Source organism: Carica papaya, chromosome 5 (genome assembly GCF_054855325.1).
Source record: "Carica papaya isolate Zhongbai chromosome 5, ASM5485532v1, whole genome shotgun sequence".
In the NCBI taxonomy this organism is placed as follows: Eukaryota; Viridiplantae; Streptophyta; class Magnoliopsida; order Brassicales; family Caricaceae; genus Carica; species Carica papaya.
The window spans coordinates 42495560-42567648 of NC_142313.1; the positions used below are offsets into that span (position 1 = coordinate 42495560).

The following is a 72089-nucleotide window of genomic DNA, read 5'->3' on the forward strand; positions in this document are numbered from 1 at the left end:
TTTATAGGAAAAAAGAAGGGACCAAAAAGGTTGGTGGAACTAGAGAATAAATGGGGCCATGAAGAGGGGTAGATGGAAATCAACCGCCATCCACGAGTGAGTTAAAAGCCAACGAGAAAAGCTGCAGATTACATGTTTGCAAACATAAACACATGCTAAATTTTTGTAGAATGACTGCCCGACGGATATTGTTACCCCAGACAACATAAAAGGAAGTTTCAAACATACAAGGTGATATAGAATGCAATAGAATACAAGAATCCTAAAATGCAAAGGGAGTCTAATTGTTTAGGGGGCAGACGTTAGGCATGAAAAATTTAGAAATATAAGGGTACCATGAAACAGGATGTCCTTATTTAAGAATCATTTGACTAACGGTGGAGATTATTAAGAGGTTAGAGTAAAAATGGGAAACCATTTATAATGGGATCCTAGAGAAACAATTCCCCATGAGTAGTAAAGGTGGGATTCTAGCAACATTGACTTGTTTAGCTAAAAGTGAAGGATACCAATACCATCATAAAAGACAAACAAAAGTGAAGTATAAAGAGGCAATAAAGTTATAGAAAATTGTATTTCTTTAACCATTTATGTTCCAAGAATAGTGATATGTACCACATTGGGCAACAATGAATTCTCTAGTGTCAAAATCTGATAGCAGCAAACCTAATGTCTAACACTAATTCCAAAAAGAATGATTTACAGTTGGAATGAATGAATCTTTCAGAGGGTATGGAGAGTCAAAGACAGTGCTTACAACACACATTGAGCAAGCAGTAGCATCAGCTAGACTCTAGAAGGAATGGTGGGCACCGTGGGAGGAGCTATTGGTTTGGCGTTGAGTAAACTGTCCGCATCAGTAATGGGTATAAAGTTGGAGACCCTTCTCTTTCTTCTTCTTCTTCTTCTTCCACCTGCACTCTCTCCATCTTCAAAACTAGAGGTACTACCAGAGTCTTCAACATCCTCTGAGCCTGAGGAAGAGCAGGAAAGTAACTCTGAATCCTCCTCCTCAGACTCAGAGCCACAGTCGTCAGAATCAAATTCATCACCACTCTCAAATGATGAATATGAAGTGGAGATTCTCTCGATATTTGAGACTTGATCAGCTTGTTGAACCTCCAAGGGTTGGTGGTCGTCTTGACCGGCTACAAAAGGGTGATCGAGCAGCATCTCGGCCGTGAGTCTGAAGTTGGGATTCCTTACAAGACAAGCCTTCAAAAAAGCCCTAGCGTCCTTGGAAATCCCAGACGGAATTGTGGGAGACTGATATTGGTCTCCAATCAGACGCAGAAGATCTTTCCTCTTATGATCAGGCTTCACATCCCAAGGATCCTTGCCTGTAAGCATCTCCAGTACAATGCAACCAAGAGCCCAAATATCAGAAGGAGGATGTTGCTTGTGCTCATTCACAGATTCTGGAGCCAAATACATAGCGGTACCTCTCAAATAAGGATCCAGCTTCTGCTTCTTGGTGAGTGTGGCTCTCTTAGCCAATCCAAAATCAGCAATCTTAGCAACAAATTCAGAGGAAGAAGCAGAGGAAGGCACAAGAAGTATGTTGTCGGGTTTCAAGTCGCAGTGAACGTAACCAGACTCATGAACTTGAAAAATACCTGCAAGTATGGAATAGGCGTAACGCTTGACCAGGGCTTCAGGCAATCCCGGAGAGGGATATGAATTTTTGATCAGTCGGGCTAGGGTTCCACCAGAGGCATACTCCAAGAGAACATTGTAAGCCATGGAACCATCGGGGTCGACGGTGGTCTCTTCGCCGTAACAACGCAAGACATTGGAACAGTGAGAGAGGTTGAGGAGAACCTCTTTCTCCTTCTGAAGAGAAGCGGACATGGAGAAGTCAGCAGACTTGACCGCCATTAGAGGAGGAAATAGAGAAGAGCGGGAATTGTGTTTGTTTGAAGTGGCCAAATGCACACAGCCAAATGCACCTTTGCCGATCATCTCTCCCCGTCGCCACCTTCTCCCGTTGCTCTGCATCTCTTATTTCTTTCTTTCTTCCTTTGCTTGGTTTCTTGATTTCACACGACTGAAACTCAAGAGGAAATTTTGATAAATGAAAACACTAAAAAGGAAATAATTGCGAATAGGGAAGAAACCTTAAGAATTTAAAGAAGAATACTTGGAAGGGAAAACTAAAAGCGTGTATTTGAGTGTTTCACTAATTCCTTTTCCATGTAGGTTTGGGTAATTTGAAATCCTGCTCATCCACTGCCTTAGTTAATAATTAACTGATTCTTTCTATACATATATATATATAGAGAGAGAGAGAGAGAGAGAGAGAGATTACATATATTTCTCAAAATCCCACTGCACTTTAATATGAAATTCAGTTCAAATTTTGGGTTTTGTATAACACTTGGAAGGCAAAAAATGTCAAATATGGAACAGAACAAGTTTAAACTAGATGGTTACTGGTTTCAGAGAACCCTAAATTTACAAAGCATATTTACTTTTAGGTAAGTTTTATTTTTCTCCCTTATGTTCTTATCATTAATGATTTTATTAATGGCGTACTTGGAACAAGTAAAACTCCCTTAAACTTTAACTTTTTACAATTATAACATCTAAATATTTAAGTTTTATATCTCAACTTAAACTAGAAATTATGTTATAATAGATATGTGTATATTAATTAATTAATTATAAGAATTTACTTAATTTGTGCCCACAATTTTTTTTTTAATCAAAAGATTAGTAAAAATAAAAAACCCTACCAAATCCAGGCTGCCATGAAGAATTATGTTGACCAATTTGAATTGAGTATTAATAAAAAAATAAAATGTCAAACCGTGTATTGAATGAAGAAGGGAAGGGAATTGACCAAGTCTCAAGTCTAAAAGTGAAGAAGAGCATTTTGGTAATTAAAATGGAAATGGCAATGCGCAGCAACTTCTCACCTAACCAATACAGAGCAAACAACCCAAAAGTTCCAAACTCAGCCACCGCCATCATTTGAGACTGTGATGATACAAATACATCCAATCCTGATTTTTCATTGCATGTGCATGTACACCTGTAATTTTGAAAAGGGATGATAGTACAATGCAACATCTAAATATTGATTCACTCATCATTCATATCTTTAGGGAGGCAGGCCTTTTTCTGTCATTTGCACACCTCTTGGTTTCTCAAATCAGATCCCCAAATGGGAAGAATTACATACACACATATATATGTATGTATCAGCCACCATTATCTCCTCAATCAAAAAGGACAAGACTTGCACCCATGATAAGAATGTTTTCCAACAAAACCAAATACAACCAATCATATTATACAGCCAAATGAATCCACTAAGTTTGGGTGTTATCACTGCCTACTAGCACTACAACTACAATATAGCTACAATAAAAGCACTAAATTCTTCTGACAATCCAAAGTTGATCCAAGAGAAAAGAAAACCTATTACAATACTTGGCCCTCATTATCAAGAATCTGTTTGCTGCTGCTGATGTTGCGGCTGTTGTTGTGCCTGACCCTGGGGCCATGGCATAAAAGCCATAGTAGGTGGTCGAGGCTGCTGGGCAGCATAAAGTGCTGCCTGATGATCTACTGGCTTTCCCATTATCATTCCTGCAGGCCCAACTGGATGCTGAGGTGGGACATAGTAGTACGGCATATCAGCAGGTGAACCCACCACCGGGAGAGTTGCCTTAGTCACCCCAAGTCCCTCTTCTTTTAACTCATCCCTTGGGATAATATCAACCAAGAAATCAAACACATCTGTCCTCGAAATGGCAGCTGCAATGTCATTCTTCTGCAGTGTTCTCCTTTTGTTTTCTTCTGTATGGATCCAAGAGCGCAGGGTCAGCTCCAAGATGAACATTTCACATGCCTTAGCAAATATCACAGGAGCCTCAGCAGATATCATCCGCACATCTTCATCAGCTTTCATTATCTTCTTGATCCGTGCGAGTGGAAGACTGTGATTCTTGAAGTCTGTAGTTTGTTCAATTTCTTGCATTTGGTTGGTCCAGAACATTTGAAGCTGCTGCTGTTGTTGCTGCTGCTGCTGATGGTGGAAGTGCTGGGCTTGTTGGAATGCAAGCTGATGTTGGGAATTAGTGAAGCTAGTGGGAGGCTGTGTTGCCGAAGGGACTGCTACAGCCGTACCCGAAGCCACCATGGGAGCAGTCTGGTAAGGATGGTTACCATAAGCCATTTGACCTGTTCCAGATACAACTCCCATTACGGACTGCTGTTGTTGCTGGTGGTGTTGCTTTTGTGATTCCTGTTGTGTTTGCACCTGTTCTGAATGATCCATCACTTTATCCAAGAATATCTTTGCTCCTTTTTTTACCTATTCTCTCATAGAACGCTGTAAAGTATAAAAACAGCCATCCACATGCACCAAGTCAGCATTTATGTGCTTTTAAATCAAATATATCTTAGAACAAGCAGGTAACGACGGCACCAGAACAGGTACATTTGTGATTCAACCAGCTACCGTGAGAATTTTGTCATTAAATGTATCGCTCCAAATCTATGCTGTTACAAGCGACAGTGAGGCTCCACCAAAAAATAGATATATTCACTTAAAAAATAAAAAGTGTCACGACTGATCCTATTGGAGTAGGATCAAACTCTAAGTCATGCATGGCTCTATAGGCAAAAGTCTATTTGGTATAAGGCAGGAAAGCGTTAGACACCTGCTTTGCAATGTGAGTTGATTAACTAGAACCTAATAGAAGGCATCTACACTGTAGTCTTAAGGTGAAGTGTGTGATAAATGTGATTAAGAAAGCATTTATGAAGTTACTAAGTGTGATTAAGAAAGCATTTGTGGAGTTACTTATAGAAAGTAAGGAAACCATGGGCAACGTAACTAGAAAGACAAATCCAATAACCACATGGCAGCTAGAGCATTCCCCTAAGAGAATTCTCTGCTTTACCAAACAGACCCACAATCCAATCAAACACAATGTTTTGTCCAATTTCATGGTCTAATTTAACCCATCATCTTCCTCATTTCATTACCAATTGATTTAGCATTTTAATCTAAACAAGGCCAATCAAGATCATAAGGGGATACATAAATTACAACAAATAGAACAATCAAGCCAGTGAGAAATTTAAGAACCCTCGCAGGCAGGTGAAAGAAAAAGTCAGCGAGCATGCAAATGATAACATGCAACTGGTTAAATATCATCCTTGAGGCGAGTAGAACTGAAAAATTACTAACTTTTTCATGCATACACAAAAGTGCACCCAAAAACTAGTTCAACACGAACATCAATGAAGTATTTCTATGAACAGTTGGCGAGCAAGCAAGGGACAAAAACTCCTAACTTTAAATTATTTAATTCTTACCAATCATGATCACAGGAGATACTATAAAGGTTAGTTCGGTGCAATGGTTAAACTTCTTTTTTTTTTTTGAAATAAAATTGAGAAAGAAAGTATTAATGAGAAAGCGCCAAGGGGGAGCTTAAACATTTTAAAAAAGAATTATTTTTTTTAGATAACGTAAAGAAACACGTGTCGACACCAGGATCCAAACCCGCGCAGGGAAAGCCCATAACGTTTCAATTCTACCTCCTCGACCACTAGAAAGCATCGACCTCACAAGAATTAATAGTAGAACATAAGTAAAGAAACAGTTAACAATTCCTATCATCATCGGCTACCGCATTGGAAGGAGATTTCTCATTGATTCATTTCATCCACCGGATTATATGCATTCACATACCATAGCCGAAACAGAAAAAAAGCATATTGGTCAAACAATTCTACCAGTCCCATCAAATATATTCTATATGTAGTAAAACCATTCCATTTCTTCTATACCTCAATCATAAGAATCAATTACTTCCATTCTCTGAACCTAGACAAATATGAATCATGTGAGAAACGGAAATATTAAAAAAGAAAGGGAAAGGAATTAGTTTTACCCCGTATCTATGATTCTCAACACAGATAAGAACCAGAGGAACCCTTATGCTCTCTATCTACCTGATCAAAATCTCAGAAATGATCAAAAATCTCCCCTCTCTCCGTCGACCTCTCTTCACAGAAATCACAGAAGAGAACCCCTTTTTCTCTTCCTCTCTCCTTTTCGTTGATGACTTAATATGCTCTCGCTCAAGTTGATCCTGAACAGAAAACCTAACAACTAATTTTCTTCCTCATAAAGCCCCAAGTTCTTCCTTTCCAAAACTAGTTCCCAGCAGTCTCAATCTTCAGCACGTGAAGGTCTTTGATCCACCTTCCTCTAACCTATTTAGGGAATTCCCGTCTTCCCTTCCCTCGGCGCCTCTCTTCCGAGACTCCCTTTTTCTTCGGTTCAACTCCAGAAAGACACCTCCTCTTTACCCTCACCTTAGTCAAACCCTCCTTCCCCCCAACGCTCTACTCAGCCTGCCTCTCGTTTTGTTTTGTCAAATCGCCAGAACCCTAGAGCACTTTCCCTTTCCTACACCGATCATGGACATTGACTACCTTTTCTTCTCTGAACGGGAACTCCCCTTTTCCCTCTGCCTCGCTCTCCCTTTGTTTTGTCGTTGAGTTCGAGGAGCCCTAAAAAGGAACTCGTGCCAAAACGTCACCGTTTAGAGCTCCTGCAAGCAACGGTCGGGCCTTCTTGGGCCAACTTAATGGATCTCCAGGCCCGGAAGAGGGCCGATCAAGGCTTCTTTAATATTAATTGAGGGCTGGGCTGATAGAAATACATAAAACAAATATTTACTTTCTAAAGAAGACATTTCATTGACTTTATGCATAAAAAGTGAGTGTATATAAAACTTTATTATTTATCAACCAATCATAAGTTATCTAAATTGGCCATATGAATCTTGGGAAGTTATTTCAAGGAAAGAAAAATATAAGATCAAATGTATCAAATAGTTAGGATACGGAAAGAACAAAGATTTCTTTTTCAAACATAATCTAGTGATCACATTCATGATATCGTAAGTCCGTACAAATAGATGCTAGTAATTTAATAACTAGATAAAGAGATTCGCATTCTTGCTAAGCAAAAATGTAGATGATACATATATTATGGAGGCAAAATTCATATATATATATATATTTATAAACTTAAATGCTCAAATTACCCTTTTACAAATCACGTTTCCTATATCCTATCCACAATTTAATATGTTTTCCAATGTAGCTACCACATAGATGCCATATTTCAAACCCACTAAAGAATAACTATTTTACATAGTAGCTACAAAATTAGCATCTCACTAACATGAGATAAGAAGGCAAAATAAAACAGGGGGCAAACACGGGATTCGGCATCACATGATAACAAGATCAGCTGACGGAAAGAAAAAATGCTGCTAAAGAAGATGGTCACGGCCCATAAGGCAAAAAGGGTAAATTCCAGAGAAGTGGTGATATGCAGTCACAAATCATTCAGAAGATTTCTTTTTCCTCTTTCTGTTCTTCTTCAATAAACCCTTCTCCGCTAGTGATTTCAGCTTTTGCTTCTTCCGTTCCTTTGCCTTCTCTTCAAACCCATCATCCATCATTTTCATTGTTGCCACACGTTTAGCTTTGTATACCTGAAGTTTTAAGTTCAGAATCCTTATAAGACAAAAGTTCTTATTTCTTAAAAATTTAGAATTAAATAGAGTTGTGTACAGCGGACATATGCCACCATTCAGTTGGAATCATCCATGTAATAATCTCCATCTATTTACTCAATCAATCCCATTTAAGTGTTCAACTAATCAAATTCCAATTCACAATTGATGTAACTTGGCAGAATAGGATTTAGGAACTATAGAAAAAGTAGAAAAAAAAATCCAACTCACAATTTCATGATGTGCAAAGACAACCATAATCACAAAATTGCGTTTAGCCACTCAAAACATTAGAGAAAATACATGAAGGATACTGTACTGCCGACAGATTGCTCAAGAATAAACATGTATAGATGCTTTCTGATTTTTGAGTGCCTAAAAATAACCCAGTAAATTTACTTTTAATCCCTATAAATGTGTCTTGCCAATTCATGTGGTTTGGGAGTTTGATATCAAAAATAAGCATTTGGCTCTACCAAATTAACATGGCTAGGTAGAATAGAATGTAGAAATGGAAGAAAAAAAAGAGGGAGACAAAACATAGCATTCCAGAAATTATAGAACCCAACTAACATTAGGTTTGTCTTTATACACTCATACTTGAGAAAATATTTATGTAGTTTTATTCATAAGCAATCTGTCCAACAACACAATATCACCCTTGCATTTACAAATTCCTAAGAATCCTATTATGTCAAGAATACTTTAGGAAATTAAACTTAATAAGAAATAATAAAACTATATCTTTTGCCCCCAAAAAAAACATATCGATATCAGAACACTTGGTAGTTCCTAAACAAACTATCTACCATAATCCATAAAATATAAAAAATACATAAATATTTAGTAGAATTAATGTACTACTTTCATCATAGGGTCATCAGAAATATATGAGAAAAATCAACTTTCTATTTAAATATCATGAAGAAAAACATGGAAATTTTGTGAATAATAGACATATGGCCGAAGTGCTCTGTAACATGTTTATATGCATGTGCAAGAACTTTAAAAATGATGTTAGGTGCAAATCACCTCTTGGCAAGGAACCTTTTTTTTCGGCAGATGGTAAGAATGGCCATGATAGTTAAAAGAAAAGCTAACAATTCATGACAGATCTAGGCAGTTGCTATCCATGATAAACTTTTCTAGTGGAGAATAATTAATTGGAAATACCAACTAGTGAAGTCAAAACAGACATGTTACCAGTTGACTTACCCGCGTAATATCAGAAAGCACCTCGTTTTCTTTACATTCAAATTGCTCCAGTTGCTTTCCAAGAACAGCCTCTATTTCATGAATGAGATCAATGTCATTCTGCAAAAGTCACAAAAAAAAGCAGATATAAAAACATATGGGGAAGAGAGATGTTTCATCTCAGGATAATCTAAGTTAAGGTGTTTTTCTTCCTTTCTTATCTATGGTGATTTTTTTTTTCATGGAGAAGGAAAAGATTGAACTTTCATTAAAGAGCAGCAAGGAAATTCCATAGAATTACAATATATATATAAACACACACACACATATGAAAGGGAAACTTTTACAAGTTTGTCAAGAAGTCAATTACATATCCTAAACCTTCTCCCACATTGAGCAGATGACCCTTAGGGGAAAAAAATGGAGTTGTTGAACCAAACATCCTACACTTTATCAAAAGACTAGAACATCTCTAAAGCTTTTCTGTGTCTCTTTCCACACCCTCAGAAAGGACCCTGATTCCTACTAAAATACATGAACATACTCATAAACACCTTCTTTGGCACCAACTTGTAGCCTGCCTAGGATCTAATAATGGTTTGCATATTTTCCTAGCTGAGAACCTATATATTTACCCGATAAAACCCACCCCCTGTCAGAGTTCAAAAAGAAACTCAAACTTTGAATAAACTTTTTGCTTAAGTTTTCATTTCTGTTCAAATGCATTTGTACAATAGAAAGCAACTGGCAACATTAATAAATTGGAAATAAATAATAGACTCCCCTGCTTCTACCAACATAAATAAAAAATGCAGAATACAGTAACAAAATAAAATCTGATAAGATCTTCTTATGTTCCTTAAGACCAACTTTATCCTTCTTCCCATGCATGAACCTCCTACAGACCTGCTCTTTAAATGAAACCACTTTGACCAAATCAATTGCCTCTTCATCATGTTAGACATTTTCAATATATCCATTTCCTCATTTATAGCACAACATCATTCAAGATAACAATTTTGCGACCACACAATGGTAAAAATTTTCTCCTTTTAAAATAGCTGTAGGAACATTCTATCTTAGCATAAGCATATACCTGCGTTACAAAGCTCACAGCCAGCCCTCCTCTACCTGCTCTTGCAGTACGCCCCACACGATGGACATAATCTCTTGGATACCTGAAATGGGCTGACAAGTAAATTCCACTGCACATGTTTTCTGGAAAAGCCAATGACAAATGAAATATCATAAAGAGATAACCTTGGAATATCATAGTTGATAACAAGATCAACTGTTGGAATGTCCAAACCACGACTTGCAACATCAGTAGCAATCAGTATAGAAGCTTGCCCAGATTTAAATCGATGAAGAGCAGAAAGCCTCAGAGACTGGGATTTGAAAGAATGCAATGCTGCAGATTCCAGATCTAGCTCTTCTAGTAGTAGATTCAAATGGTGACATGTTCTGCTCCAGCACAAAAATTAACAATAAAGTATGATCAATGATGGATGGAAATCTGGAAAATAAACTATACAACTGATGCAGTATCTATTTGTTTCACAACCAAAAAAAAAATTGTTTAGAAAAGAAATTGACACACATGCTTAAAAGTCCAATCAAGAAGTACAGTTTGCATTAACAAAAACCTTGTTAGAGTAGAAGTACCAATATCTTGGGGGAACAGAAAGAAGAACCAGAGACAAGCTAGGATTCAATCAACAGACAAATAATTATATTCAGACGAGTACGTAAGAATCTGAACATATTTTCATTTATACAAAACAAATAGTTGGTACAATTCATGAGTTTGTTAGAGTACCTACTAATGGAGCGGTGAACATAACAATCTGCATAATTTATTGAATGGTTTGGAGTTCTCTAGCTTCACCTATCTTAGATGAAATATAGGGCTTGTTAAGAGAGAACCTTACGATCTCTTGAGTAAAATAATACTCAATTTTCAATAATTTTCTCAAAAAGCCAGCTGCTAAAACATACAAAGTGCGGAGTATTATGGGGAGAATGAGCAGTAATTGGTGTTAATTCTCCCCAAAAAAATAGAATCAAAGAGTAACCTGTAAAACAGTTAATTTTCACTACGAATAACTAAGTTTTTATTACAAAAAAGGATATTACCATAGGTGCACACAGGATGGAGGATGTTAATAGATTAATATTCCAACAGAAATTTTCCACTTGTTGTCCAATAGAATTCCTTTACTTACATGTTTTTGCCAGTTGAACAGAAATAAGAAAATATCAATGAAAGAAAAAAGACATCCAATCAGAAAAAGTCTTTAAAAGGTTAACACTGAATTGCTCAAAAGAATGGGATACCTGCAAGTGGAGACAAATATCATAGCAGAACGAATACCCATTTCTTCCATTCTAGACAAGATGTGTAGAAGATAAACATCCTTCACATTTTTTGGAATAAAAACATATTGCTGCTTAAGAGTGTCAACTGTTCTGAAGCCTTCATATGCTTCATAGAAGTATGCTTTATTCACAGACAGCTCCAGAAGAGTTTGTAAATTACTTGTCATTGTTGCGGAAAATAAGAGAGTTTGACGAGGTTTTGGCAAGCATTGGAATATTACTCTGAGTTCTTCCTCAAAGCCAACATCCAATACTCTGTCTGCTTCGTCCAAAACTAAAAACTGAAACAATGCAAATAAGCATCTAAATCTATAAACTGAAACAATGTAAATGAGAATATAAGGATGTGTCATGCAACAAAAAGTAACCTTAACTTCTCATACATAGCACAAGGTACATAGCTCACTTAGAAAAGCGCACCTACATGTTAATGAATGAAATTTTTATCAATCATTTATGTTAAACTATAGGGCCAGATAAGCATGTGAAATACCACATAGAACAAGCTAATTATTTAACCCAAAAAAAAAAAAAGAGCAAATAGTACGAATTGTGATTTTTTTCAAATATGGAACTATGAAGGAGCAGCTTTATGTAATTCAAGAATTCAAATTTTCCAAGATGATATAATAAGCAGGGCAAGGGGGCACCACTCATGCTTTGGATACTTCAAAAACAACATTCTCTTCCTAAAACAGGCTCTCTCACTTTCATAGTAGCTTCCTTAACCATTGAGAAAAATATTTACATAAACCTACATTTATGAAATAAAAATTATCCCAATGAAATAACCAAAAATGTTGTGCATAATGTTATTTCACAAAATATGTAAGTTCATATATAAATCTTTGTTATTGAGTAAAGTCAATCTGCCAAATGAAGTAATTCCTCTACATAATGATAACTTTATCAGCACATTTTTCTGGGATTTAAAAAATAGGAGAAGATATACTCATGTTTGTTATACCATATTCCTAGAAATGTCTTTCCACAGTTATCTCATTCCCACAATATAGGAATTTGTCTCCTGATGGGTGATAAAGTTACTTTACAAGTCTTCAGAAAGTTAATATATTTTTAAGAAAAAAGTGTCTTGCAGCATCTCATTGCCTAACTCCTCTTGCTTTTGCAACTATAGCATATCTCTTGTCCTTACCCAAACTCATTGATACTCTCAATCCTCATTTACTACCCACAAGTTATTGTCATCTTTCTCATTTATAAAATTTTATGCGATTTCATATCAACCTCTATTTTTACATATTTTGCAGTTTCTCCAAAGCTTCCCTCTTTTTCTTTTAAACTATCTTTGTTACTATTTTCATGAAGTATCATCTTATTGGGTTAAAAATTAAGCAATTTCATAATACAAATTTCCATGTGTATTTCCACTTTTTGTCTTTTCCTACTTATGTAAGAAAGATAATTGCAAATATGACAGTTCTTTTATTTTAATGCACATGATTGATACCATTGATATTTTTACAAATACCACAATTTTACTTAATTACTCAAGTTAATGCCACTTAATATGAAATATAATGGTCATAGGCAAATAAAATTCACGAATATGCAATTCCTAGTCAGAGAGGAAGTTTTGTCATTTTACACTACTTTCTTCGTTGAATTATCTTTCTACTGAACATGTCCACAATCCTAGTGTGCTGATTGGCACTTTGGCTTGTATGTTCAACATTCTCAATAGTAAAATTCTCATAACTTTAATCACCTTTCATTTGTTTGTTGAGAAGCTTGTCACTTTAATCAATTAGAAGACACTAATCAGTTATCTTCATATTAAATAACAAAAAGAAAACGCACCAAAAGAAATAGAAAAAAAACATACATGAAGAAACTTGGGCAAAAATAAGAACTACTTACCTTGGTTCTAGAAAAGATAGGAGGAATATCAGGATTCTCCTCAAGCAAGACCTTGATCCTCCCCGGTGTTGTTATCACGACATGAGGCCTTCTCATCAAGCTTTGCGTTTGGTTCAACATATCCATCCCTCCCACCACAACTGCACACCGCAAATGCAAGCACGAACCCAAAGCCCTAAATTGATCGGCCAACTGATAAGCCAACTCCCTTGTAGGCGTGACCACCAAGGCAAATACCCCATAGGGATCCTCACCAAGCCGATGCAAGATTGGCAATGCAAATGCTGCTGTTTTTCCACTACCTGTCTGGGCGAGCCCGAGCACATCACGACCTGTAAGGATTTTTGGGATACAATGTGTCTGCACTGGAGTAGGCTTGCGCATGCCTAATTCCTTGCATGTTTGCACTGCCCACTCGGCAAGGCCAAGGTCCGCGAATGTGGTAATAGAGGTTGTAGCAACATAATTAGGGTTTGAACTTACGAATTTTTCAAGGTGAGGAGTTTTATCGCTAGGGTTGGCATCACCGTTTCGAGGTTGAGTTTGTTGTTGGGGTTTGGGATTTCTGCGGGGTTTAGAGAAGAGAGGGAAATTTTCATCAACTAAGGTAGGTTCGTCCATTATGGAAATTGAAGGGATTATGAGTTACAGGTTAGATAAATTGCAGTATAAAAGCACCCAATTAGGCTTTTCTCTCCATTGATTCTCTTCCCGTCAGTGCATCGTAGAAAACTAAACCACGAAAAATCATAATCAAAATTAAACTACTATATTAAACTAGACTAATACTCCGAGTTGTAGAAGTTCGACTACTTGCTATTTTATCTTCTCTTCTTCGCGTGCACTGTTGCAGTATCCTGTATCTCCCCTGCTACCGATTGTCGGCTGTTTGACAACCCTAATCAAGACCCTCTGGTTTTCTTTGGCTAAATCAAATCTAAATACGGTTAAAATTAATGTCAAGATAGCTATTAGTTTTTTTTTTTTTATTTAAAAATTATTTATTATTGGATTAAAACAGTGATAAAAATATTAATTTAAAAAATAAAAATAGTGTGTCCAATAGAAATAATTATATATATATATGAATATAAAATTGATGAGTTAATTTTGTAGCCAGCCTTCGAGAATATTATATATAGATAATTACCGTAACTAATTAAATATTTATAAATTTATCTAATTACAATAATTTTTTAAACATATTATTGTAAATGGTTAAAAATTAATTTATTATTGATTTTCCTCATATCCATGTTTATTGTCTTTTATTATTTTTTATATTCAAATAATTTTTGTTTCATATTTATTTTAAATTATTTATTATATGAATATTTAGAAATTCACAATTAGATGTTTTTTTGATTTAATTTAGTATTATATTAATTAAAGCCTTTTTATGAAAATATAAAATGATATTTTATTTGAATTTTCTATTTGTATAAATTTAAATTAAATTATGTCAAACATGAAAAATAAATGACTTTAATAAAAGAAAATATATGTTATAATCTTTAATATAATGTATAATGCATACAACATATTTCATACATAATAATTTTAATACTTTTTCATACCTTCTAGCAAATCCAAAAGATCAAGAAGAAGTTGTTTGCAATTATATATAGTAATATGGTAATTTAATTATTTTATAGTTGATATTTTAAAGTAAGTGTATACTTTAAAATGTACAAAAGTGAATGTAATATAGGTTAAAAGTGATATATCGTAATATTTTTGTAACGGCCCCGAAAATTTAAAATAAAATATGCGTATTAAAAAGGTCAAATGCGGAAACGTAATAAAAATTTTGATTTAACATCCCTTACACTAAAATAAAAAACGTGCTCAAAGTATAAAAGAACAAACTAACTAAAAGAGAAACTCGAAAATAAAAGCTATAAATATGACTACGGAGTCTTCAGGCGTCCCCTTCGCCGTCTTCCTGCGAAACGGGCTCGGGAACAATGTCTTCCTAATATGAAATGATTAAATAAGGAATGAGCTACACCAGCCCAGTAAAGATATCACACTATCTCACCGTCACGGAGGTAAAGGTGGGTAGAAAACACAAAAGGACCAATGGAGCATAGTTTACAACAAACTCGTTTATTAACATAAAAACCTTTACTATCCACTTACCTCGGTGAAATTCATAAAACAATATACGAAAGCAATAACATCATCATCATCACGAAATCATAGAAACTGTATAACATAATACTTATCATGCCTTTTGCATCTCAATCATTACACAACATATTTTTCCTTATTTACCAGCCTACTAGTATCCATGAGGATCCATAGGGGTCCCACTACCCGTGAACCCTTAACACTTGTAATCAGATTCCAGGGCCGTCCCCATACCTCGTCCGGTATGGGCGCCAAAACACATAAGATCTCTATACCCCGTCCAGTATGAGAGACCACGATCCCGGTAGGGTTCCCTACGGACCCGGTCCGTCCACCATCTCCCAGGATATCTAGTCAGACTGACCACATTATACAATTATCAATTCACATAACCTTTCATTCCCCTTTTCCTCAATCAGCATCATCAATTCGCAAACAAACAAGCAAACTAGTAATTTATGCCAAACAAGACAACATACAACATCGGATTCTCAGTCATTCAACCATCATCAATAAAACAGTAATATGTGCACACGAAACTATGAAATGAAAACATAAGACCTCATTCTGCATTTAAAACCGTAAAATAGGCCAAACAACAGCTAACAGACAAACACACCAGACTCGGGCTCCATTAGCGACTTAAAACAATTTCACACATCTGTTGATTCATGAGATACCATTTTATCATTTATTGAACTTTAATACCGTGAGAGGGGTCCTTACTCGTTTCGGGGTTCGAACACGGCTCCACAGTGCGCCTACAGGCTGTCCCTAATTTTTTTGAATTTTTTTCGGGGAACTGAAACGCACTACTGGTACCTGCACGTGTCCCAAAAAATTCCAAATTAGACCTAGGCCCCTTTCGGCCAATATCGCAATTCCGGTACGGCGGCGATTCGCCTCGGGTTGGCCGTTTTCGGCCGAATTCGGCCACACTTGCATAGGTCCCTGCGATAAAACAACCCTAGGGCCCTCGGAGGGCCAAAAAATTACGAAAAACTGAAGCTTACCGGCGGCGGTGCTCTCGGGTGCGGCGGTTCTCCGGCGAGGTTCGTGTTTTGGTGATTCGGCTCCGATCAACCTGTAGAGAAAAGAATGGTGATCACGGTAATATAAAAATTATATCAAACGGAGGCCGGGAAGGGCCTCATCGGAGGCAAAAATCGAGGAGGGGCGCGGCGGCGCCGCTGGGTTTCGGCTGTGTTTTCCGGCCGTTTGGCCGAGATTTTGGCTCCGATTTGGCCATAGGGGAACTTAGCGTGGAAAAATGAGCCGGGGGTATGAAATTTACCTCGATCGGCGTTCGAAAAACTCCCCGGTGCGGCGGCGGGTGGCGGCGGCCGGCTCCTCCGGCGTCTGGTTCGTCTTCTCCTGCGAGGGCAGGCGGCTAGGGTTTTTGTGGTCAGGTGTGGGGGTTCTATTTATACCCTTTTGCCTTTTGATCACAGCCGTCCATTTTGATTAAATCTGGGCCGTCCGTGCGCGTGCATCTGGGCCGTCCGTGCGCGTGCATCTGGGCCGTCCGTGCGCTTGCATCTGGGCCGTCCGTGCGCACGCTTAACTGGGCCGTCCGTGCGCGCGGGGACGCATCTGGGCCGTCCGATCGCGCACACGCGGATCGCCCACATGGCCCGTTCCTGGGTCGACGTGGTCTTGCCACGCGGCAGGTCCTGGTTGGCCAGGGCTGCTGACTGGGCCGTTGACGTGGCGCTGACGGGGCACAATTTTTCTAAATTACGTTTTGACCCACGGTTTTCGATTTTCTTTTCAAAAATACCCCCAGAATTTAATTTTCACCTCTTTTTCCCAAAATCAATTTCAATTAAATCCAATTAATATTTTTACCCAATTTTATATTTATTTTATTTTATTAGGTTTATTTTAATTTAATTAAATAAAAATAAAATAAAATAAAATAATTAAAATTAATAATAATAATAATAATTAAAAATGTAACAGCCCCGGTAATTCAAAATGGAAATTATATTATAAATATTAAATGCGGAAGCGAAGACAAAATTTGATTAACATCCCTTACACTAAAACCAAAAACGTGCTCACAAAATATAAAAGATTAAACTACCTAAAGGGGAAACTTGAAAGTAAAAACTACGAATGTGACTATAGAGTCCTTAGGCGTCCCCTTCGTCGTCCTCCTGCGGAATCGGCTCGGGAACAATGTCCTCTTGATCTGAAATGATTAAATAAGGAATGAGCTACACTAGCCCAGTAAAGACATCACAATATCTCACCGTCACGGAGGTAAAGGTGGGTAGAAAACACAAAAAGACCAATGGAGCATAATTTACAACAAATCCTTTTATCGAAAATAAAACCTTTACCATTTACTTACCTCGGTGAAATTCATAAAACGATATACGAAAGCAATAACATCATCATCATCATGAAAACATATATATGAACTGTATAACATAATACCTATCACACTTTTCGTAATTCAATCGTTACACAACATATTTTCCTAATTCACCAGCCCACTAGTATTCATGGGGATCCATAGGGGTCCCGCTACCCGTTAATCCTTAACACTTGGAATCATATTCCAGGGCCGTCCCCATACCCCGTCCGGTATGGGCGCCAAACCATAGACCTCACTACCCCGTCCGGTATGAGGGTGAAAAGGGCCGTCCCCATACCCCGTCTGGTATGGGCGCCAAAACACATAAGATCTCCATACCCCGTCCGGTATGGGAGACCACAATCCCAGTAGGGTTCCCTACGGACCCGGTCCGTCCACCATCTCCCAGGATATCTAGTCAGGCTGAACACATCATACAATTTCCATTCACATAACCTTTCATTCTCCTTTTTCCCTCAGTCAGCATTATCAATCACATACAAACACGCAAAACGATAATTTATGCCAAACAGACAACATACAACATCAATATCCCGGTCATTCAATCCATAATCAATAAAACAGTAAAATATGCACACGAAACTATAAAATGAAAACATTGAACCTCATGCTGCATTTAAAACTGTAAAACAGGCCAAATAACAGTTAACCGACAAACACACTAGACTCGGGCTCCATTAGCGACCTTAAGCAATTTCACACATTCGTTGATTCACGAAATACCGTTTTATCATTTATTGGACTTTAAAACCGTGATAGGAAATAGGGTGAGGGGTCTTTACTCGTTTCGGGGTCCGAACACGGCTTCACAGTGCGCTTGCAGACTGTCCCTAATTTTTCCTGAATTTTCCTCAGGGAACTGAAACGCACTACTGGTACCTGCACGTGTTCCAAAAAAAACCAAATTAGGCCCAGGGCCTCTTTCGACCCAAATCGCAACTCCGGCACGGCGGCTCCGCCGTGCTCCGGCGACGGCGCCGCCGCTGGCGGCGGCGAGTCGCCTCGGGTTGGCTGTTTTCGGCCGTTTTCGGCCGAATTCGGCCACACTCGCATCGGTCCCTGTGAGAAAACAACCCTAGGGCCCTCGGGGGGCCAAAAAATCACAGAAATACGGAGCTTACCGGCGGCGGCGCTCTCGGGTGCGGCGGCTCTCCGGCGAGGTTCGTGTTTTGGTGATTCGGCTCCGGTCAACCTGTAGAGAAAAGAATGGTGATCACGGTGATATAAAAATTGCATCAAACGGAGGCCGGGAAGGGCCTCATCGGAGGCAAAAACCGAGAAGGGGCGCGGCGGCGCCGCTGGGCTTCGGCCGTGTATTCCGGCCGTTTGGCCAGGATTTTGGCTCCGATTTGGCCACAGGAGGAATCAGCGTGGAAAAACGAGTCGGGGGTACGAAATTTACGTCGATCGCTGGTCGGAAGTTCCTCCGGTGCGGCGGCGGGTGGCGGCGGCCGGCTTCTGGTTCGTCTTCTCCAGCGAGCGGCAGGCGGCTAGGGTTTGTGGTCTGGTGTGGGGGTTCTATTTATAACCCCTTGCCCTTTGATCTCAGCCGTCCATTTTGTTTTAATCTGGGCCGTCCGTTTTTGATTAAACCTGGGCCGTCCGTGCGATTAAATCTGGGCCGTCCGATCGCGCCCACGCGGATCGCCAACGTGGCCCTTTTTGGAACGACATGGTATTGCCACGTGGCAGGTCCTGGTTGGCCGGGACTGCTGACCGGGCCTGCTGACGTGGCTGCTGACGTGGTTTTTTTTTTTTTTCCTCCTCCTTTCCGGGTGGTACAAAAAAGTTATGGGGCGTTACAATTTTATTGGATAAAGTAATGTTTTATCGTTGTACTACTAACGTTTTAGGATTTAGAGTTAAGGGTCGGCTAAAATAATGAATCGTCTCAGACAACACCAACTACTAGCAATAGTTGTAGTCATTGTCCCAAATACTGCAACATCTCGAGCCCATAATTTAGGCTCAGGATGACATAAATTAATAGTAATAATAATAATAATAATAATAATAATATTTAATTTTAATTTTTTTAAAGAATTTTTTTAGATATATGCATTTTGGATATCTTTGAAAATAATTTCAAAAGGAATGAGTTAAACTGGAAATAAAGGAGGATCAATTTGAAAAGAAAAATTGAAAGCAGGGGTCAAATCGCAAAACAGAGAAAAACAGCCATGTAGGACGACCAGTTGCCATGCGCTGCGTGGCGGACATGTTAGCACACGTTCCACGCGAGAAGCCACGCAAGCAATGTACGTGCCAAGCAATCCAACGTCCCATATTTATTTTTGTACGCACGAATGACCCAGATCCATTTTCTCATTAGGCATAATCGAGCGGTCCACACGCCTTCGATCAAATAGTCTAGATCCGTTCCCCTATTAGGCACAATTGGACAGTTGAGGATGCACCACGCGGACTTGGATGGACGGTCCATATCGAAAGGAGGGGACTGTTTAAACTCCTCTTCCATTGAAACCCTAACCCTAGCCGCACACTTGCTCACCGGAAAAAAAGAAGAAGAAGGGCGACTGGATGAGAAGCCAGCCACCGTCGCCACCTCACTAGAGACCTAAATCGACGCCAATAAGCGCAATTTTCTCTCGTTTGTCTCTTTTTTCTTTCTAAGCTTCCCAAAACACTTTTTGATACAGGAAAACTTGAGGAAAAGCCATAAACGGAGGGCGGAGCTTGACTGAGCCACCGCACCCAAAACTAGAAAATACTCCGATGAACCCAAAATCCTTTTGTTCCTTTCGTTTCTCGACCTTACGCCATCTAACGTATTTTTTGGTGCAGGGTGACCGAAAAAGCCACAAGCAGCAAAGGAGGAGCGGCGGAGCCCGACTGAGCCGCCGCGTCGAAGATAAAAAACATCAGTCAATCCTCGATTTTCTTATTTTTTCATCGACAGACACCACCTAACCACAAATTAAATAGGATTTCACTTAGAACCACCCGAAATCGACATGATTGAGAGGAGGAACTGCCGTAGAAGGAGGAACCAACGGTGGAGCACAACTGTGGCATTGTGCCGAAACCCTAAACCGACCCCCGGTGAGATGTTTTTGCCCTTTTGGCCATTTTTTGCGTATTCCCACATTATTTTGATGTAAGCTTCGATTTTAGCATAAAGACATAAGAAATCCAAGAACCAAGAACTGCTGGAAAACGTAGTGAAAAATGCGGTGTTTTGAACACCGACTCAGGGTAAGAATCTCTCACCCATTTTCTCTGTTACGGTTAAATTGAAGTTAAACTAATAATAAACGAAATTTTAGTTAATTGGTGGTCCTTTAATTAATTAAGTACTGTTGGCCAATGGAACAGTAACCACTCAGTTTATACCTATTTTGAGTTTTAGTTACAGTATTTACATTCTTCAGTCGTTTATTATGCTTATATATTCACTGTTCTGCTTACTTTAATTTATTCGCTTTAAATCTATGGTTAATGTGGTAAGGTTTCTCAATCTATGTTATCTAGTCACTCTATTATACGTATAACATATTTCTATCGGTATAATGTATCCTTTATTCATGTACTTATCTTAGAATGTGCACACATATATTTGTGATATAAATGTACGGGCCCCTTAGAGCTAAATAGTAGATAATAAAAAGCATATGCATAAATAAATTGGGTCAAATAAACAGGGCTTACGAGGTGCCTTAGGAAAGATTGTACAGATTTGGTGCATAGGGTAAACCTTACTGTGGACGTTATCCTCAGTCAAATGAGGCTGAGAAGTCCCATACCAGAAGGGGTTGAGAATTGTATATTTGACGCCCATTATCAGACGAGGTATGGGGACGATCGTTTGATTAATAAAATGAATGTTTGGTCCACGTGTAGTGGGGAACCTTATGGACCATTGCGGCACCTGTAGGTAAGTTGAAATGATAAAGGTTAATTATTGTTGACCTTCTAAAATGCATAGGATAAATTACTATTCTGATTCTTATCTTCATAAATGGTATTTAGGAAGTTATAGGTGAGTTAAAAAAATTAACGTTTTTAGTTAAACAAGTTTATTAAAAAATGAGCTCCATTGGTTGTTTTACGATTTTTATAAACTTTTAATTTTCTAAATCAGTGATAAAGCATTGATATTTTTACTGAGTTAGTGTAGCTCACCCTTTTATTATTAACTATTTCAGATCAGGACGATAAAGACCTAAATCCTGAACAGCAAGAAAACTAACTAGAAGATTGCCTCTCTGTTTTCCAAGTTTCGAGCAGAGATTGATCACATTAGTTCTCTTTATTGCTTTTTTTTATTTATGTTCTTTAAGGGCATTTCCGTAGCCCTATTGAGCGTTTTAAGCACACTGTACAAGAAATGTAATCCTACACTCTAAACTGCTTATGCTAATTAATAAATTTCAGTATTATTTCCTTATCCTATTTTTGGGCTTTTACAAATACAACCATGGGGGTTCGAGGAAATGCATTTGCTATGATAAATATTGATTCATTTTGTGGAAAAAAAATAAAACAATAGCTATCTTTGTTCGTGGATGTGATCAACTCATATAACATAATATCCATGTTTAAGGCCAATAATAGACAACAATAGATCATTGTACCTTTTACAAGTAATAACCAAAATAATGGACTATTTTGGTCTAATTCCTTTTTTTTTTTATTAAGACCTTAATTGATCACACTTATTTGTCTACATATTTTTGTAAGCATATTTTTACTTAAATATTTCAATTTTATATAGTTAATATACATAATAATTGATTGTAGAATCGAGTTATGAAAATATTTTATATTTAATAATAACCAATCTTTCATAAAAATAAAACTAATAGAATTGTAATGCTTACCATCTAGTTAAAAAAAAAAATTTAATTTTAGAAAATTAATATAAAAACTTCTATTAAATATCTTACTTCCAATATATATTAGGGGATCAAAGGGCAATTATCAAATTTCAAAAACATTTATGTGCACATGAAGAAAAGTTTAAAGAAATAAAAAAAAAAAGAAATACACATAAAATTGATTTAAAAAACAAGAAAAAGTGAAATATATATATCTTAGTTTATCTATTTATTTATAAAAATATATATTTTAAATATTAAAATTAGCTAATTAGGTGTCAATTGAAATAGTTAATACATGAATACCAGATAATATTAGTATACTTATTCATTTGTTTTAGCGGTAAGGGTATCTTATAGTTAAATTTTACATGCTAGCCTAAATTCATCTAAAAAATTCTTAAGTTATGTTTCTCTATATTGTTATGAAATATCCAAGAAGAGTTGAACCTAAATAAGTAAAGTAAGAAAAATATCTCACTGCCAGTTGTACTATAATACATGATATTATGTCTTTTGACATCCATGTAGGATGTTTTTTTTTTTCAATGTAGAATTGACTTAATCGATTCCCTCCTTAACAAAAGTGTTACTTCAAGAATAGAAGTCATGAAAGCCGAAGCTAAAAGATGTATTAGCTTTTCTTCTTTTTTGGCCGTTCCACATTGACAACATTTGGCTTAAAGAAGACAGAAGATGCAAGATTAATGAAAAGCTTTGAAGAACATTAGAATCCAAGAGAGTAACAGGGATAGACTCAGTCTCCTTCAATTATAAAAGGAGGTGATCTGAGAGCTAATGAAGAGGATTCAAAGAAGACTATTTAGAAAATAGAAAAGAGAGTGGAAATGAAAAAAAGCTACTCTTTGTAAGAAAACCCAAGAGAGAAAAACTGAAGGCATAATTTAGGGTGAATATAGATAAATTAATAGTAGATGATTTAATACAATAAATAATAATAATAATTAAGAGCAATGAAGGAGACTCCTTTTGGAACCCCTGAGAATAATTCCTTTACAAGCTATGGTAAAGATTATTGAATGGGAGAATTTTTGCAAGAAGAATGAGACAATTTTGTTGTCACCCATTTATATTTTTCTTTTAGATGTATTCAAATCCTCTTTCCCATTTTGTTCATTTTGACACATCTCGTAATAATTAATGCATCAAGGAGATAAATCATAATTAATCAATATGCATCATGAGGGTGAACTTACGAATGGCAGCAAGGTTAGATAAGTAATTACCCCCATGTAATTACTTATTATATATTTATTAATTTATCTTATTAGAGAAAAAATTTTAAATTTTCTTATAAATGGTTAAAAATAAATTTCTTATTGATTTTCCTCATTGTACCCTTTGTTTATTGTTTTTTACTATTTTTGAATATTTAAAAATCACAAGTAGATATTTCTTGACTAAATTTAGTATTATTATAATTAAAATCCTTTATAATAAAAATAAAATGATATTTTATTTGAATTTTTCGTTTGTAAAAATTTAAATTAAATTATGTCATACATGAAAATAAATTACTTTAATAAAAGAAAATATATGTTATAATTTTAGTATAATGCCTATAACATACTTCCCACATATTAAATAATGTCTTCAAAAATTTATACCCATCATTAATATAAAAATAAGTAGGATTTTTCCTTTCCCTTGTATATCTACTTACTTAATTTTGAAATATTATTTATTGCTAAATCAATATTTATTTTTAAAAAATATATTTTACTGTTTCTAAGATTAACTAATGTCTTAAAAACTTTATACCCCTCATTAATATAAAAATAAGGGGGGATTTTTTCCTTTCCATTATATACCCACTTAATTAATTTTGAAGTATTATTTATTGTTGAATCAATATTTATTTTCAAAAAATTAATTTTACTGTTTCTAATATTATAGTTTTGTGTGATTAATTTTTAATGATTTTCAAAAAATGAATGATTTTTCATATCTTTTATCAAATTCAAAAGATCAAGAAAGAGTTGTGGTTTGCATTTATATACAGTAATATAGTAATTTAACTATTTGATAGTTATTATTTTCAAGTAAGTGTATACTTTAAAATGTAGAATGATAAGTGTACTACAGGTTAAAATTAATATATCGTAATATTTTCTAAGCTGAAATAATGTCTATTCCCTATAATTTTTTAGGGATTAAAATTAAGGGCTTTTAGGGTTTAAGGATTATGGCTTAGGATTTTTAAGATTTTTAGGGTTTAGAATTTTTAGGGGTTAAGGCTCAGGATTTAGATTTAGGATTTATGGTTTTAGAGTTTAAGGTTTACGATTTAGATCTTAGTGTTTAGTGCTTATAGTTTAGAGTTTAAGGGTTATCGATTAGGGATTAGAGTTTACCGTTTAGGGTTTAGGATTTAGGATATAGAATTTTTCTTTTCAAATAATTCTTTTTATATTACTTAATGCATTTTATAAAAAAATGTTAGTTTTCATAGCATGAGGAAAAAATAAAAGCTCAATTATATATAGTTAACATATATAATAATTGATTGTAGAATCAAGTTATGAAGATATTTTATATTTAATAATAGTCAATCTTTCATAAAAATAAAACTAATTGAATGATAATTCTTAATATTTAGTTAAACAAAAAAAAAAAAGAAAAGAAAAGCTATTATTTTAAAAAATTAATGTAAAAACTTCTATTAAGTACTTTACTCTCAATATATTTATCTTAATTATAAAAAGATGAGTTATATAATATATTTAGTAATTATCAAGAGTCATCTTACTAATAGAAAAAAAAATGAAGATACTAATTTCTGTAGAAGAAAAATACAAAACCAATTATTTTGGCGAATCAAAGGGTAATTATCAAAATTTTATGTGCACTTTAAGAAAAGTTTGAAGAAAAAAAAAAGAGAAATGCACATCAAAATGACTTAAAGAACAAAAAAAAAACTGAAATATATATTTTTTAATTTATATATTTATTTAATTATACTAGAAAAATTATGTATTTTAAATATTGGAAACAATTAACTTAGTGTCAACTATAACAATTAATACATGAATACCAAATAATACTAGCGCACTTATTCCTTTATTTTAGTGGTAAAGATATCTTAGAGTTAGTTGTTACATACTTATGTAGCCTTCAACAAGAGTTGAACCTAAAGAGTTAAGATAGAAAATACATTTCACTGTGAGTTGTACTAAGACTTATCTAATATATCTTTTAACATCTACCTAAGACGTTATTTTTCCATGTAAGATTAATTTATTGGCTTCTTTTCTTAACAAAAATGTTAAATGAAAGTTGGGTATGAGAAAGTTGACAGCGAAATCTTTTTTATCAAGCATATTAGTTAGCCACGCAAATAGCTGTCAAGTGCCATAACAAGTAACAAATGAGCTGTGTACACTAGAACTTTCACGCAGACTAACAATTAGGATTTAATACTTTACAGACTCTTTTTTTTTTCATTTTTAGTAATACAGTAAAACACCCACCAACTTTGATTACTTACCTTACTCCAAGATTTATTTCGTCTTCACTTTTAAGAAAATAATTTATTTATTTGCGAAGCCATTTACATAATACAATAAATCTAAATAAATAAGATTTTTAATATTTGGGTATACTTTGAGGGTACCTAAATCAATAAGTCACAATCTTTATACTAATCCATAGTCTTGCATTTCTTTATATAAAGACCAATATTGTCTGAGTAAGACAACTACAATACCATGGCCAGAAAAAAAAAAAGTGAAGCTTGCCTATATCACTAAATATTCTATTAGAAAAGCCACATTCAAGGAGAGAAAAAAGGGTCTAATAAAAATGATTAGTGTGTAAGGAATTCATAAAATCATATATGGATCTAAATCTAAAACAACCACCATGCTCACATCAAATCAAAGAGATTTAGATCTGAAACAGAAGCGTACCTGAATCCATAGTAGAAGAAATCTGTAAGTCTTGTGGTAGATCTTCTAAATTAGCACGTAGTCATTTGAAGTTCTCTCACTTTCTTTATTTCTAATGATGTGATGTCATAATAGAAAAATTCTAGGTATAATTTTAGGACCATAACCACATATTTATAGGCAAACATACCTGTACACTTTTTTTATTCCTAATTTGACAATCACAACATTAGAAATTACAGATATGGTCTCTATACATAAAAAAGACCACATTTTAATTTGATGCATTAAATTCCAATATACTCTTAACCATATCAGATCACTTTTAACCAGATCTAATTAATTTGATAATAAAAATATACAATAATTTATCACATGGTAAATTAAAACTCAATACAGTGAGCTAAACATTCTTTGCGATGTTAAAGCTTGTGCTACAATTTACAACATAGTGATATTTCAATTTGATTGAATATAACTCAATATATAAGTTCACAATATCATAAAATGAAATTCATCTATTTTTTTAAGAATTGTGGGTTTGGATCTTTCGAACATGACCTATTTACTTTCTTTCTCATTATTATTTTTATAATATTTTTTTAGCTGCTATGTGGATTTAGTGAACCTCTCATGAATGAAGCCTTCTTGTGTCATATGTCTTTATTCGCTCACTTTCAAGTATCCTCTTAAAATAAATCAAAACTTTTTGGGCTCTTAAAGGTGAAGGCTAAACCTTAGATTGCGACTCATACGGGCTGTAAATTATAACACAAGCTTAACATCACAAAAATTGTTTAGTTCACTAACCTTTATCAAACCCTTCTTTCTCTTCTCGAAGGCGGTTTTTCTAGCAGAATTGCTCGGTGATACAGACAAGCTTCACCTTTTTTTTTCCTAACCATAGTGTTGTTGTTGTCTTTTACTCAAACAATATTGCTCTTTATATAGAGAAATGCAAGATTGTAGATTAGTATAAAGATTGTGACTTATAGATGCAGGCACTCCGATAAGTATATTTAAATATTAAAAAACTTGTCTTATTTACTGAGAGTTATTGCGTTATATAAATGACTTCCCAAACAAAAATATTATTTTCTTAAAAGTGAACATGAAATATATCTTGGATTAAGGTAAGTAGCTGGGGTGCTTTAATATACTAAAAATTGAAAAAAAAATGAGCCTGAAAGATATTGAATCCTAACAATTGATCTACATGTTTTAGTATACACAGCTCATTTGTTTCTTGTTATAGTACTTGACAGCTATTTACATGGTTAGCTAATATGCTTGATAAAGAAGATTTTACGGTCAATTTTATCATACGCAGCTGGCATTAACCTTTTTGTTAAGAAGGGAAGCCATTAAGTCAATCCTACATGGAAAAAAAAAAACGTCTAACATAAATGTTAAAATACATATTAGAAAAGTAGTACTACAACTGGCAGTAAGATATATTTCATATTTTAAATATTTAGATTCAACTCTTATTGAATGCTTCATCAGTAAGCAAAAACTAAACTCTAAGATACCCTTACCGCTAAAATAAATGAATACAAACCAACATGTCAAGTAATATACTGCTAAATATGTATAATATTTTTAATTTTAAATTCATATAGTAATATTTCAATTTGATTGAATATAACTCAATATATAAGTTTACAGTATCATAAAATAAAATTCATTTATTTTCTTAAGAACTATGAGTTTGGATTAAAGATTTATTGCTCAAAAATTATCATAACATATCATAAGAATTGGGTCAAATTTAAGTTTTAAAAAACTTGTCCTGAAAATTAGTATATTGGCATTCCTATTCCTTCAAGGTATATACATTCTATGAAAATATTGAGGTAAAGAGTTAGACTAAGTAACAAATGAAATTAGAGAAAAATCTCATTTTTATATACAACAAACATAGACTTAGGTTGGTATGCATGTGTTTATCAAGTGATAGATACATATCTATTACAACTAAAAGTGTGCCTATATATGGGCAATAGTGGTTAAGTGTAAAGAAATGTGGAAAATGAAAAAAAAAAAAAAGTTAAAACAACATGGGCGAGATCTTAAGTAAGAATGACAACACACCATGCTCGTGATGGTTTTTCCAAAACTTAAACTTGATCCAAACATGTCTACTTCGAGATCGTATGTGCGAGTTTCAGGTCAAAATTTCCTTAACCCAAAATTAATTTTAGATATGTAACATATAATAGTTCTAACTTAAAAAAAGGATTATAAGGAGAATATTTGTGTGTGTATATAAGAATCATGTTTTTCTTCTTTATTTTTTATATTTTTATAATTGATCTTGGTCTTAAAATTTACAAAAGCATAAGTTAAAAAAAGTAGTTATCATATTCTAATTTTATCTGGACATAATATAAACATTTATAATAATATATAATAGTGTAACTAAAATGATAACCGAAAAGATTTATTTTGTCCACACTAAGATAAATTTATCATTACTGTTATTGTTATTATTATATATATATTTTTTTAATTTTACTTTTCTTATTATTCTTTTTTTATTTTGTTTTATTTTATTTCTCATTCATGATGGTTCAAGAAACAAATGAGAGGGTTTCGAGCTTGGACAGAAAAGTTCCAAGCCTGCATTTATTTGTTTTATTATTATTCCCAAGCCCGGTTTCTTATTATTATGCCCAAACCCAATCTTTTATTATTATGTCCAAGCCCGATTTTTTGTTAGAAGGCCTAACTCCTAAAGATTAAAACTTCCAGTCTAATCCATAACAGAAGCATTAAACAAATGGCTCAAAATGTTTCCTTTCAACCTAAGCCTATATACCTGGTTTTTTGCCTGGCTCCCAAAACATGTCGTCGTAAAGTGCTTAAATAAGAGTTCCCAGTCTGGTCCCTAAAAACGACACTATTTTGAGGAGTTTAATAATGAATTCCTAGCCTGGACGAGGAGCTTTCCCATTTCTTCTTTTTCACTTTCCAACACAAGAAAGGTTATGATAAGATTAGTACAAAAAAGATGCTGAAAGAGACCGACATTGAAGGAGAGAAGACAGGGAGAGATCGACGCTGAAGGAGACCAAAGTTAAGAATAAAAATCATAAAAGCTGAAGCTAAAAGACGTATTAGCTTTTCTTCCTTTTTAGCCATTCTTTTTTGACAACATTTGAATTGAAGAAGACAAAAAGACAGAAGTCAATGAAAAGCTTTGAGGGATATTAGAATCTAAAAGAATGGCAGCGAAAGACTCAGCCTCCTTCAATGATAAAAGTAGCTAACAAAGAGGATTCAGAGAAGCCTATCCCAAAAAAAGAAAAGAAAGAGATAAGAAATAAAAAAATATGTACTTTTTATAAGAAAACCCAAGAGGGAAAACCAAAGGCATCATTGAGGTTGAATATATATATCAATTAATAGTAGAAAATTAAATAAAATAAGTAGCCAAAATGGAAGAAAATCTCCCCATGGGAAATTTCATTTCTCTCCCTTTTCTCTTTCACCAAAATTTTTTCTCTTGATTCTACTTTCTTTTCTCGTGTGTCTTCTTATCATTCAATGCATGTTTCCTCCATTTTTCCTTTTTTCTTACATCAGGGAAATAACTTTCTTCTTAAAGGTAATTTTTCTCCCTCATGTGAGGAATAGTTTCTCCACTTAACCTTAATCATCATTTTATCTTTTTATTTCCACTTCTATCATTTTTCTCACCTCTTGGCATGTTTTTGACATCTTGGGATGTTGTTTTACCCATGTGAAAAAAAATTTGGCAATGAGAAAATTATTTTTCCACTGGGGAAAAATTCTTGCTCGAGGGAATTCTTCTCCCAAGGGGAATTCTCTTTCTGTTTCCTATTTGTTTTTTTAATTTCTCTCATTTTTTTTCAAGGATAATTTTTCTCTTAAGAAATGTTTCGCTTCTTAAATTTCTCTTTCATTTTCTCACTTTTATGGGGGGAAATTCTCTCATTAATTTTGAGGGAAAATGTCTCTCACTTGAGGAGTAACCTTTCCTTCATTCTTTTCTCTGTTCCCTTTCCCTTTTCTTTTCTCCTGGGGTAGTTTCTATTTATATTTTATTCTTAATTTCATCCAAAATAGCATTTCTTAAAATAAGATTTATTGGGAAGTTATACTAAAATATCTTAATTTATGCAAGTGAAGTCTTTCTTTGGGCTATTATATTAATAGATAAATATTGATGATGCATTTCATATAGTTGTAATCAAATGGTTTTTTTTAAATCTCTATTTTAATTAAACTAAGTCTTGGAATCAATAGTGGTGTTATAGAAGAGTCATGAGTTTGTTTTAGGTAAGAATTGAAATTTAAACTTTTAATATGAATGCGAACATGGATAACCAATAAACTAAAGCTTGATGGTTATATATTTTAAATAGTTAGCATGCATATGTGATTCAAATATATTATTTTGCTAAAATAATCTAATGGGAACCCAGTTTAAATAAAACTAGAGCCCGTGAACCAGTATCATTAAGTCATAGTGATGTCGTTTATAGAAGACCCTCGGTTCTCTCTCCACGTTATCATACATATGACTGGAATGGATTTTTCTATTCAAATAATTATTTTTATGTTATTTAATGTACATTGTGAAGAAAAATGTTATTTTTTATATGCATGAGAAAAAATAAAAGCTCAATTATATGTAGCTAATATATATAATATTTGATTGTAGATCGAATTATAAAGATATTTTATATTTAATAATGATAAGTCTTTCATAAAAATAAAACTAATAGAATTGTAATGCTTACTATCTAGTTAAATAAAAATATAAAAAGAAATCTATTATTTTAAAAAATTATTGTGAAAACTTCTATTAAATACTTGACTCCCCATATACGTCTTTTAATTCTTATAAAATGAGTTATATGACTCATTTAATGATTATCGAGAGTTATCATACTATTAAAAAAATGAAGATCCTAATTTGTACAAAAGAAAAACGTAAAACAAATTATTTTGGGGGATCAAAGGACAACTATCAAAATTTTATGTGCACTTGAAAAGTTTGAAGAAAAAAACATCAAACTGAGTTAAAGAACAAGAAAAAGGAAAATATATTTTTTAATTTATCTTTTTATTTAATTATATTAAAAATTATATATTTTAAATATTACATTTAACTATTTATGTGTCAATTGCAACAATTAATACATGAATACTAGATAATATTAGTGCACTTATTTATTTATTTTATCGATAAGAGTATCTTAAAGTTAATTTTTGCATACATATGACACATTTAACAAGAGTTGAACCTAAATAGTTAAAGTATGAAATATATCTCACTGTCAGTTTTATCAACAGTTATCTAATATGTCATTTAACATCTATGTGGATGCTCTTTTTTCTATGTAGGATTTATTTAATGGCTTTTCTCCTCAACAAAAGTGTTAATGCAAGCTGGATATGAGAAAGTTGACAGTAACATCTTCTCTATCAAACATATTACCTAGCCATATAAATAGCTGTCAAGTACCAAAACAACCAACAAATGAGCTGCGTACACCACAACATTCACGCGGACCAACTATTAGGATTCAATATCTTACCAGCTCATTTTTTTTTTCCTTTCTTCAGTAATATAGTAAAGCACTCACAAATTTTGGGTACTTACCTTAATACGAGATATGTTTCCTATTCACTTTTGAGAAAATAATATATTTATTTGGAAAGCTATTTATGTAATGCAATAAATTTAAGTAAATAAGGTAAGTTTTAAAATATTAAGATATACTTATCGGGGTGTCTGCATCAATGAGTCACAATCGTTATACTAATCTATAGTCTTTCATTTCTCTATATAAAGACCAGTATTGTCTGAGTAAGACAACAACAATACCATGAGCAGAAAAAAAATGAAACTTGCCTATCTCACTGGCGATTCTGTCAGAAAAGCCACCTTCGAGAAGAGGAAGAAGGGTTTGATAAAAAAAGGTTAGTGAACTAAGCACCCTTTGTGATGTTAAAGCTTGTGTTATAATTTACAGCCTATATGAGTCGCAACCTGAGGTTTGACCTTCACCTTTAAGAGCTTAAGAAGTGCTGACTGATTTTAAGAGAATGCCTGAGATGAAGCAAAAGAAGAAAAAGATGACACAAGAAGGCTTTGTTCGTGAGAGGATCACTAAAGCCATAGAGCAACTAGAAAAACAACGTAAGAATAATCATCAGAAAAAGATTAAATATGTGATGTTTGAAAGCCTTATGGGAAAGCCTCTTCACCAACTTGACATCATTAGTTTGAACAATCTAGAATGGATGATAGAGCAAAAGTTGGAGGAAACAGAGAAAAGAATTAACACACTCAATGAATCATCTCAACATCAATTACTGTCAACGCCACAAGCACCAACAATAGTTGCAACTATGACCCTAAATGAAGTTATGAAGGGTTTTGGAGAGACACCTACTCTAATCAATATTGAATTTTTTATGAAAAAGTAATAATAGCTGCAACACCAACCCCTCTCTATGGACTGGACGAACTCAAATCCATACCAATAAGATCAACATTTAGGGCTTGCTACTAGAGAACAAGAAATCATAATGTCTTTAGTATCTAATAAGTAAAACAATGGAGATTAGCTTAATTCCTCTTTCTTTTAGGACCTTAATTAACTATGGTTTGGTTGTCTACATGTTTCTCTAAGCATGATATTGGTCTTATATTTCTATAATTTGATGTATTTCATGTAATCCTAGCATATTTTCAATCCTTAACTGTGATGTTTTCATTTATGAGATATCAAGGATGTAGTCTTAGACCCCTATTATAATAATGTGAAATATTAATGATATATTCTCAAACTCATATAGTAATATTTAAATTTGATTTAATATATTCCAATATATAAGTTCACAATATCATAAAATAAAATTATTATACTTTCTCAAGAATTATGGGTTTGGATCAAAGATATATTGTTAAAAAATAATCATAACATATTATAATAATGTAATTTTACACATAAATTTTTTAAAAACAAATATTTGATGATGACTCATCAAGCTAATTATTTACGCTAATGGTAAATATTAGAGTTGAATTGATTAATATTGATGATGTATAGTCTCACTGATGAGGATGGTGAAGCTCGACCCCACTCGATGAACACAAACCAACCTCTCAAGCCCACTTTAGTTTTTCAAAAACAATCAATACGAGTTGGTTCATGTATTTTTTTTTATTATTGTTATTATTATAATATTTCTTTTTTAATTTTACTTTTCTTATTATTCCTTCTCTATTTTGTTTTATTTTATTTCTCATTCATGGTGATTCAAGAAACAAAGAAGAGGGTTTCGGGCTTGGATAGAAAAGTTCCAGGTCTGTATTTATTTGTTCTATTATGATGCCCAAGCCCAGTTTTTTATTATTGTGCCCAAGCCTGATTTTTTATTATTATACCCAAGCTCAGTTTTCTATTAGATGACCCAACTCTTAAAGATTAAACTTCCAATTTAATCCATAACAGAAGCATTGAAAAATGGCTCAAACGTTTCCTCTCTAACCCAAGCCTATATACCTGGTTTTATGCCTGCCTCCCCAAAACGATGTTGTCTTAAAGAGGTTAAATAAGAGTTCCCAAGTCTATATACCTTGTTTTATGCATGGCTCCCAAAAACGACACTGTTTTAAATAGTTTAATAAAGACTTCCCAGCCTCGACGACGAGCTTCCCCCATTTCTTCTTTTTCACTCTACAACACAAAAAGGGTTATGATAAGATTAACACAAAACAGATGCTGAAGGAGACCAACGATGAAGGAGAGAAAAGAGAAGATAAGGAGAGATCAACACTAAAGGAGACCGAAGTCAAGAATGGAAATCATGAAAGCTGAAGCTGAAAGACGTATTACCTTTTCTTCCTTTTTAGCCGTTCTTCATTGACAACATTTGGCATGAAGAAGGCAGAAGATGCAAAATCAAGCTTTGAAGAACATTGAAATCCAAGAGAGTAGCAGAGAAAGACTCGGCCTCCTTGAACTATAAAAGGAGGTGATCCAAGAGCTAATGAAGAGGATTCAAAAAAGACTCTTTAGAAAATAAAAAAGAAAGAGAGTTGAAATAAACAAAAAAATATATTCTTTGTAAGAAAACCCAAGAGAGAAAACCAAAAGCATCATTAAGGGTGAATATATATAAATTAATAGTAGATAATTAAATAGAATAAATAATAATAATAATAATAGATTTTGAGCTATGAAAGAGACTCTTTTTTGAACCCCTTAGGAATCATTCCTTTACTAGCTGAGAGAATTTTTGCAAGAAGAATGAGACAATTTTGTTGTCTCCCATTTTGATTTTTCTTTCTGATGTATTTAAATCCTCTTTCCCATTTTGATCATTTTGACACATCCCATAATAATCAATGCATTAAGGAGATAAATCATAATTAATCAATATGCATCATGAGGTAGGTGTTTTGCACCTTCTTACCTCGTAAAACCAGAGAGATGTTGGATCTCAAGTTTAGACTAGTGCTTCATATTTTTAATGTTCAATCCTATTAAAAATAAGATTGGTGACAACACTGTTATTTTATATTAATCATCTTTGTAAAGTTTTATCTCGTTTTGCAAAGTTCATTTTTAACTTATCATCAATAGGATTTTAATGTAGATTTTAAGAAAATTCTAATTTACCATATTTCTCTTGTGTGACATAATTGTTTGCTACGCAACATTAAATACAAACTTAATGAGTAAACGTGTCTTTCAAAAACTCGTACTTACATGTAATTAATTGTTAATCAAAGTTTAGATGTATGCCACTTAATTTTTCTGATTAATTTTGAAACACATAATTTTCATAATTAAATTTAAGTTTCTAAGGATAAACAAATAATTAATAAAAAAAGGATATTTCTTTCAAAAACATAAATGATAAGCTAAAATTATAGATTTACATCATATAAAAAAAATCGTCGATGGGAGGGACGCAACTATTTTTATGAGAAAATCAAATATATAACTTAAACTAGTTGGTATCTCTCAATGGTAACATTAATTCTCGTCATGAATACTAGGATTTGATGCGAGTGTAGTGAGTTGCACTGGAGGTGTTGCTTATGCTGAAGATTTTAGCATTTCTTGTACAAGTTTAGAATTATTATCCACTCTTTAGTATATTTTTTCTCCACCCGATTTCCTTCATGTTTCGATTAATAATCCATCCAAGATCATCTAGATCTTTTATTTCGAGATCTTTTATGCATCTGATTGAAAGTCATTACAAACTTCCATCTCTAAGGATAGATATAGATTTCCAACTGCCCAAGTGGGATATAAATATGGTAATTTGCTCAGGCCCACTTCCGACTGGCCAAACCATGGTATGATCTATTACCATGACCATACCAACCATAGTGGACCTAAAAGATATCTATAGTAACGACATTACTTAGCCACAGGTGACCCCTATAGATAATGCGATACCACTCTCGTCAAAGGGCTCACCGTCATCTGCTGCGAGCGGTCCTCTTACGTCTTTTCAGACAAGATAGGAGAGGAGGAAAAAGATACATCGAAAGGCAAGGGGAACAGATACCCTTCAGAGATAAAAAGCCTAATGAGACACTTGATGAAATATGCATGTCAATACAAATACACTTCAGACCATATAGGCTTCATTCCACTTTTCTCTTTTTTTTTTCTTACTTTGCTATTACAGACTACATATTATATATATTACATGTAAATTCATCAAGTGTCAGTAATTCACATAGTATGCTTGAAAATTAGAACAATTCGACTCATTTGAACATAGAGGCATGCAAAACAAATAAAATAACAATCATATTAAATTTGTTTATCTAAAAAATACTCCTTAAGACGTCGAAAGTAATATTAGATTCCTTACTGAAACCTTAATGTTTTTTTCTTCACCATTTTCCTTTTTTTCTCTTCTTCTCTCTAATTTACTATCTCTTTCTCTAAATCTTTGAGAAATGGAAGAAATGGAAGTGTGGAGAGGAAGCAAAGGAGAAGGGCAATTTATAGAAGTTTGAAATTGTTGTATTCACACAAATGGCAAAATTCGGTGAAGAGAGAGGACCATAATTATATATTTTTAGGCAAACCTACCTATCAACTTTCTTTACTCCTAATTTGACTCGTCACAACATTAGAAATCACATATATGGTCTCTATATATAAAAACACCACATTTTAATTTGATTCATTAAAACCCAATATACTTTTAATCGTATCAGATCACTTTTAACCGAGTCCAATTAATTTGATAGCTTTTTATGTACAATAATTTACACATATAAGCCCACATGGTAAATTAAAACTCAACATAGTGAGCTAAGCATTCTTTGTGATGTTAAAGCTTGTCTATAATTTACAACATAGTAATATTTCAATTTAATTGAATATAACTCAATATATAAGTTCACAATATCATAAAATGAAACTCATCTATTTTCCTAAGAATTGTGGGTTTGGATCTTTCGAACATGACCAATTTAATTTCTTTCTCATTATTATTTTTATAATATTTTTTTAGCTACTATATGGAGTTAGTGATCCTTTCACGAATGAAGCCTTCTTGTGTCATCTTTTTCTTTTTTCGCTCAATCTTAAGTATCCTCTTAAAATCAGCTAGCACTTTTTGGGCTCTTAAAGGTGAAGACTAAACCTTAGATTGTGACTCATATGGGCTGTAAATTATAGCACAAGCTTAACATAACAAAAGTTGTTTAGTTCACTAACCTTTATAGCACAAGCTGAATCGTCAGTGATACAGACAAGCTTTACTTTTTTTTTCCTGGCCATGGTGGTGGTGTTTTCTTTTACTCAAACAATATTTCTTTTTTATATAAAGAAATGCAAGACTATAGATTAGTATAAAGATTTTGATTAATAGATGCAGGCACCCCGAGATGTATATCGAAATATTAAAAAAATTGTCTCATTTACTCAAATTTGTTGCATTATATAAATCCCAAACAAATATATTATTTTCTTAAAAGTGAACACGAAATATATCTTGGATTTAGGTAAATAATCAGAGTTGGTTGGGTGCTTTAATGTACTACTAAAAATTGAAGAAAATTAACTTGAAAGATATTGAATCCTAACAATTGGTCTACGTGTTCTAGTGTACACAGCTCATTCGTTGCTTGTTATAGTACTTGATAACTTTTTACACGACTAGCTAATATGATTGATAAAGAAAATTTTACGGTCAAATTTGTCATACCCAGCTGGCATTAATCCTTTTGTTAAGAAGGGAAGCCATTAATACAATCCTACATGGAAAAGAAAAAATGTCTAACATAGATGTTAAAATATATATTAGAAAAGTAGTAGTACAGCTGGCAATAAGATATATTTCATATTTTAACTATTTAGATTCAACTCTTGTTGAATGCTTCATGAGTATGCAAAAACTAACTCTAAGATACCCTTATCACTAAAACAAATGAATACAAGCCAACATGTCAAGTAATATATTGCTAAATATGTATAATATTTTTAATTTTAAATTCACATAGTAATATTTCAATTTGATTGAATATAACTCAATGTATGAATTAACAATATCATAAAATAAAATTCATTTATTTTCCTAAGAACTATTAGTTTGGATCAAAGATAAATTGCTTAAAAATTATCATAACATATTATAAGAATCATGTAAAGTTTAAGTTTTAGCAAACTTGTCCTGAAACTTAATATTTTGGCATTCCTACTCTTTCAAGGTATATACATTCTAAGAAAATATTGAAGTAAAGAGTTAGACTAAGTAACAAATGAAATTGGAGGAAAATCTCATTTTTATGTGCAGCAAATTTGGAACTAGGTTGGTATACATGTGTTTATCAAGTATATAGAAATGTAGAAAATGAAAAAAGAATTTAAAGCAACGTGGGTGAGATCTTAAGTAAGAATGACAACACGTCATGCTCGTGATGGCTTTTCCAAAACTTGAACTTGATCCAAACATGAATAAAGAAAAACCAAGCTCTCTATTGATCCAAACATATCAGCTTCAAGATCATATGTGTGAGTTTTAGGTCAAAATTGCTTTAACCCAAATTTAATTTTAGTTTTTAAAATACATAATATAGATATGTAATATATAATGGTTCTAACTTTTAAAAAAGGTTATAAGGAGAATATTCATATGTGTATATAAGAATCGTGTTTTCCTTCTTAGTTTTTGATATTTTTATCATTGATTTTGGTCCTGAAATTTGCAAAATCATAAATAAAGAAGACTAGTTATCATATTATAATTTTGTCTTGACATAACATAAATATTTATAATAATATAGAATAGTGTAACTAAAATGATAATTGAAAAGATTTATTTTATCCACACTCGGATAAATTTATCATTGTTGTTATTGTTATTATTATATATATTTTTTAATTTTACTTTTTTTATTATTCTTTTTTTATTTTGTTTTATTTTATTTCTCATTCATTGTGGTTCAAGAAACAAAGGAGAGGGTTTTGGGCTTGGACAGAAAAGTTCTGGGCCTGTATTTATTTGTTTTATTATTATGCCAAAGCCCGATTTTTTATTATTAAACTTTCAGTCTAATCCATAACAGAAGCATTAAACAAATGGCTTAAAATGTTTCCCCTTGAACCCAAGCCTATATACCTGGCTTTTGGCTTGACTCCCCAAAACAATGTCGTCTTGAAGAGGTTAAATATGTAACACCTAAAATTTATTCTTTATTCTTTATTTTTTTAAATATAATTATTATTTATTTAATTTATTTTAATTTAACTTATTTTAATTTAATGAAAAAAAGGGATAAAAAAATTGATAAAGGATTAAATTGAAAATAATTTTGGGAAAAAGGGGTGAAACTTTGGGTTATGGGGGTATTTTTGAAAGAAAAATTAGAAACTGGAGGTCAAAATACAATTTAAAAAAATTGCACCACGTCAGATACTCGGTCAGCAACCCCGACCAACTAGGACGTGCTAGGTGGCAGAGGCGTTGACGCAGGAGGCCACGTGGGCGATCCGCGTGCGCGCGATCGAACGACTGAGATCTGTTCCTGCGCGCACGGACGACCTAGATTGTATCGCGATGAACAGCCCAGATTCATTTCCTATTTAATCACGATCGGACAGTCCATATCAAAAGCGATGGATGGCCCAGATCAAAAGCAGATGGGTATAAATAACCCCATCCACACCTAAACCCTAATCCTAACTGCTAGAACCCCTTGTAGGAGAAGACAACCCAACCGCCAGGGAGCCGACCGCCGCCACCCGGCATAGCACCGGAACAATTTTTGACTGCCAAACGAGGTAAAAATTTACCATTTGCTTAGAATTTAATTTTAAACACGCCCATGACCAAATCGAAGTAAAAAGATCAGCTGATTGGACAAAAAATACTGGCAAAGTCCGGCATTGTCGCCGCAGGGTATTTCAGAAAACGCCTCCGATGAGGCCCTTCCTGATTCCCATTCGATGTAATTTTTCTATCGTTGTGATCACTGTTTCCTTCTCTACAGGTCAACCGGAGCAAAACACCCAACCGTAATGTGAGCCGGAGGAGCCGCCGCACTGGAGAGTCCCGCCACCGGTGAGTTTCAATTTTCTACAATTTTTTCGGCCAACCGAGGGCCCTAAGTGTGTTTTCTCGCAGTAATTGATGTAAATTTGGCTGAATTTGGCCAAAAATGACTAAAAATAGCCAACCCGAGGCAGATTTCCTTCGCCGGAGCACGGTGGAACCGCCGTGCCGAATTTCTGAAATTGGCTGAGTAGGCCCTGGGACTAATTTTTGGATTTTTTTGGGACATTTGTAGGTTTCACAAGCATGTTTCAGTTTCCGAAGAAAAATTTAGGGAACTCAGGGACCGCTCGTAGGCGCAGTAAACCATTTATCTTTTCGGTATCAAATCAAATAAGGACCCTTCATCCTATTTCCTATCATAGATTTGAAGTTTGAATAAATGATAATACGATCTTTGTACAAATTAAATAGATGTGCATAATTAATTACGGATTGTTAATGGAGCCCAAACCAGACATTGTTTTTTGTTGATTTCGGTTGATTTATTTTACAGTTTAAAAGCATGATGGTATCTGGTTTATCTATTTTATGATTTAAATGCACGTATTACTGCCTTACTTGACCACTGTTTGATTTGGGACTTAAGATATGATTGCATTACCAATTCTGCTTATTTACCTTAATCCAAGATATGTTTCCTCTTTACTTTTGAGAAAATAATATATTTATTTAGAAAGCCATTTATGTAATGCAATAAATTTAAGTAAATAAGGTAAGTATTTAAAATATTTAAAAATACTTCTCGGAGTACTTGCATCAATGAGTCACAATCTTTATACTAATCTATAGTCTTGTACTCCTCTATATAAAGACCAGTATTGTCTGAGTAAAACAACAACAATACCATGGGCAGAAAAAAAATGAAGCTTGGTTATATCACTGCTAATTCTGCTAGAAAAGCCACATTCAAGAAGAGGAAGAAGGGTTTGATAGAAAAGGTTAGTGAACTACGCACCCTTTGTGATGTTAAAGCTTGTGCTATAATTTACAGCCCATATCAATCACAACCTGAGATTTGGCCCTCACCTTCAAGAGCTCAAGAAGTATTAACTGATTTTAAGAGGATGCCCGAGATGAAGCAAAACAAGAAAAAGATGACACAAGAAGGCTTCATTCTTGAAAGGATCACTAAAGCCATGGAGCAACTAGAAAACAACATAAGAATAATCATTAGCAAGAGATTAAACAGGTGATGTTCGAACGCCTTATGGGAAAGAATTAACACAAGAGGAATAATCATCATAATGGATGATAGAGCAAGAGCTGGAGTAAATTCAAAAAGAATTAACACACTCAACGAATCATCTCAACATTAATTGATGTCAACGCCGCAAGCACTAATAATAGTTGCGACTATGAACCCAAATGCAGTTATGAAGGGTTTTGGAGATACATCTACTCCAATCAATATTGATTTTCTATGGTAAAGCAACAACAACTGTAACACCAATCCCTCTCTATGGACTAAATGAACTGAAATTCATACCAACAAGAATAACATTTAGTGTTTACTATTGGAGAACAAGAGATTATATTGTCTTTAGTATCTAATAAGTAAAACAATGGAGATTGGTCTAATTCCTCTTTCTCTTAAGACCTCACTTAACCATAGTTTGGTTGTCTGCATGTTTCTCTAAGCATGATTTTAGTCACATATTTCTATAATTTGATGTATTTCATGTAATCTTAGTGTATCTTCAATCCTCAGCTTTGATGTTTTTATTTATGAAATATCAAGGATGTAGTCTGAGACCCCTATTAAAATAATGTGAAATATTAATGATATATTCTCAAACTCGTATAGTAATATTTAAATTTGATTGAATATACCTCAATATATAAGTTTACAATATCATAAAATAAAATTATTATACTTTTTCAAGAATTGTGGGTTTGGTCAAAGATATACCATTCAAAAATTATTATAACATATTATAATAATATAATTTTACACACAAAATGTTTAAAAACACATATTTGATAATTGACTCATCAAGCTAATAACACTAAAAGTAAAAAAGCAAGGGTGATGTCCTATATCAGACATCGGAGATAGATATTAGAGTTGAATTGATAAATATTGATGATGTATCACTCATTGATGAGAATGGTGAAGTTTGACCCCACTCAATGAACACAAACCAACCTATCAAGCCCGTTTTAGTTTTTTCTAAAAAAATCGATGCGAGTTAGTTTAGGTATTTTTTTTATTATTGTTATTATTATAATATTTATTTTTTTAATTTTACTTTTTTATTATTCTTTCTTTATTTTTTTATTTTATTTCTCATTCATAATGGTTCAAAAAACAAAAGAGAGGGTTTCGGGCTTGGATAGAAAAGTTCCAGGCCTTCATTTATTTGTTCTATTATTATACCCAAGCCCGGTTTTTTATTATTGTGCCCCCGCCCAATTTTTTATTATTATGCCTGAGCCCAATTTTTTATTAGAAGGCCTAACTCCTAAAGATTAAACTTCCAATCTAATCCATAACAGAAGCATTAAAAATAGGCTCAAACATTTCCACTTCAATCCAAGCCTATATGTAAAGGTCTAAAACTTATTAAAATAAATTCATAAATTAAATACGGAAGCGATTAATGGAGTTATAGTTTACATTCCTTACACCATAATTTAGAATGCCCAGTAAGGTTATAGGAATATCCCTTATAAAAGAAAAATGAAAATTAAAAAAATAAAATGAAAAACAAATAGCTAAGCATCCTAGGACCACTTTCAGCAGCACTTAACGGGAGTCTGAACTACTCACAACCCTCTTATTGATCAGGATCTGGATCTTGGTCCTCTTTATCTGAAATAGTTAACGAAAGAGTGAGCTACATTAGCCCAGTAAAAATATCACACTAATCACAGATACAGAAAACTGAAAATTGGTAAAAATAAAAAAAATAACTAATGGAACCCTTGCTTTATTTAAATACATTTAAACTTGGAGATATTTATTTTATACTTACCATAATGAGTTTTTCAAAGACAGCCTATAAAGACTCATATTCATACACTTTTTATTTTCATATATAAGAAAATGAGAGATGATAGCTTTCCTTCCTTACCTGCTTACCGGTACCCCTGGGGTTCTATAATGCTGTCCCCCCCTACCCGTGAACCGGATGTCCAATTTAAATAACAAATCGGTCGTCTCCATATCCTATCCGATAATGGGCGCCAAACATTCCATCGCCTCGATACCCTGTCCGGTATGAGGGTGAACCATATTTTTCAAACCTTTCTGGTAGGGGACTTTTTAAGCCTATCCGACTGAGGTTACGTTTATGGTAGGGTTCCCTATGTAATGGGCCCATATGCCCTTTCAAGGGTACCCAGTAAGTCTTTTATATACAGATTTTTCATCAACAAAACAACCAATCAGGCAATACCAATATCTTATTGTATATTAACAAATCAATAAAACAACATTTAAGCAAACAACACGATTTCATACCTTAATAATTGAGACATGTAATTGGGGCCTTTATTTCAAATTAATGAATCAGATAAAGATTATGATCAGACAATCAATAAATGAAAAAAAATAATTTACAATTTTAATCATACAGTATGTAGCAGCCCCGGTAATTCAAAAAATGGAAATTATATTATAAATATTAAATGCGGAAGCGAGATCAAAATTTCAGTTAACATCCCTTACACGAAAACCAAAAACGTACTTAAAGTATAAAAGATTAAACTAACTAAGAGAGAAACTCGAAAATAAAACTATGAGTATGACTACAGAGTCTCTAGGCATCCCCTTCGTCGTCCTCCTGCGGAACGGGCTCGGGAACCATGTCTTCCTGATCTGAAATGGTTAAATAAGGAGTGAGCTACACTAGCCCAGTAAGAACATCACGATATCTCACCGTCACGGAGGTAAAGGTGGGTAGAAAAACACAAAAGACCAATGGAGCATGATTTACAACAAATCCTTTTTATTTATGATAAAACCTTTACCATCCACTTACCTCGGTGGAATTCATGAAGCAATATAAGAAAACAATAACATTATCACAAACATGGAATAATATAAGCTGTAAAACATAGCACTTATCACGCCTTTTGTAATTCAATCATTATACAACATATCCTTTTCTCATTTACCAGCCTACTAGTATCCATGGGGGTCCATAGGGGTCCCGCTACCCGTTAACCTTTAACATTCATAATCAGTTTCCAGGGCCGTCCCCATACCCCGTCCGGTATGGGCGCCAAAACCATAAACCTCAATACCCTGTCCGGTATGAGGGTGAAACGGGTCGTCCCCATACCCCGTCCGGTATGGGCGCCAAAACCATAAACCTCAATACCCCGTCCGGTATGAGGGTGAAACGGGCCGTCCCCATACCCCGTCCGGTATGGGCGCCAAAACCATAAGATCTCCATACCCCGTCCGGCATGTGAGACCACAATCCCGGTAGGGTTCCCTACGGACCCGGTCCGTCCACCATCTCCCAGGATATCTAGTCAGGCTAACCCCATCATACAATTATCAGTCTACACAATCTTTCATTTTTCTTTTCCTCAATAAGCATCATCAATTCACATTTAAGAAAGCAAATCGTAATTCATGCCAAACAGACAACATACAGTATCAGTTCTTCAGTCTTTCAACCCATAAATAAATAAAACATAATATATGCACTCGAAACTATAAAATGAACACATCAAACCTCATAATGCATTTAAAGCTGTAAAACAGGCCAAATAACAGTAAATCATAAATCACACTAGACTCGGGCTCCATTAGCAACCTTAAGCAATTTCACACATGCGTTAATTCAAGAAATACCGTTTTATCATTTTGAACTTTAATACCGTGATAGGAAATAGGGTGAGGGGTCCTTACTTGTTTTCGGGATCCAAATACGATTCACAGTGCGCCTACAGGCCGTCCCTAATTTTTCCTGAATTTTTCCCGGGGAACTGAAACACACTAATGGTACCTGCACGTGTTCCAAAAAAAACCCAAATTAGGCCCAGGGCCTCTTTCGGCCCAAATCGCAACTCCGGCACGGCGGCTCCGCCGTGCTCCAGCGACGGCGCCGCCGCTGGCGGCGGCGAGTCGCCTCAGGTTGGCTGTTTTCGGCCGAATTCGGCCACACTCGCATCGGTCCCTGTGAGAAAACAACCCTAGGGCCCTCGGGGTGCCAAAAAATCACGGAAAAACGGAGCTTACCGGCGGCGGCGCTCTCGGGTGCGGCGGCTCTCCGGGGAGGTTCGTGTTTTGGTGATTCGGCTTCGGTCAACCTGTAGAGAAAAGAATGGTGATCACGGTGATATAAAAATTGCATCAAACGGAGGCCGGGAAGGGCCTCGTCAGAGGCAAAAACCGAGAGGGGGCGCGGCGGCGCCGCTGGTCTTCGGCCGCATATTCCGGCCGTTTGGCCGGGATTTTGGCTTCGATTTGGCCATAGGAGGAATCAGCGTGGAAAAACGAGTCGGGGGTATGAAATTTACCTCGATCGGCGGTCAGAAATTTCCCCGGTGCGGCGGCGGGTGGCGGCGGTCGGCCTCTGGTTCGTTTTCTCCGGCGAGCGGCAGGCGGCTAGGGTTTGTGGTCTGGTGTGGGGGTTCTATTTATAACCCCTTGCCCTTTGATCTCAGCCGTCCATTTTGTTTTAATCTGGGCCGTCCGTTTTTGATTAAATCTGGGCCGTCCGTGCGATTAAATCTGGGCCGTCCGATCACGCGATTGATCTGGGCCGTCTGATCGCGCCCACGCGGATCGCCAATGTGGCCCGTTCAGGAGCGACGTGGTCTTGCCACGTGGCAGGCCCCGGTTGGCCGGGACTGCTGACCGGGCCTGCTGACGTGGCTGCCGACGTGGCTTTTTTTTTTTCCCCCTCGGTCCGGGCGCTACACAGTAGATCAATTAAGCAAGTAGAACAATACAGAAAAATAAACAGGAAATCAAGATAGTTATGAACTAACCGGTTCCGACTCCACTAGTAACCTATAATTATTTTTAGGATTTTTTAATTTTTCATAAAAATACAAAATTATACATCGTTAAGCCTCAATTTATCGTAACAGAGAATAGGGTGAGGGATCCTTACCCGGATCAGTGTTTCGAGACGTCGAGCTATCTATTATGCCTCCTATCGGGTACTGAGTTTCCTGAATTTTTCTTGTAGAATTCAAAACACTCGTCACATACCTAAAAATACCCTAAAAATCCAAATCGGTGTCCAAAACTCATTCCAGCAAATTTTAGAGTTCTGGCACGGCACCACCGTCGTGCTTCGGTGCTGACTCTACTGCCCACGGTGGTGGTTCACCTCAGCCTGGTCGGTTTTGGCAAGTTCTTGCCAGTTTTAGCTGTATTTATACAGAAAAACATGTTAGGGGCCTTGATTTGCTAGGAAATCACAAAAACTGAACCTACTGGCAGGGGGAACCTCCGGGTGCGGCGGCTCTGCCGATCCTCCTTCTTGGCTGAGGTTCTTTTTTCAGCTAATTTACATAGAAAATGACGGTGAACACAGTGATTGAAAAATTATGTGAAACGGGAATCGGGAAGGGGCTCATCAGAGGGATTTTAGAGTTTTAGCTACTGCAGCTCCACCCGGCTTTGCCTACGATTTTTAGCTCATCCACCATCCCTCTTGCTCTGATTTGGCCATAGAGGTCCTACGTGGCTGAACTTTTTCTATTTGTACTTTGATCGTCTATTTCTAATTTTTCTTTCAAAAACACCCACCAACCCCAAATTTTTATCCTTTTTTCCTAAAACTATTTTTTATTACATCCCTAACCTATTTTTTACAATAAATTCAACAAAATTAAATTAAATTAATGTATAAAAAATTTTTATTTATTTTTAAATTGCCAAAAATATATCCCGGACCAAATTTCGGGCTCGAGTATTATACTATATACCTAGCTTTTGGCCTAGCTCCCCAAAACGATGTCGTCTTGAAGAGGTTAAATAAGAGTTCCTAGCCTGGCTCCTGAAAACAACACTGTTTTGAGGAGTTTAAAGACTTCCCAGCTTCGACAACAAGCTTCCCCATTTCTTCTTTATCACTCTACAACACAAAAAAGGTTATGATAAGATTAACACAAAACAGATGTTGAAGGAGACCGACGCTGAAGGAGAGAAGAGAGAAGACAGGGAGAGATCGACACAGAAGGAGACCAAAGTCAAGATTGGAAATCATGTAAGTCAAACTAAAAGATGTATTAGCTTTTCTTCCTTTTTGGCCGTTCTTCATTGACAGCATTTGGCTTGAAGAAGGCAAAAGATGCAAAATTAATGAAAATCTTTGAAAAACATTGGAATCCAAGAGAGTAACAGGGATAGACTCGGTCTCCTTCAATGATAAAAGGAGATGATCCGAGAGCTAATGAAGAGGATTCAAAGAAGACTATTTAGAAAACAGAAAAGAGAGTGGAAATGAAAAAAAGCTACTCTTTGTAAGAAAAACCAAGAGAGAAAAACCAAAGGCATAATTTAGGGTGAATATATATAAATTAATAGTAGATAATTCAATACAATAAATAATAATAATAATAATAATAATAGTAATTAAGAGCAATGAAGGAGACTTCTTTTAGAACCCCTGAGAATAATTCCTTTTCAAGCTACGACAAAGATTATTGAATGGGAGAATTTTTGCAAGAAGAATGAGACAATTTTGTTGTCACCCATTTATATTTTTCTTTTAGATGTGTTCAAATCGTCTTTCCCATTTTGTTCATTTTGACACATCCCGTAATAATTAATGCATCAAGGAGATAAATCATAATTAATCAATATGCGTCATGAGGGTGAACTTACGAATGGCAGCAAGGTTAGATAAGTAATTACTTGTAACGGCCCCGGAATCTTAAAATGAAATATGTGTATTAAAAAGGTCAAATGCGGAAGCGAAATAAAAATTTTAATTAACATCCCTTACACTAAAACCAAAAACGTGCTCAAAGTATAAAAGAACAAACTAACTAAAAGAGAAACTCGAAAATAAAAGCTATAAATATAACTACGGAGTCTTCAGGCGTCCCCTTCGCCGTCTTCCTGCAGAACGGGCTCGGGAACAATGTCTTCCTGATCTGAAATGATTAAATAAGGAATGAGCTACACCAGCTCTGTAAAGACATCACACTATCTCACCGTCACGGAGGTAAAGGTGGGTAGAAAACACAGAAAGACCAATGGAGCATAATTTACAACAAATTCTTTTATCAATAATAAAATCCTTTACTATCCACTTATCTCGGTGAAGTTCATAAAACAACATATGAAAGCAATAACATTATCATCATCACGTTAACACATAGACTTTATAATACAACATTTATCACGCGTTTGCATTTCAATCTTTAAACAGCATAATTCCTCTTTACCAGCCTACTAGTATCCATGTGAATCCATAGGGATCCCGCTACCCGTGAACCCTTAATATTTATAACCTGATTCCAGGGCCGTCCCCATACCCTGTCCGGTATGGGCGCCAAAACCATGAACCTCAATACCCCGTCCGGTATGGGCGCCAAAACATATAAGGTCTCAATACCCCGTCCGGTATGAGAGACCACGTTCCTGGTGGGGTTCCCTACGGACCCGATCCGTCCACCATCTCCCAGGATACCTAGTCAGGCTGTCCACATTATTCGTTTGCCAATTCACATAACTTTTTATCCCTTTTTCTTTAGTCACCATCATCAAGTCACACACAAACATGCAAACCGGTAGTTCACGCCAACAAGACAACACACAACATCGGGTTCTCAGTCATTCAGTCTATAATCAATGAAACAGTGATACATGCACACGAAACTATGAAATAAAAACATCAGACATCATACTGCATTTAAAACTGTAAAATAGAACAAACAACAACTGATCGACAAATACACTAGACTCGGGCTCCATTAGCAACCTTAACCAATTTCACACAGTTATTGATTCATGAAATACCATTTTATCATTTATTGCACTTTAATACAGTGATAGGAAATAGGGTGAGGAATCCTTACTTGTTTTTGGGGTCTGAATACAGCTCTACAGTGCGCCTACAGGCTGTCCCTAATTTTCCCTGAATTTTTTTTTTCAGGGAACTGAAATGCACTACTGGTACCTGCACGTGTCCCAAAAAATCCCAAATTAGACCCAGGTCCCCTTTCGGCCAATATCGCAATTCCGGCACAGAGGTTCCGCCATGCTCCGGCGACGCTTGCGGCGGCGATTCGACTCGGGTTAGCCATTTTCGGCTGAATTCGGCCACACTTACATCGGTCCTTGTGATAAAACAACCCTAGGGCCCTCGGGGGGCCAAAAAATTACGAAAAACCGAAGCTTACCGGCGGCGGTGCTCTCGGGTGCGGCGGCTCTCCGGCGAGGTTCGTGTTTTGGTGATTTGGCTCCGATTAACCTGTAGAGAAAAGAATGGTGATCACGGTGATATAAAAATTGTATCAAACGGAGGCCGGGAAGGGCCTCATCAAAGGCAAAAACCGAGGAGGGGCGCAGCAGCGCCGCTGAGTTTCGGCCATGTTTTTTGGCCGTTTGGCCGGGAGTTTGGCCACAGGGGAACTCAGCATTGAAAAACGAGCTGGGGGTATGAAATTTACCTCGATCGGCGGTCGGAAAACTCCCCGGTGCGGCGGGGGGTGGCGACGACCGGCTCCTGCGACGTCTGGTTCGTCTTCTCCGGCAAGGGCTAGCGGCTAGGGTTTTTGTGGTCAGGTGTGGGGGGTTTATTTATACCCTTTGCCTTTTAATCACAGTCGTCCATCTTGATTTAATCTGGGCCGTTCGATCGCGATTTAATTTGGATTAAATCTGGGCCGTCCGTACTTGATTGAATATGGGCCGTCCGTGCGCGTGCATCTGGGCCGTCCGTGCGCGTGCATCTGGGCCGTCCGTGCGCGCAGGGACGCATCTGGGCGGTCCGATCGCGCGCACGCGGATCGCCCACATGGCCCGTTCCCGGGTCGGCGTGGTCTTGCCACGCGGCAGGTCCTGGTTGGCCAGGGCTGCTGACAGGGCCGCTGACGTGGCTGCTGACGTGGCGCTGACGGGGCACAACTTTTCTAAATTACGTTTTAACCCCCGGTTTTCGATTTTCTTTTCAAAAATACCCCCAGAATCTAAATTTTTACTCCTTTTTCCCAAAATCAATTTCAATTAAATCCAAATAATATTTTTACCCAATTTTATCATTATTATCATTTTTATTTTTATTAAATTAAATTAAATTAAATAAATCAATTAAAATTCAATAATTACAAAATAAACTAAATAAAATAAATTAAAAATTAATAATAATAATAATAAAAATGATAAAATTAATGGGTGTTACATTACCCCCATGTAAATTACTTATTATATATTTATCAATTTATCTTATTAGAGAAATTTTTTTAAATATTCTTATAAATGGTTAAAAATAAATTTCTTATTGATTTTCCTCATTGTACCCTTTATTTATTGTTTTTTACTATTTTTGAAATTCAAGACATTTTTGTCTCTTATTTATTATATGAATATTTAAAAATCACAAGTAGATATTTCTTGACTAAATTTAGTATTATTATAATTAAAATCCTTTATAATAAAAATAAAATAATATTTTATTTGAATTTTTCGTTTGTACAAATTTAAATTAAATTATGTCATACATGAAAATAAATTACTTTAATAAAAGAAAATATATGTTATAATTTTAGTATAATGCCTTCAACATACTTCCCACATATTAAATAATGTCTTCAAAAATTTATACCCATCATTAATATAAAAATAAGTAGGGATTTTTCCTTTCCCTTGTATATCTACTTAGTTAATTTTGAAATATTATTTATTGCTAAATCAATATTTATTTTTAAAAAATATATTTTACTGTTTCTAAGATTAACTAATGTCTTAAAAACTTTATACCCCTCATTACTATAAAAATAAGGGGGGATTTTTTCCTTTCCATTGTATACCCACTTAGTTAATTTTGAAGTATTATTTATTGTTGAATCAATATTTATTTTCAAAAAATTAATTTTACTGTTTCTAATATTATAGTTTTGTGTGATTAATTTTTAATAATTTTAAAAAAATGAATGATATTTCATATCTTTTATCAAATTCAAAAGATCAAGAAAGAGTTGTGGTTTGCATTTATATACAGTAATATAGTAATTTAACTATTTGATAGTTATTATTTTCAAGTAAGTGTATACTTTAAAATGTAGGATGATAAGTGTACTATAGGTTAAAATTAATATATCGTAATATTTTCTAAGCTGAAATAATGCTCTATTCCCTATAATTTTTTAGGGATCAGAATTAAGGGATTTTAGGGTTTAAGGATTACGGCTTAGGATTTTTAAGATTTTTAGGGTTTAGAATTTTTAGGGATTAAGACTTAGGATTTAGATTTAGGATTTATGGTTTAGAGTTTAAGGTTTACGATTTAGATTTTAGTGTTTAGTGCTTATGGTTTAGAGTTTAAGGGTTATCAATTAGGGATTAGAGTTTACCGTTTAGGGTTCAAGGTTTAGGGTTTAGGATTTAGGATATAAAATTTTTCTTTTCAAATAATTCTTTTTATGTTACTTAATGCATTTTATAAAAAATGTTAGTTTTCATAGCATGAGGAAAAAATAAAAGCTCAATTATATATAGTTAACATATATAATAATTGATTGTAGAATCAAGTTATGAAGATATTTTATATTTAATAATAGTCAGTCTTTCATAAAAATAAAACTAATTGAATGATAATTCTTAATATTTAGTTAAAAAAAAAGAAAAGAAAAGCTATTATTTTAAAAAATTAATGTAAAAACTTCTATTAAGTACTTTACTCTCAATATATTTATCTTAATTCTTAAAAGATGAGTTATATAACACATTTAATAATTATCAAGAGTCATCTTACTAATAGAAAAAAAATGAAGATACTAATTTCTGTAGAAGAAAAATACAAAACAAATTATTTTGGCAAATCAAAGGGTAATTATCAAAATTTTATGTGCACTTTAAGAAAAGTTTGAAGAAAAAAAAAAGAGAAATGCACATCAAAATGACTTAAAGAACAAAAAAAAAGCTGAAATATATATTTTTAATTTATATATTTATTTAATTATACTAGAAAAATTATGTATTTTAAATATTGGAAACAATTAACTTAGTGTCAACTATAACAATTAATACATGAATACCAAATAATACTAGCGCACTTATTCCTTTATTTTAGTGGTAAAGATATCTTAGAGTTAGTTGTTACATACTTATGTAGCCTTCAACAAGAGTTGAACCTAAAGAGTTAAGATAGAAAATACATTTCACTGTGAGTTGTACTAAGACTTATCTAATATATCTTTTAACATCTACCTAAGACGTTATTTTTCCATGTAAGATTAATTTATTGGCTTCTTTTCTTAACAAAAATGTTAAATGAAAGTTGGGTATGAGAAAGTTGACAGCGAAATCTTTTTTATCAAGCATATTAGTTAGCCACGCAAATAGCTGTCAAGTGCCATAACAAGTAACAAATGAGTTGTGTACACTAGAACTTTCACGCAGACTAACAATTAGGATTTAATACCTTACAGACTCTTTTTTTTTCATTTTTAGTAATACAGTAAAACACCCACCAACTTTGATTACTTACCTTACTCCAAGATTTATTTCGTCTTCACTTTTAAGAAAATAATTTATTTATTTGTGAAGCCATTTACATAATACAATAAATCTAAATAAATAAGATTTTTAATATTTGGGTATACTTTGGGGGTACCTAAATCAATAAGTCACAATCTTTATACTAATCCATAGTCTTGCATTTCTTTATATAAAGACCAATATTGTCTGAGTAAGACAACTACAATACCATGGCCAGAAAAAAAAAGTGAAGCTTGCCTATATCACTAAATATTCTATTAGAAAAACCACATTCAAGAAGAGAAAAAAGGTCTAATAAAAATGATTAGTGTGTAAGGAATTCATAAAACCATATATGGATCTAAATCTAAAACAACCACCATGCTCACATCAAATCAAAGAGATTTAGATCTGAAATAGAAGCGTACCTGAATCCATAGTAGAAGAAATCTGTAAGTCTTGTGGTAGATCTTCTAAATTAGCACGTAGTCATTTGAAGTTCTCTCACTTTCTTTATATATGATTATGTGATGTCATAATAGAAAAATTCTAGGTGTAATTTTAGGACCATAACCACATATTTATAGGCAAACATACCTCTCAACTTTCTTTATTCCTAATTTGACAATCACAACATTAGAAATTACAGATATGGTCTTTACACACAAAAAATACCACATTTTAAAACTCAATACAGTGAGCTAAACATTCTTTGCGATGTTAAAGCTTGTGCTATAATTTACAACATAGTGATATTTCAATTTGATTGAATATAACTCAATATATAAGTTCACAATATCATAAAATGAAATTCATTTATTTTTTTAAGAATTGTGGGTTTGGATCTTTCGAACATGACCTATTTACTTTCTTTCTCATTATTTTTTTTATAATATTTTTTTAGCTGCTATGTGGATTTAGTGAACCTCTCATGAATGAAGCCTTCTTGTGTCATATGTCTTTATTCGCTCACTTTCAAGTATCCTCTTAAAATAAATCAGAACTTCTTGGGCTCTTAAGGTGAAGGCTAAACCTTAGATTGCGACTCATACGGGCTGTAAATTATAACACAAGCTTAACATCACAAAAATTGTTTAGTTCACTAACCTTTATCAAACCCTTCTTTCTCTTCTCGAAGGCGGTTTTTCTAGCAGAATCGCTCGGTGATACAGACAAGCTTCACCTTTTTTTTTTCCTAACCATAGTGTTGTTGTTGTCTTTTACTCAAACAATATTGCTCTTTATATAGAGAAATGCAAGATTGTAGATTAGTATAAAGATTGTGACTTATAGATGCAGGCACTCCGATAAGTATATCTAAATATTAAAAAACTTGTCTTATTTACTGAGAGTTATTGCATTATATAAATGACTTCCCAAACAAAAATATTATTTTCTTAAAAGTGAACATGAAATATATCTTGGATTAAGGTAAGTAGCTGGGGTGCTTTAATATACTAAAAATTGAAAAAAAAATGAGCCTGAAAGATATTGAATCCTAACAATTGATCTACATGTTTTAGTATACACAGCTCATTTGTTTCTTGTTATAGTACTTGACAGCTATTTACATGGTTAGCTAATATGCTTGATAAAGAAGATTTTACAGTCAATTTTATCATACGCAGCTGGCATTAACCTTTTTGTTAAGAAGGGAAGCCATTAAGTCAATCCTTCCTGGAAAAAAAAAAAACGTCTAACATAAATGTTAAAATACATATTAGAAAAGTAGTACTACAACTGGCAGTAAGATATATTTCATATTTTAAATATTTAGATTCAACTCTTATTGAATGCTTCATCAGTAAGCAAAAACTAAACTCTAAGATACCCTTACCGCTAAAATAAATGAATACAAACCAACATGTCAAGTAATATACTAAATATGTATAATATTTTTGTTTTATTATTATTCCCAAGCCCAGTTTCTTATTATTATGCCCAAGCCCAATTTTTTATTATTATGTCCAAGCCCAATTTTTTGTAGAAGGCCTAACTCCTAAAGATTAAAACTTCCAGTCTAATCCATAACAGAAGCATGAAACAAATGGCTCAAAATGTTTCCCTTTCAACCTAAGCCTATATACCTGGTTTTTTGCCTGGCCCCCAAAACATGTCGTCGTAAAGTGCTTAAATAAGAGTTCCCAGTCTGGTCCCTAAAAATGACACTATTTTGAGGAGTTTAATAATGAATTCCTAGCCTGGACGAGGAGCTTCCCCATTTCTTCTTTTTCACTCTGCAACACAAGAAAGGTTATGATAAGATTAGTACAAAAAAGATGCTGAAAGAGACCGACATTGAAGGAGAGAAGACATGGAGAGATCAACGTTGAAGGAGACCAAAGTTAAGACTAGAAATCATAAAAGCTGAAGCTAAAAGACGTATTAGCTTTTCTTCCTTTTTGGCCATTCTTTATTGTCAACATTTGAATCGAAGAAGACAAAAAGACGAAGTAAATGAAAAGCTTTGAGGGACATTGGAATCTAAGAGAATGGCAGCGAAAGACTCAGCCTCCTTTAATGATAAAAGTAGCTAACAAAGAGGATTCAGAGAAACCTATCCCAAAAAAAGAAAAGAAAGAGAGAGGAAATAAAAAAATATATACTCTTTATAAGAAAACCCAAGAGGGAAAACCAAAGGCATCATTGAGGGTAAATATATGTAACAATTAATAGTAGAAAATTAAATAAAATAAGTAGTCAAAATAGAAGAAAATCTCCCCAAGGGAAATTTCATTTCTCTCCCTTTTCTCTTTCACCAAATTTTTTTCTCTTGATTCTACTTTCTTTTCTCGTGTGTCTTCTTATCATTCAATGCATGTTTCCTCCATTTTTCCTTTTTTCTTACATCAGGGAAATATTCTTCTTCTTAAAGGTCATTTTTCTCCCTCATGTGAGGAATAGTTTCTCCACTTAACCTTAATCATCATTTTATCTTTTTATTTCCACTTCTATCATTTTTCTCACCTCTTGGCACGTTTTTTACATCTTGGGATGTTGTTTTACCCAAGTGAAAAAAAAATTGGCCATGAGAAAATTATTTTTCCACTGGGGAAAAATTCTTGCCCGAGGGAATTCTTCTCCCAAGGGGAATTCTCTTTCTTTTCCCTATTTGTTTTTTTAATTTCTCTCATTTTTTTTCAAGGATAATTTTTCTCTTAAGAAATGTTTCGCTTCTCAAATTTCTCTTTCATTTTCTCACTCTTATGGGGGGAAATTCTCTCATTAATTTTGAGGGAAAATGTCTCTCACTTGAGGAGTAACCTTTCCTTCATTCTTTTCTCTATTCCGTTTCCCTTTTCTTTTCTCCTCGGGTAGTTTCTATTCATATTTTATTCTTAATTTCATCCAAAATAGCATTTCTTAAAATAAGATTTATTGGGAAGTTATACTAAAATTTCTTAATTTATGCAAGTGAAGTCTTTTTTTGGGCTATTACATTAATAGATAAATATTGATGATGCATTTCATATAGTTGTAATCAAATGGTTTTTTTTTTTAAAATCTCTATTTTAATTAAACTAAGTCTTGGAATCAATAGTGGTGTTATAGAAGGCTCATGAGTTTGTTTTAGGTAAGAATTGAAATTTAAACTTTTAATATGAATGCGAACATGGATAACGAATAAACTAAAGCTTGATGGTTATATATTTTAAATAGTTAGCATGCTTATGTGATTCAAATACATTATTTTGCTAAAATAATCCAATGGAAACCTAGTTTAAATAAAACTAGAGCCCGTGAACTAGTATCATTAAGTCAAAATGATGTCGTTTATAGAAGACCCTCGGTTCTCTCTCCACGTTATCATACATATGACTGGAATGGATTTTTCTATTCAAATAATTATTTTTATGTTATTTAATGTACATTGTGAAAAAAATGTTATTTTTTATATGCATGAGAAAAAATAAAAGCTCAATTATATGTAGCTAATATATATAATATTTGATTATAGATCGAATTATAAAGATATTTTATATTTAATAATGATAAGTCTTTCATAAAAATAAAACTAATAGAATTGTAATGCTTACTATCTAGTTAAATAAAAAAATAAAAAGAAATCTATTATTTTAAAAAATTATTGTGAAAACTTCTATTAAATACTTGACTCCCAATATACGTCTTTTAATTCTTATAAAATGAGTTATATGACTCATTTAATGATTACCGAGAGTTATCGTACTATTAAAAAAATGAAGATCCTAATTTGTACAAAAGAAAAACATAAAACAAATTATTTTGGGGGATCAAAGGACAACTATCAAAATTTTATGTGCACTTGAAAAGTTTGAAGAAAAAAACATCAAACTGAGTTAAAGAACAAGAAAAAGGAAAATATATTTTTTAATTTCTCTTTTTATTTAATTATACTAAAAATTATATATTTTAAATATTATATTTAACTAGCTATGTGTTAATTGCAACAATTAATACATGAATACTAAATAATATTAGTGCACTTATTTATTTATTTTATCGATAAGAGTATCTTAAAGTTAATTTTTGCATACATATGACACATTTAACAAGAGTTGAACCTAAATAGTTAAAGTATGAAATATATCTCATTGTCAGTTTTACCAACAGTTATCTAATATGTCGTTTAACATTTATGTGGACGTTCTTTTTTCTATGTAGGATTTATTTAATGGCTTTTCTCCTTAACAAAAGTGTTAATGCAAGCTGGATATGAGAAAGTTGACAGTAACATCTTCTCTATCAAACATATTACCTAGCCATATAAATAGCTGTCAAGTACCAAAACAACCAACAAATGAGCTGCGTACACCACAACATTCACGCGGACCAATTATTAGGATTCAATATCTTACCAGCTCATTTTTTTTCCTTTCTTTAGTAATATAGTAAAGCACTCACCAATTTTGGGAACTTACCTTAATACGAGATATGTTTCCTATTCACTTTTGAGAAAATAATATATTTATTTGGAAAGCTATTTATGTAATGCAATAAATTTAAGTAAATAAGGTAATTTTTAAAATATTAAGATATACTTATCGGGGTGTCTGCATCAATGAGTCACAATCTTTATACTAATCTATAGTCTTTCATTTCTCTATATAAAGACCAGTATTGTCTGAGTAAGACAACAACAATACCATGAGCAGAAAAAAATGAAGCTTGCCTATCTCACTGGCGATTCTGTCAGAAAAGCCACATTCGAGAAGAGAAAGAAGGGTTTGATAAAAAAAGGTTAGTGAACTAAGCACCCTTTGTGATGTTAAAGCTTGTGTTATAATTTACAGCCCATATGAGTCGCAACTTGAGGTTTGACCTTCACCTTTAAGAGCTTAAGAAGTGCTGACTGATTTTAAAAGAATGCCTGAGATGAAGCAAAAGAAGAAAACGATGACACTAGAAGGCTTTGTTCGTGAGAGGATCACTAACGCCACAGAGCAACTAGAAAAACAACGTAAGAATAATCATCAGAAAAAGATTAAATAGGTGATGTTTGAAAGCCTTATGGGAAAGCCTCTTCACCAACTTGACGTCATTAGTTTGAACAATCTAGAATGGATGATAGAGCAAAAGTTGGAGGAAATTGAGAAAATAATTAACACACTCAAGGAATCGTCTCAACATCAATTACTATCAACGCCACAAGCACCAACAATAGTTGCAACTATAACCCCAAATGAAGTTATGAAGGGTTTTGGAGAGACACCTACTCTAATCAATATTGAATTTTTTATGAAAAAGTAATAATAGCTGCAATACCAACCCCTCTGTATGGACTGGATGAACTCAAATCCATACCAATAAGATCAACATTTAGGGCTTGCTACTAGAGAACAAGAAATCATAATGTCTTTAGTATCTAATAAGTAAAACAATGGAGATTAGCTTAATTCCTCTTTCTTTTAGGACCTTAATTAACTATGGTTTGGTTGTCTACATGTTTCTCTAAGCATGATATTAGTCTTATATTTCTATAATTTGATGTATTTCATGTAATCCAAGCATATTTTCAATCCTTAACTGTGATGTTTTCATTTATGAGATATCAAGGATGAAGTCTTAGACCCCTATTATAATAATATAAAATATTTATGATATATTCTCAAACTCATATAGTAATATTTAAATTTGATTTAATATATTCCAATATATAAGTTCACAATATCATAAAATAAAATTATTATACTTTCTCAAGAATTATGGGTTTGGATCAAAGATATATTGTTAAAAAATAATCATAACATATTATAATAATATAATTTTACACACAAAATTTTTAAAAACAAATATTTGATGATGACTCATCAAGCTAATTGTTTACGCTAATAGTAAATATTAGAGTTGAATTGATTAATATTGATGATGTATAGTCTCACTGATGAGGATGGTGAAGCTCGACCCCACTCGGTGAACACAACCCAACCTCTCAAGCCTGCTTTAGTTTTTCAAAAACAATCAATACGAGTTGGTTCATGTATTTTTTTTATTATTGTTATTATTATAATATTTCTTTTTTAATTTTACTTTTCTTATTATTTCCTTCTCTATTTTGTTTTATTTTATTTCTCATTCATGGTGATTCAAGAAACAAAGAAGAGGGTTTCGGGCTTGGATAGAAAAGTTCTAGGTCTGCATTTATTTGTTCTATTATGATGCCCAAGCCCAATTTTTTATTATTGTGCCCAAGCCTGATTTTTTATTATTATACCCAAGCTCGGTTTTTTATTAGATGACCCAACTCCTAAAGATTAAACTTCCAATCTAATCCATAACAGAAGCATTGAAAAATGGCTCAAACATTTCCTCTTTAACCCAAGCCTATGTACCTGGTTTTATGCCTGCCTCCCCAAAATGATGTTGTCTTAAAGAGGTTAAATAAGAGTTCCCAAGTCTATATGCCTTGTTTTATGCATGGCTCCCAAAAATGACACTGTTTTAAATAGTTTAATAAAGACTTCCCAGCCTCGACGACGACTTCCCCCATTTCTTCTTTTTCACTCTGCAACACAAAAAAGGTTATGATAAGATTAGCACAAAACAGATGCTGAAGGAGACCAACGATGAAGGAGAGAAAAGAGAAGATAAGGAGGGATCGACACTAAAGGAGACCAAAGTCAAGAATGGAAATCATGAAAGACGTATTACCTTTTCTTCCTTTTTAGCCATTCTTCATTGACAACATTTGGCTTGAAGAAGGCAGAAGATGCAAAATCAAGCTTTGAAGAACATTGAAATCCAAGAGAGTAGTAGAGAAAGACTCGGCCTCCTTGAACGATAAAAGGAGGTGATCCAAGAGCTAATGAAGAGGATTGAAAAAAGACTCTTTAGAAAATAAAAAAGAAAGAGAGTTGAAATGAAAAAAAAAAATTCTTTGTAAGAAAACCCAAGAGAGAAAACCAAAAGCATCATTAAGGGTGAATATATATAAATTAATAGTAGATAATTAAATAGAATAAATAATAATAATAATAATAGATTATGAGCTATGAAAGAGACTCTTTTTTGAACCCCTTGGGAATCATTCCTTTACTAGCTGAGAGAATTTTTGCAAGAAGAATGATACAATTTTGTTGTCTCCCATTTTGATTTTTCTTTTTGATGTATTTAAATCCTCTTTCCCATTTTGATCATTTTGACACATCTCATAATAATCAATGCATTAAGGAGATAAATCATAATTAATCAATATGCATCATAAGGTAGGTGTTTGCACCTTCTTACCTCGTAAAACCGGAGAGATCTTAGATCTCAAGTTTAGACTAGTGCTTCATATTTTTAATGTTCAATCCTATTAAAAATAAGATTGGTGACAACACTGTTATTTTATATTAATCATCTTTGTAAAGTTTTATCTCGTTTTGCAAAGTTAATTTTTTAACTTATCATCAATAGGATTTTAATGTAGATTTTAAGAAAATTCTAATTTACCATATTTCTCTTGTGTGACATAATTGTTTGCTACGCAACATTAAATACAAACTTAATGAGTAAACGCGTCTTTCAAAAACTCGTACTTACATGTAATTAATTGTTAATCAAAGTTTAGATGTATGCCACTTAATTTTTCTGATTAAGTTTGAAACACATAATTTTCATAATTAAATTTAAGTTTCTAAGGATAAACAAATAATAAATAAAAAAATGATATTTCTTTCAAAAACATAAATGATAAGCTAAAATTATGGATTTACATCATATAAAAAAAAATCGTTGATGGGTGAGGGACGCAACTATTTTTATGAGAAAATCAAATATATAACTTAAACTAGTTGGTATCTCTCAATGGTAACATTAATTCTCGTCATGAATACTAGGATTTGATGCGAGTGTAGTGAGTTGCACTGGAGGTGTTGCTTATGCTGAAGATTTTAGCATTTCTTGTGCAAGTTTGGAATTATTATCCACACTCTTTAGTATATTTTTTCTCCACCCGATTTCCTTCATGTTTCGATTAATAATCCATCCAAGATTATCTAGATCTTTTATTTCGAGATCTTTTATGCATCTGATTGAAAGTCATTACAAACTTCCATCTCTAGGGACAGATATAGATTTCCAACTGCCCAAGTGGGCTACAAATACAGTAATTTGCTCAGGCCCACTTCCGACTGGCCAAACCATGGTACGATCTATGACCACGACCCTACCAACCATAGTGGACCTAAAAGATATCTATAGTAACGACATTACTTAGCCACAAGTGACCCCTATAGATAATGCGATACCACTCTCGTCAAAGGGCACACCGCCATCCGCTACGAGCAGTCCTTTTACGTCTTTTCAGACAAGATAGGAGAGGAGGAAACAGATACCTCGAAAGGCAAGGGGAACAGATACCCTTAAGAGATAAAAAGCCTAATGAGACACTTGATGAAATATGCATGTCAATACAAATACACTTCAGACCATATAGTCTTCATTCCACTTTTCTCTTTTTTTTTCTTACTTTTGCTATTACAGACTATATATTACATATATTATATGTAAATTCATCAAGTGTCAGTAATTCACATAGTATGCTTGAAAATTAGAACAATTCGACTCATTTGAACACAGAGGCATGCAAAACAAATAAAATAACAATCATATTAAATTTGTTTATCTAAAAAATACTCCTTAAGACGTCGAAAGTAATATTAGATTCCTTACTGAAACCTTAATGTTTTTTTCTTCACCATTTTCCTTTTTTTCTCTTCTTCTCTCTAATTTACTATCTCTTTCTCTAAATCTTTGATAAATGGAAGAAATGGAAGTGTGGAGAGGAAGCAAAGGGGAAGGGCAATTTATAGAATTTTGAAATCGTTGTATTCACACAAGTGGCAAAATTCGGTGGAGAGAGAGGACCATAATCATATATTTATAGGCAAACCTACCTATCAACTTTCTTTACTCCTAATTTGACTCATCACGACATTAGAAATCACAGATATGGTCTCTACACATAAAAACACCACATTTTAATTTGATTCATTAAAATCAAATATACTCTTAACCGTATCAGATCACTTTTAACCGAGTCTAATTAATTTGATAGCTTTTGATGTACAATAATTTACACATATAAGCCCACATGGTAAATTAAAACTCAACATAGTGAGCTAAGCATTCTTTGTGATGTTAAAGCTTGTGCTATAATTTACAACATAGTAATATTTTAATTTAATTGAATATAACTCAATATATAAGTTCACAATATCATAAAATGAAACTCATCTATTTTCTTAAGAATTGTGGGTTTGGATCTTTCGAACATGACCAATTTAATTTCTTTCTCATTATTATTTTTATAATATTTTTTTAACTATTATATGGAGTTAGTGATCCTTTCACGAATGAAGCCTTCTTGTGTCATCTTTTTCTTTTTTCGCTCAATCTTAAGTATCCTCTTAAAATCAGCCAGCACTTTTTGGGTTCTTAAAGGTGAAGACTAAACCTTAGATTGCAACATATATGGGCTGTAAATTATAGCACAAGCTTAACATAACAAAAGTTTTTTAGTTCACTAACCTTTATCAAACCCTTCTTTCTCTCTTGAAGGTGGTTTTTTTAGCTGAACCGTCAGTGATACAGACAAGCTTCATTTTTTTTTCCTGGCCATGGTGGTGGTGTTTTCTTTTACTCAAACAATATTTCTTTTTTATATAAAGAAATGCAAGACTATAGATTAGTATAAAGATTTTGATTAATAGATGCAGGCACCCCGAGATGTATATCTAAATATTAAAAAACTTGTCTCATTTACTCAAATTTATTACATTATATAAATCCCAAACAAATATATTATTTTCTTAAAAGTGAACATCAAATATATCTTGGATTAAGGTAAATAATCAGAGTTGGTTGGGTGCTTTAATGTACTACTAAAAATTGAACAAAATTAGCTTGAAAGATATTGAATCCTAACAATTGGTCTACGTGTTCTAGTGTACACAGCTCATTCGTTGCTTGTTATAGTACTTGATAACTATTTACACGACTAGCTAATATGATTGATAAAGAAAATTTTACGGTCAACTTTGTCATACCCAGGTGGCATTAATCCTTTTGTTAAGAAGGGAAGCCATTAAATCAATCCTACATGGAAAAGAAAAATGTCTAACATAGATGTTAAAATACATATTAGAAAAGTAGTAGTACAGCTGGCAATAAGATATATTTCATATTTTAACTATTTAGATTCAATTCTTGTTGAATGCTTCATGAGTTGCAAAAACTAACTCTAAGATACCCTTATCACTAAAACAAATGAATACAAGCCAACATGTCAAGTAATATATTGCTAAATATGTATAATATTTTTAATTTTAAATTCACATAGTAATATCTCAATTTGATTGAATATAACTCAATGTATGAATTAACAATATCATAAAATAAAATTCATTTATTTTCCTAAGAACTATTAGTTTGGATCAAAGATAAATTGCTTAAAAATTATCATAACATATTATAAGAATCAGGTAAAGTTTAAGTTTTAGCAAACTTGTCCTGAAACTTAATATTTTGGCATTCCTACTCTTTCAAGGTATATACATTATAAGAAAATATTGAAGTAAAGAGTTAGACTAAGTAACAAATGAAATTGGAGGAAAATCTCATTTTTATGTGCAGCAAATATAGAACTAGGTTGGTATACATGTGTTTATCAAGTATATAGAAATGTAGAAAATGAAAAAAGAATTTAAAGCAACGTGGGTGAGATCTTAAGTAAGAATGACAACACGTCATGCTCGTGATGGCTTTTCCAAAACTTGAACTTGATCTAAACATGAATAAAGAAAAACTAAGCTCTCTATTGATCCAAACATGTCAGCTTCACGATCATATGTATGAGTTTTAGGTCAAAATTACTTTAACCCAAGTTTAATTTTAGTTTTTAAAATACATAATATAGATATGTAATATATAATGGTTCTAACTTTTAAAAAAAGTTATAAAGAGAATATTCGTGTGTGTATATAAGAATCATGTTTTCCTTCTTAGTTTTTGATATTTTTATCAATGGTTTTGGTCTTGAAATTTGCAAAATCACGAATAGAGAAGACTAGTTATCATATTCTAATTTTGTCTTGATATAACATAAATATTTATAATAATATAGAATAGTGTAACTAAAATGATAACTGAAAAGATTTATTTTGTCCACACTCGGATAAATTTATCATTGATGTTATTGTTATTATTATATATATTTTTTAATTTTACTTTTTTTATTATTCCTTTTTTATTTTGTTTTATTTTATTTCTCATTCATGATGGTTCAAGAAACAAAGGAGAGGGTTTTGGGCTTGGACAAAAAAGTTATGGGCCTGTATTTATTTGTTTTATTGTTATGCCAAAGCCCGATTTTTTATTATTAAACTTTCAGTCTAATCCATAACAGAAGCATTAAACAAATGGCTTAAAATGTTTCCCCTTGAACCCAATTCTATATATCTGGCTTTTGGCTTGGCTCCCCAAAACAATGTCGTCTTGAAGAGGTTAAATATGTAACACCCAACATTTATTCTTTATTTTTATTTTTTTAAATATAATTATTATTTATTTAATTTATTTTAATTTAACTTATTTTAATTTAATTTATTTTAATTTAATGAAAAAACGGGGTAAAAAAATTGATAAAGGATTAAATTAAAAATAATTTTGGGAAAAAGGGGTGAAAATTTGGGTTCTGGGAGTATTTTTGAAAGAAAAATCAGAAACCGTAGGTCAAAATACAATTTAAAAAAATTGCACCATGTCAGATGCCCAGTAAGCAACCCCGACCAACTAGGACGTGCCAGGTGGCAGAGGCGTTGACGATGGAGGCCACGTGGGCGATCCACGTGCGCGCGATCGAACGGCTGAGGTCTATTCCTGCGGGCACGGACGGTCCAGATTGTTTGGCGATGAACAGCCCATATTCACTTCCTATTTAATTACGATCGGACGGTCCAGATCAAAAGCGATGGATGGCCCAAATCAAAAGCGGATGGGTATAAATAACTCCATCCACACCCAAACCCTAACTCTAACCACTAGAACCCCTCACCGGAGAAGACAACCCAGCCGCTAGGGAGCCGACCGCCGCCACCCGCCGTAGCACTGGAACAATTTTTAACTGCCAAACGAGGTAAAAATTTACCCTTTGCTTAGAATTTAATTTTAAACACATCCATGACCAAATCAGAGCAAAAAGATAAGCTGATTGGATGAAAAATGCTGGCAAAGTCCGGCGTTGCCGCTGCGGGGTATTTCAAAAAAAGCCTCCGATGATGCCCTTCCTGATTCCCATTCGATGTAATTTTTCTACCGTTGTGATCACCGTTTCCTTCTCTATAGGTCAACCGGAGCAAAACACCCAACTGTAATATGAGCCGGAGGAGCCGCCGCACTGGAGAGTCCCCCCGCCGGTGAGTTTCAGTTTTCTACATTTTTTTCGGCCAACCGAGGGCCCTAAGTGTGTTTTCTCGCAGTAACTGATATAAATTTGGCTGAATTTGGCCAAAAATGACTAAAAATAGCCAACCCGAGGTGAATTTTCATCGCCGAGCACGGTGGAGCCGCCATGCCAGATTTCTGAAATTGGCCGAGTAGGCCCCGGGACTAATTTTTAGGTTTTTTTGGGACATTTGTAGGTTTCACAAGCATGTTTTAGTTCCCGAAGAAAAATTCAGGGAACCCAGGGACCGCTTGTAGGCGCAGGAAACTATTTATCTTTTCGGTGTCAAATCAAGTAAGGACCCTTCATCCTATTTCTTATCATAGATTCGAAGTTTGAATAAATGATAATACGATCTTTATACAAATTAAATAGATGTGCATAATTAATTATGGATTATTAATGGAGCCCAAACCGGACATTGTTCTTTGTTGATTTCTGTTGATTTATTTTATAGTTTAAAAGCATGATGGTATCTGGTTTATCTATTTTATGGTTTAAATGCACGTATTACTGCCTTACTTGACCACTGTTTGATTTGAGACTTAAGATATGATTGCATTAGCGGATGCATGTTCATTATTTATGTGATTATGTGTGATTTGGTAATGGGGACTAAGGAAAAACAAGAAAAGGGTGTGATCAAATAAACAGATAAGATGACAGCCTCACTAGATATCTTGAAAGATGGTGGATGGATTGGGTTCATAGAAAACCCTACCGTGAACGTTGTCTTATACCGGACGGGGTCTTGAGGTCTAATGTCTTGGTGCTCATACCGGACGGGGTATGGGAACGGCTTTGTAATTAAGATTATTAAGGAAAAGGATTCACGTGTAGCGGGAACACCCCTATGGATCCCTATGGATACTAGTAGGCTGGTGAAACGAGAAACAGTTATGATTTAGTTATTGTTAATGAATATGAATTTATGATATGTTCTATGTTACTAATTGTGCATGAAGTTATGATCTGTATGATATTATTATCTCTATAGGTTGTTTTCATAAATTCCACAATGGTAAGTGAACTATAAATGATTTCACGATTGATAAACGAATTTGCTAAATTTAATGCTCCATTAGTTGTTTTGATTTTCTACCAACCTTTGCTTCTGTGCTGGTGTTATAGTGTGATATCCTTACTGGGCTAGTGTAGCTCATCTCTTATCTAACCATTTCAGATCAAGAGGACCTGGTTCTAGAGCCCGATCCGTAGGAAGATTGTGAGTAGATGCTTTTTATTTTCCATTATCTTTCGTATTTCTCGTGTTTCTTTCAGAGGATTCATTTCGTAATATTTGGTTAGTACTTTTAAGTCATTGTGTAAAGGATATAAATCTTAACCTTTTATTTCACTTCCGCATTTAAATTATTATATATATTTTTTTGGATTTCTGGGGTCGTTACAAAATAAGAGTTCCCAGCCTAGCTCTTTAAAACAACACTATTTTGAGGAGTTCAATAAAGATTTCCTAGCCTCAACAACGAACTTCCCCATTTCTTCTTTTTCACTCTGCAACACAAAAGGTTATGATAAGATTAGCACAAAACAGATGCTGAAGGAGACCGACGCTAAAAGAGAGAAGATAGAATATAGGGAGAGATCGATGCTGAAGGAGAGAAGATAGGGAGAATGGAAATCATGAAAGCCGAAGCTATAAGATGTATTAGCTTTTCTTCCTTTTTGGTTATTCTACATTGATAGCATATGGCTTGAAGAAGACAGAAGATGCAAAGTCAATGAAAAGCTTTGAAGAACATTGGAATCCAAGAGAGTAGTAGAGAAAGACTCGGCCTCCTTCAATGATAAAAGCAGGTGATCCGAGAGCTAATGAAGAGGATTCAAATAAGACTATTTAGAAAATAAAAAAGAAAGAGAGTGAAAATAAAAAAAAAAGCTACTCTTTGTGAGAAAACCCAAGAGAGAAAATCAAAGGCATAATTTAGGGTGAATATATATATAAATTAATAGAAGATAATTATCTAAAATAAATAATAATAATAACAATAGTATTATTAATAATAATAGATTATGAGCAATGACAGAGACACTTTTTTTCTAGTTATACATTATTTAATCTCTTAACTTATCATCAATAGGATCATATATTATGTAATTATTTGTTACACAACATTAAATATAAACTTAATAAGTAAACATGTCTTTCAAAAAATCCTACTTACATGTAATTAATTGCTAATCAAAGTTTTGATGTATGCCACTTCATCTTTCTAATTAATTTTGAAACACATCATTTGCATAATTAAATTAAATTTTTTAAGGATAAACAAATATTTAATAAAAAAGAATAGTTCATCCAAAAACATAATTGATAAGCTAAAATTATGGACTCACATCATATGAAAAAAAGAAAAAAGATAGTTGATGGGTGAGGGACATGACTATTTTTATGATAAAATCAAATATATAACTTAATACAATAAATAATAATAATAATAATAATAATAATAATAATAATAGATTATGAGCAATGAAAGAGACTCTTTTTGGAACCCCTTGGGAATCATTCCTTTACAAGTTGTGACAAAGATTATTGAATGGGAGAATTTTTGCAAGAAGAATGTGTGATAGCTTGAAAATACCTCCGAGTTAATTTCATATATTTGATATATTTAATTTAGCTTTACATGTGTTTGAAAATATATAATTAAGTTAAGGTCATAGTGTAAAGTCAAACAGAAAAAAGAGGAATAAGGATGAAAGAGCTGGAATAAGCATGAAGAAGCATGAGAAAATGTGGGAATATTTTAAATGAAGTAGTATAATGAAAAGTGATAACTATTAGATAAAATAACATAACAGAATATGATAACTTTTAGATGAAGTGACATGTGAAAAATGGTAACCTTTTAGATAAAATGACATGTGAAAAGGTCTTTTAGATAAAACAACATGTGAAAGTGGTAACCTTTTAGATGAAGTGGTATGTTAAAAAGCCTTTTAGGTAAAACGACATGTGAAGAGTGGTAACCTTTTAAGTGAAGTGACAAAATAAAAGGTGACAACTTTTAGATGAACTAGTAACATGAAATAGTAGCAACTTTTTCCTAGTAGTAACTTTTTCCTCGTGGCTCCCCACTCCTATAAATAGGGAATAGGAGAAGGGAAGAAGAGACATTCCGAATGAGAGAAAAATAGTAAGAAGCATAGAGGTGAAGGAAGAAGAAGGAGTACAAAGTGTCTGATATTTGTGAGTACTTTGAGGTTTTAGATAAAAACTTTGAGAAAACTTTGCTAAATTTGTGAGAGTAGAGAAAGAGGAAGAGAAGAAGAATAAGGCTCGTGATCAAAAGGAAGCTATAAACCGTTAGAAAGGTAAGCTTTTTCTTAAGTTTTGAAGTTCGGTTTCTCTTTGATTTTTAAGATTAGTTTTTGAGTATTGTGTTGGATATTTTTTAGTCAAGAAAGTGACCAAAAATAATCTCGAAACTTTACCAAAGTTCTTAAAGGAAAAATTCATAAATAAAACTGGAACTCTGCTGGAATTAAGACTACGACTGCTAAGGACCTAAGGTAAGTGGATATTATGAATTCATAGCCTACGTAGTTTTGAAGTATTTTATGTATTTTCAGTATAAAAATGTGCACATGTTTAATTTGTCTTCTATATTTGTTAAATAAGTATTTGTTAAAGTTTTACTTTAATATAAATGTTATTTCACTTTGTATTTTTTAATTGTGATTTTGATATGTGTGCATCATTCATTATGGAGAGAAGTTATTCCACAAGCACCTGCATTATGCTAGAATTTGATGTGGCCATACATAACCATTCCGTGTTCGGTTGTATTGACGAAGTGATAAGTGTGTACCCATACATAATCGTTCCATATTCGGGTGTATGGAGAAATAGTCTGATATGCGTGCCCTAACCATTCTATGTTCGGGGGGTAGCAGTGTTTCAAGGTACTCATGTATGCTGTTCCATGTTCGGGTACATGGAAAACCAATGATAAGTATTAGTGCCTATGCATAATGTATGGTAACTGATTGATCCTCTATAATAGTGATGAGGTATACAACATGCATTTGTTTTTTGATTTGTGCTTTCGTCTTCTGATTCATATATGTTTTAGAAAGATTATATGATATATATTCTGTTGTATGTAAAGAAACTATATATTGCATGTATTATGTTGTGATTTCATAATATTGCTTATTGAAATATTTTATCTCACCCCTCATATCACCCTCAAGATACATAAGATATCGCTGTAGAGTGAGTGGTGATACGGAGAAAATCTCTGAAGCCTAGACTCTAATATTAAGGTTACTGTTTCGTATTTTTGTTTAGTAATGTAAATAAAAAAATTTCGAGCCGCGTAGATATATTTATATTTTATATTTAAGGGATGTAATGCTTCTACAGCTCTTTTATTATTAATTAAAATAAGCTATTTTACTTAACTCGAATCTATATGATTTAAAGAAATATGCTCCAGTCATTACCCTATAAAACGGGGTGTGGTCCGTGACAGAATGAGACAATTTTGTTGTCTCCTATTTTGATTTTTCTTTTTGATGTATTTAAATCCTCTTTCCCATTTTGATAATTTTGACACATCCCATAATAATTAATGCATCAAGGTGATAAATCATAATTAATCAATATGAATCATGAGGTATGTTTTTTACACCTTTTTGCCTCCTAAAAACAAATTGATCTTGGATCTCAAGTTTAGAATAAGATAGGTAACAATTTTGTTATTTTAAATTAATCATCTTTGCAAAGTTTTGTTTCGTTTCGTCAATTGTGACACATATTTCTAGTTATACATTATTTAATTTCATCAATAGGATCTTAACGTAGATATTAAGAAAATTCTAATTTACCAAATTTCTCATGTATGATAGTAATTGTTTGTTACACAACATTAAATACAAACTTAATGAGTAACTTGTCTTTCAAAAACTCGTACTTACATGTGATTAATTGCTAATGAAAGTTTAGATGTATGGCACTTAATTTTTCTGATTAATTTTAAAACACAAAATTTTTATAATTAAATTTAAGTTTCTAAGGATAAACAAATAATTAATAAAAAAAAAGATATTTCTTTCAAAAACATAATTGATAAGCTAAAAGTATGGACTTACATCATATGAGAAAAAAAAAGATCGTTGATGGGTGAGGGATGCAACTATTTTTATGATAAAATCAAATACATAACTTAAACTAGTTTGTATCTCCCAAAGGTAACATTAAATTTTCTCATGAATACTAGGATTTGCTGTGAGTGTAGTGACTTGGACTAAAGGTGTTGCTTCTACTGAAGATTTTGGCATTTCTTTTACAAGTTTAGAATTATTATCCACACTCTTTAGTATATTTTTTCTCCACTCAGTTTCCTTCATGTTTCGATTAATAATCCATCCAAGATCATCCAGATCCTTAAGTTCGAGATGTTTTATGGACCTGATTAAAAAACTTTTAAACATTACCTGAGTTAACTCTTTTTCACAATTGTGTTTTGTAACCACCCAACCCTTTCTTTATATTTTTTTTATTATTGTAATTATTATATGAACATAATAATTATTTATGTAATAATATATTGAATTTAATTTAGTTTAATTTATTTTAATAGAAATAATAATAATAATAATAATAATAATAATAATAAGAGGTAAAAATTATTTAGGGATTTAATTGAAAATAATTTTGGGAAAAATGGGTGAAAATTTGGGTTCTGGGGTATTTTTGAAAGCAAAATTGAAAATCGAGGGTAAAAATACAATTTAAAAAAATTGTGCCATGTCAGCTGCCCGGTTAGCAGCCCCGGCCAACCAGGACGCGCCGCGTGACAGAGATGCTGACGCAGGAGGCCACGCAGAAGGGAGCCACGTGGGCGATCCGCGTGCACGCGATCGAACGTCAGAGATCTATTCCTGCGCGCACAGACGGCCCAGATTGAATCGCGATGAACGGCTCAGATTTATTTCCTATTTAATCGCGATCGGATGGTCCAGATTAAATACGATGGATGGCTCAGATCAAAAGCGAATGGTTATAAATAATCTCATCCGCACTAAAACCCTAACCCTAGCTGCCAGAGCCCCTCGCCGGAGAAGACAGCCAAGCCGCTGGGAAGCCGATTGCCGTCACCCGCCGCTATACCAGAGCAATTTTCGCCTGCCAAACGAGGTAAAAATTATACTCTTTTCTCAGAATTCAATTCTAAACCCACCTATGGCCAAATCGGAGCGAAAGCACCGGCCAATTGGCCGAAAAACGCTGCCGAAACCCAGTGGCGCCGCCGCAGGGTGTCTCAGTTTTTGCATTCGATGAGGCCCTTCCCGATTCCCGTTCGATGTGATTTTTTCACATTTTTTATCACTGTTTCCTCCTCTACAGGTTGACCGAAGCAAAACAGTAAACTGCGACGTGAGCTAGAGGAGCCACCGCACCGGAGGGCCCCACCGACGGTAAGTTTCGATTTTTTGTTTTTTTTGGCCCACCGAGGGCCCTAAGGGTGTTTTCTCATAGGAACCGATGCAAGTTTGGCTGAATTCGACCGAAAACGGCCAACCTAAGGTGAATCGCTGCCGCGAGGTAACGATATCTATAAGGCTATCCCCCCTACCCGTGAACCCGATATCTAATTTAAATAACTAATCGGTCGTCTCCATACCCTATCCGGTAATGGGCGCCAAACATTCCGTCGCCTCGATACCCCGTCCGATATGAGGGT

The 72089-nt window shown here is 33.8% G+C and overlaps 3 protein-coding genes across 4 annotated transcripts; all 3 read right to left on the bottom strand.

The window, feature by feature from the left end:
• Window positions 1-560: 560 nt before the first annotated feature.
• On the bottom strand, window positions 561-3109 carry LOC110816927 (mitogen-activated protein kinase kinase kinase 20-like). Of its 2 annotated transcripts, none has more exons than XM_088221134.1 (2): window positions 2919-3109; window positions 561-2047 (listed from the first exon to the last, which is right to left on the bottom strand). In XM_088221134.1, the coding sequence occupies exon 2, from the start codon at window positions 1996-1998 to the stop codon at window positions 787-789; it is 1212 nt and encodes a 403-aa protein (XP_088077260.1). In that variant the 5' UTR covers window positions 1999-2047; window positions 2919-3109; the 3' UTR covers window positions 561-786. The 2 variants fall into 2 exon arrangements, with proteins under 2 accessions (XP_088077260.1, XP_021900988.1); XM_022045296.2 differs by lacking the exon at window positions 2919-3109 and adding an exon at window positions 2141-2267.
• A 141-nt stretch (window positions 3110-3250) lies between these two features.
• Window positions 3251-6521, bottom strand: NF-YC2 (nuclear factor Y, subunit C2). Its single transcript, XM_022045298.2, has 2 exons — window positions 5913-6521; window positions 3251-4339 (listed from the first exon to the last, which is right to left on the bottom strand). The coding sequence occupies exon 2, from the start codon at window positions 4283-4285 to the stop codon at window positions 3449-3451; it is 837 nt and encodes a 278-aa protein (XP_021900990.1). The 5' UTR covers window positions 4286-4339; window positions 5913-6521; the 3' UTR covers window positions 3251-3448.
• Window positions 6522-7044: 523 nt separating this feature from the next.
• RH36 (RNA helicase 36) lies at window positions 7045-13940 on the bottom strand. Its single transcript, XM_022045375.2, has 6 exons — window positions 13008-13940; window positions 11085-11407; window positions 10008-10211; window positions 9844-9925; window positions 8769-8867; window positions 7045-7532 (listed from the first exon to the last, which is right to left on the bottom strand). The coding sequence occupies exons 1-6, from the start codon at window positions 13626-13628 to the stop codon at window positions 7380-7382; spliced, it is 1482 nt and encodes a 493-aa protein (XP_021901067.1). The 5' UTR covers window positions 13629-13940; the 3' UTR covers window positions 7045-7379.
• Between the last annotated feature and the right edge of the window lie 58149 nt (window positions 13941-72089).

Bases quoted from the DNA above. Each gene is read 5' to 3' on its own strand.
- LOC110816927 (XM_088221134.1), bottom strand. From the start codon at position 1,998: ATGCAGAGCAACGGGAGAAGGTGGCGACGGGGAGAGATGATCGGCAAA.
- NF-YC2 (XM_022045298.2), bottom strand. From the start codon at position 4,285: ATGGATCATTCAGAACAGGTGCAAACACAACAGGAATCACAAAAGCAA.
- RH36 (XM_022045375.2), bottom strand. From the start codon at position 13,628: ATGGACGAACCTACCTTAGTTGATGAAAATTTCCCTCTCTTCTCTAAA. The intron at 10,212-11,084 runs GTATCCCATTCT...GTGCTGGAGCAG, and splicing joins ATATTTGTCTCCACTTGCAG to AACATGTCACCATTTGAATC. The intron at 9,926-10,007 runs GTTATCTCTTTA...AGCCCATTTCAG, and splicing joins ATCAACTATGATATTCCAAG to GTATCCAAGAGATTATGTCC.